This window comes from Myiozetetes cayanensis, unplaced genomic scaffold (assembly GCF_022539395.1).
Source record: "Myiozetetes cayanensis isolate MyiCay16 unplaced genomic scaffold, myiCay2020 scf17, whole genome shotgun sequence".
Classification (NCBI taxonomy): domain Eukaryota; kingdom Metazoa; phylum Chordata; class Aves; order Passeriformes; family Tyrannidae; genus Myiozetetes; species Myiozetetes cayanensis.
Window position 1 is genome coordinate 4,621,410 of NW_026087378.1, and position 71,463 is coordinate 4,692,872.

At 45.2% G+C, this 71,463-nt stretch overlaps 1 protein-coding gene across 1 annotated transcript; it reads left to right on the forward strand.

The window, feature by feature from the left end:
- The first annotated feature begins 307 nt into the window (after nt 1-307).
- On the forward strand, nt 308-7,166 carry YIPF5 (Yip1 domain family member 5). Its single transcript, XM_050312208.1, has 6 exons — nt 308-393; nt 594-702; nt 1,894-2,066; nt 3,378-3,523; nt 5,084-5,265; nt 6,106-7,166. The coding sequence occupies exons 2-6, from the start codon at nt 602-604 to the stop codon at nt 6,266-6,268; spliced, it is 765 nt and encodes a 254-aa protein (XP_050168165.1). The 5' UTR covers nt 308-393; nt 594-601; the 3' UTR covers nt 6,269-7,166.
- Nucleotides 7,167-71,463: the final 64,297 nt, after the last annotated feature.

A 71,463-nucleotide genomic window follows, 5' to 3' on the forward strand; every position in this document is an offset into this window, starting at 1 on the left:
GAGAGGACAAGAGGACATAAGCCACCATCCCTGGAGGTGTTCAAGGAACGACTGGACACGGCAACGAGTGCTTTGCTCTGGATAACAAGGTGGGGATCGGACACAACTTATGCCTCCCGCCTCCATTTCCTCCGCTCCGCCTGGCCCCGCCCTGCCCGGCCCGCCTCACGGCCCGCCTCACGGCCCCTGAGGGGCCGTGAGGCGGGACCGGGGCGGGGCGGGGCCAGGCGGGGTGGAGCCAATCAACGGGCGAGGGACAGACCAGTAGGCGGGGCCATGCGGTAGGCTGGGTCAGTGCGGCGCATGCGCGGAGCGGTCCGCCCCGTCCCGGAAGCGGTGTGGCGGCCGTGACACGTCGCAGGGGCCGCGGCGGGAGCGGGGCCGGGGCCGCGGGTGGGTCCTGGGACCGGACTGGGACGAGCCGGGATGAGCCGGGATGAGCCGGGAGCACCGCCGGGGAGGGAAGGGGAGGAGCGGAGCGGTGGCCGGGGCGGCTGGGGCAGCGCGCGGCCCGAGGGAGGGATGGCTGGGGGGCCCGTGGCCGCGGCCTTGTGAGGGGTTTCTGGACCCGCCTCCCCCCCGTTCTCTTGCAGAGGTGGCGATGTCCGGGTTCGACGGCTTCAACACCGACTTCTACCAGACCGGCTACAGCATCGAGGAGCAGGGGCAGTCCTACGACTACAGCGGGCGGCAGTACGGCAGGTGAGCGCTGTGTGCCCCTGCAGCCCCCGGAGCACCTCGGCCTGGCGGAGTCGTGGAGGGGGTTGGCGGGGAGGGACATTAAAGTCATCCAGTTCCACCCCCCTGCCGTGGCAGAGACGCCTTCCGCTATCCCAGGTTGCTCCAAGCCCCTTCCAACCTGGCCTTGGGCGCTTCCAGGGATGGGGCAGCCACAGCTTCTCTGGGAACTCCGTCGCATCCCCTCACCAACCTCCAGAGGGAAGAACTTCCCAGTGTTCTATCTAACCTTGCTCTCTGTCAGTGGGAAGCCATTCCCCCTCGTCCTGTCGCTCCAGGCCCTTGTCCAAAGTCCCTCTCCACTTCTCCCGTAGGCTCCCTTAGTGCTTCTGGGACAGTCTGTGTGTTTGGGAAAGGATTGGCATTTCAACCAACTGCTGTGCCCTGTAAATGAATCCCTGTTGCTGTGTTTGATGAACAGCTTAACTCACAGTGTGTAAATGGAGATGTAAATTGTGTGTTGAATTCCCTGCCTGCTACATTTTAGAGCAAATATTAAAAGATTGAAAGAAAGGATATATGAGTAATCATCAATTATTTGAGTAACTTGCATCTCCTGGGGAGAAGAAATGCTGTTCTTCTGCAAGTCCTTCTGCACTTGGGGACTAAAAATTAGTGTCACACAAATGAGCCAGCAGCATCATGGTGATTCCCAGGCTGCAGCAGGGAAGCGTGGTGGGTGTTCCTGAGTCAGGGGAGATCCTGGGAGCCCTGTGTGAATATCCAGCCTTGGGCTGAGGGCTTTGGCCACTTCCCTGTGATGGATGGAGCCGGTCCGTGCCTGTTTGTGACCTGAGCAGGGTTGCAGTGCTGAGACTGAGACTGAACTCTGCTAACACAAGAAGAGAAACGACAAAGAGTTCTAAATTTTTTTTATATTTCCACAGTTAAATATTTTGGAGATGTTTACTGAAACCTCTGTGGTCAGACTTGGGAATGATCAGTGGCCAGAATAACTCAGGAGTTTGTTTAGGGCAGAAGATGTATTTGATTGGGCTTTTTCATAAAGGGTCTGAGTATAGGACCATCTAATGGGGCTTTTAAGAAAGAATGAGGGGTTTGCTGTGGTTTATTTACTGAAATAAGCTTTGCCTTAGCAGGAGGTGTCTCAGATGCAGCTCTGTGTGTGTCCTAACGAGGTGTTGTGATTTGCAGGCACTATGGAGGCTACGACTACCCTCAGCAGGGCGGGTTTGTCCCTCCCGACATGATGCAGCAGCAGCAGCCCTACACGGGGCAGATCTACCAGCCAACATCGACCTACACTCCTGCTTCAGCACAGTCTTTTTATGGAAGTAATTTTGAGGATGAGCCGCCACTGTTAGAAGGTATAACTTTATGTTATGGCCCAAATCCAAAACTGTTCCTAGTTTGGGGATAAGTTGGTAGCATTGTGTGGAAGTGCTCAGTGGATTTGAAATTCTCATTGATTTTTTTTTTTAAACCTGTATCATGGTGTATAAAATACCTGTTCTTGTGTGAACTTTTGCAGTTTTAAATTTGTGCTTTACTGCTTCACACCAGCTGCTCTGTGGCAGATTTAATCAATTAACTGGAAAGCCTGACTGCATGAAAAAACACTTTATAGTTCTGTTGTTGCAAATAGTACTTGTAATTGCCTGGTTTTGGAATACTTGTTATTGGAATACTAGTAATTGCCTGCTAAAATAAATGGTTGCAGGTACTTTCAGTTTATTCCTGGTTAGAACTGGAATGTTTCATTGCCAGCAAGGAATGCTCAACACTGCAGAAATGCTTGTGTAGAATACAGCCTGTGCAGAGTGCCAGAGTGGATATTCATTTACTGACTGGATTGATGGAATCAGTTTCCACCTTATATCCATTATTTTTCAGTTCCAAACTACTGAATAAACCCTTATTGTTTCTTGGTAGAGAGGCAGGTGTCTGTCACACCTGCTACCTGTACCCAGTCATGATACCTTCCCACCCTCTGGGCTTATACTATTTTTATTATTTTTTTTTTAAATTTTTTTTTTTAATTATTAATACTCAGATTAGTATTTTACTTACATAGATGCTTCCCAGAGCAGTGGGCAAGATGTAACTGCATCTTAAGTGGGGTTTGAGGCACAGCTCTTGTCAGACTGGATGGAGGGAGACTGGAACTCAAACCCAGCTGGAGGGAGCTGGGAAACTCCTTGTCACCAGACACTGCTCCAAGGGGTGAGGGTTTTTTACTGGGCTCACTGGCTGGTTTGTGAAAGAGAAATCCTCCAGGGATAATTAACTATAGAAAAACTCCTTTGAATTAGAAATCCTTGAGGCAGCAGTTGTTGGAGACTTGGGGAAGCTCTGTGGTCTGTGCTGATACCTCTGGTGCACCTGCTTTTGGTGCAGCAAGAGAGAACTGGGCTGAAGGAACCTCTGGGCTGCCCCAAAACACTGTTTATGCTCTTAACTGGTCCTTCAGAAACCACCTGGGCACTTCCCAGCATTTGAGACCAGGAATGTGTGAAGGCAGCGTTGAGGAAAGATGTGATCACTCAATTCGCTGCTCCCCGTCAGGTGCCTCTGGACATGTAAAAGTGGAGAGGCAGGGAAAACTTAAGAGTGGAGCAAATGGAGGCGATGGGAAGGGCAGGAATAAAATCAGTGTGCATCATTCTTTCCATTTGTAGAACTGGGGATCAATTTTGACCACATCTGGCAGAAGACACTGACGGTGCTGCACCCCCTGAAAGTGGCCGACGGGAGCATCATGAACGAGACGGATTTGGCCGGACCCATGGTCTTCTGCCTGGCTTTTGGAGCCACGTTACTGCTGGTGAGACACTGCCTGCAAAATGTGGCTGTGTGTGCATTAATGTTCTTGGAAACACTGGGAAAAGAGCCACGTTACCTGTGAGTTTATTGGAAGTGACTTCTTGGCATGGAGGCCAAAAAAGCATGTCCTGGCCAAGGATTTCTTAGAGTATCCTGAGTTGGAAAAGGACCCCCAAAGGTCATCAAAGTCTGACTTCTGGCTCTGCACAGGACAGAAATTTGCAGCTATATGGGAGAAGCACTGGGGCCTCACACACCAACAAAAGCAACAAGCACTGGCACATGAGGTGTGACTTTGAGTGTCAAGTCACTCTAGTAAAGCACTTCTGAAACAAACCTGTTTTCACATTCATTTATTCTGCTTAATAGGTCAGTCAGTGGTGAGGCCTGGTGGGTTTTTTTAATTGAGCTTAATTGGAATAAGATTGTGCTTTAATGCCTCACAACTGTCAATGATGAGATGACAGAGCAGCAGCAAACAGTGTTTCTTGGCACTGAAAGCTTCAGGGTTTTTTAATCAGTTTTTATCTTTGAATGCTTCAGGCACTGCTTTAAATTTCTGTCTAAAATTTCACGTTGCTGTGACAGTTAAAACACGTTTTGGTACCGAGGGGACTTCAAACCTACTTTAATAAGTAGCCTTTATTTATGGAAACTAGACCACTCAAATTAATGAATGTGTTTATAATAGATAGGTTTGAAATTTCTTTTCCTAAAAAATGGTTGTTTTTTCCTGTGTGCTTTCTTAAAAAAATCCATGGAATGTAGTGAAAGGAAGCAAGGTGAGCATGGCACAGGTTGCAGCAAGTGTGATTGTTTCCTGCAGCGATTGAGGAAGAAGAGAGGGGTTTTAAGTACATTTAGCTTGGAGGTTGTTGGGGGGGACACCCTGGAAGCTGCACCCTGGGAGCTGCCTGGCCCCATGTCCTATTGGGGGTTCCCTGGGGCAGGGAACCATCAGTTTTGGCCTAGGAAAACCAGGTGATGACATAAGATACACTGAAATAATCCAGATGTTCTTTCTGCGTGCTTGTTAACAATTTTTTTTTATTTTTGACTTTTTAAAATCTGAGTTAATCCTGAGTTCATAGCCAGCTCAGCTACAGCTTCAGCTGTTCCTGGGAATTTTTAATAATTTACCTTGTGCCATAATCTTGTGCAGTCTGTCACAAATTAAATGACTTCAGCTCTGGATTTGTTAAAAAGTTCCTCAATTACAGTTTTTCAGTCTTTAGGTACTTGTTCTGTAAAGATTATTATTGTAAGTAATCAGTCTGCATGAGCAGTTATTGATTAAACCTGAAGAGTTCACAGGCTGAGTTCAGAGAATAACAATTTGATAAAAATCTGTTTATTGTGATCTGTAGAGTCAGGAGAAATTCCAGCCTCCCAGGTGGCTGGTGTGCGCAGGTGCCCTGGGGCTCAGGTTGGGGAGGAACTGCCTGTGGGTGAGGGTAAGGGGGAATAAAGATACCTGTAACCATCCCTTCCTTATCCCTGTGGAGGTGGATAGATTTTGATCCTCCCATAACTAACAAACATCCCTCTGCTTGGCTTCCAGGCTGGGAAAATCCAGTTCGGTTACGTGTATGGGATCAGTGCAATCGGCTGTGTGGGGATGTTTTGTCTCCTGAACCTGATGAGCATGACTGGGGTCTCCTTCGGCTGCGTGGCCAGTGTCCTGGGATACTGCCTGCTTCCCATGATCCTGCTCTCCTCTTTTGCAATTGTATTTTCACTACAGTAAGTACTTATACTCTATAAATTGGTAAGAGATTCCTCTCCCGAGATGGTGAAGGAAGTTACTGAAAGGCATTTTCATATGCAGTGATAAAGCTTTGTATAATTTGAATATGACAGGTTTTTTTACTAAGTGTAAAAACATAATTATCAACAGTTTTCAGGTGTTTACTGTGGGAAAGGTGGGTGAATACTGGTTTTATCTCAAAGCCAATTGACAGCTTTTAAATAAATATACTCCAAGAACAATCTCAGGTTTGTTTTCTGCCAACTCTGGATCTGACAGGTCTCAGTACCTGTAAAGTCTAAAAGTAAATATTATTTAAGATGCAAATTAGAATTTTATAAACAGAAGAAAATTAGTGTGGTTCCTCATAACTATGAAATTAGGGACTGAAAAGAAGCAGCTTGCCACAATTAGTTCACTCACTGCTTTTATATTTCATATGCATGGAGTTAATTTTCAAGGGGTTTTATGCTGTTGTAGTTGACTAATATTGTTCTGGAGTTTCAGAATCACAGATGGTTTGGGTTGGAAGGAACCTTAAAGCTCATCCAGTTCCACCTCCTGCCATGGTCAGGGACACCTTCCACTATCCCAGGTTGCTCCAAGCCCTGTCCCACCTGCCCTTTAACACTTCCAGGGATGGGCAGTCCACAACCTCTCCAGGCAACCTGTGCCAGTGTTTTACCAGTGCTTTTACTGGGACTATTTCATTTACTGTCAAACATAAAAGCTAAAATTCATCATAGAATCTGTACAAGGTGTCGGCTGAGTCCAGGTGTGACTCCTGTAAGGGTATATACACATGGCTTACGTGAATTCTGTTTTCACCTTTCCAGGGGGATAATGGGGATTATTCTCACGGCTGGAATTATTGGCTGGTGCAGCTTTTCTGCTTCCAAGATCTTTATCTCTGCCTTAGCCATGGAAGGACAGCAGCTCCTCGTAGCCTATCCCTGCGCGTTGTTGTACGGAGTCTTCGCCCTCATTTCGGTGTTTTGAACAGACTGTCCAAACTGGGGGACTCTAGTGGGCCAAAAGGAAAATCCCAATGTGGAACTTGGAATTGGACCAGAAACAGCTGCAAACAACTGTCTTGTGTTGCTATCATGAAACTTAGACCAGTTTGAATCACCTGGAACAATGGAAAAATGTCTCGTGTTCACTTTTTTAGGACTTTGAATACTGTTTTCAATGACCTGGGGTGCCCAGAGCTTTAATACGTGTTCATGCTTATCAAGTTCCTGTGATTTCTTTCCCATTCCTAGATCTTTAGAAAAAGTAACTTTTGGTTGTTTATTTGAGGGTTGTGATTTTTGTTTGTTTGTTTTGTTTTGTTTTTTTAGGGGGGGGAGAAGGGTTACAGTTATAAATTGGTAATTTTTATTCAAAACTGTTAACGGAGCTGCCGTGGGTTTGGGGGACTCTCTTTAAATCTGCAGTAACGAGGAACCTGTTTCCTGACCCCTCTTACCAAAAACAAAATGCACAAATGAACAAAAGGAATTAGAGTATTTCCTATATCTTAACCAATGTACTCTTAAGCTCTTTGGTCTCAATTATTTGTTCATTTGCTGTGAGAGTATTTCAGGATTTAAGATACTTAAATTATGAGTTAGAAAACAGATGCTTAAAAGTGAAAGGGATCTGTAATTCTGTCACACTTGAAACATGACCACATTTGAGTGTCTGAGTAGCTTTATGTTAACTTGGATTTCTTAAGAGGACTTCGACAGAGGTTCTTTCCTTCATGGTGCACATACTGGTAGATGAAGAGGAATCTCTTTTGCAGTACTTCCAAGGAAAACACCATTTTGAAAACGTTAATGCTTGTCAGTATTGTAGTTACTGTAAAATAATTTAAGGCATATTGATTAAATTTTCCTTAAATTTTGAAAAAGGTCTTTGATCTTCCTAATCTTTCTTTTTTTAATGTTCAGTTACTAAAATAGAAATGTTCATAGCGAAGCAAAATCACAAAATTTAATTCTGTAAGTGGATTTGGTATTTGCTTCAGTCACAAATAGTTAATGAGAAGTATAACCTGGTTGGGGTGTTAATCACAAGAATTCTTACAAGTGTGAGAAGTGGGAAAGCAGAACTAGTTGTTCTTCACAGAAGCACTTGGTAATTTGTAAAATAAGTAGGAGCAGGCTACAGACGTGTTTTGTTCTCATACAGTGGAGGTTACTTATGTACATAATAATTCCATGCCCCCAACTAGGAAACGAAAAAACTCTGACAAAGGGCTGGATTACAACACCCGTTATTTCAGCAATTTAACCCGAGGGATTTCATGTCATTGCAGTGGTACAGGTGTCAGTCAGGGTCCCTCTGTCCTCCCCATGGAATGAGCTACTCCAGAGTTGAATCAGCTCAGCTGTGTTCTGTTACCACTTTCTGGTAAGACTCCACTTGGAATCCATCTTCAAGGGAAGCTTTCATCCCAGTGACAAAGCCGTGAATCATTCCAAAGGCTCAGCACGCTTCTTTCCCTTAGTTCTGCACATTCTCCTTGAAATACCTTCCTAGTGCCTCTGGAAGTTACTGCCCAGGTCCTTTGCTGGCCAGAGGCAGCTTCTGCTCATGTCCCTGGAAGCTGTGGGAAGTGTCACTTGAGTGTTAAGCCTTCAAGGACCCCACAGTGATGAACAAACCATTCTGACTTCTTTGTGTGCTGTAACAGGCTAGACAGTGAATTTTGAAGCTCACAGACACACAAAACCCTGCAATTTCCTTCCAGAGATGAATTCAAGAGCCCAGATGATTTTCTCCTTTGATATGCTATTACAAATTACCATCCTGAATAAACGTAGTGGGTGGATATTATTGAGTAAAATGTTTTACTCTGTAGTTCTGATGTCTCTGGGGCAGATCTCCCCTGCCCTGGGGCACCAAGTTCTTTTAGTCAAGAACATGATGGAGCACCATGTCCTGTGTCTGTGCAAATAAACTGCAGTGATTACTAATGAGAACTAATTAAACACACAGTGACTCTAGTACGTAGAAAAGCTCCCATACTTTGAGCACATCAGGTTCTAATATTCCAATATTGTATTTTGGGAAGCACATGGGAGCAGAAGGTCCAACACTTGAATTCATGGAGGACTTGAAGAAAGCACAGTGTTATGCCCAGACTGGTTGTATTAAATACCCCACATTTCTGGTACATTAATTAATGGGATTGTATTGACTGTTTATTGCCTTTCCAAAATCAATCCCATTGATTCTCTGTAATGAAGTTTTGTCCTAGTTCTTGCTTCAATTTTAGTTACATTTCAGATGGTTCAATCTCCCCGTCCTGTATAATGTCAGGATTGGAGACTGTAGCTCTGTGCTCCCACGTTTGCCTTTCGTAGTAGGACCTTTTTTTTTAATTTATTTTCCAAATCTGGACTCCCCTACAACTGCTCTTGGCAGGATTCTCACCTGTTCTTCAGGTGAAATACCAGCGTCACTTCTTCCACGCTGTATTCTCTTGATATTTTCATATTACCTTGTACCGCTCACACACAGATGCTAGAGTTGCTTTTTTAAGCCCACTTTTATTACCCCACCCAATCTTGAACTCACTTCCTATTCTACAGGACTTGAGAATTACCTTTCCCAGTTAGTCCATTTCTCATCCCAGTTTGTTGGTGCTGTGACAGTGACTGCTTTTCAGGTCACTTGTGCCGTGAGGCAGCTGCTGCTGCAGTTCAGTTTGGTTCCGTTTGTGTGAGTATCAGCAAATTGTGGGGCACATCCTGTACAAAAAGCAGCTGTTTAATGTGCTCTTGTGCCTGTCACCCCTGCACTGGTGCTGGGATCTGTCCCTGAGGGGCTGGTGCTGGGTCAGTGGCAGGTGGAGGCCTGAGCAGGGGTGATGTGGGGTGTTGTGTGAGCCAGATGTTCCTCCATCCCTGCAGTGGCAGCAGAGCATCCTGGAGGTGTGTGGGAGCACCAGCAATTCCTCATGCTTTGATCTGCCTTCTCTCCAAGACTACCTTATTTCCATGGGGTTGAGTGATCCACTGGGATAATGGAAAGGCCTTAAGAAGCTGGAATACCCTTAGGTTTGGCTCCGGTATCAGTGCTGGGAAATTTTCACTGGATTATCTGTGCCTGAAGGAACTGGGACTCTGGCTCTGATGCTGCAGTTGGGAACAGGCTTTGTGGTGTGAGGCTGGGCTGGGACACAGCCCGAGGCACTCGGCTGGGAGGGAGGTCACCAGCTGATGCATCAGTGGTGCCTTAGTTCTTGTCAACACCATCGTTCAAAAGTTAGTTACTGTTTTTTAGGAACTGTGTTTGTTAAAAGAGCAGCTGGAGCTTTGGGTACAACACACTAGTACACCACAGACCCGGGCTTTGCAGAGAGAGCAGCTCTCGCTGTGCCTGTCCAGTTACCTGGCTCTGGCTTCACCGGGATGCTCTGGAGTGTCTGCGCTCCTTGTCATGCAGCATCCTAACAAAAACTGCAGGAATGGAGGAACCAGGGCTTGCTGTTTCCTACTTGTCCACTGGGTGGGCCTGCAGGACTCCTGATGTGCTACAGTGAACCTGATCACAGAGTCACAGAATTATTTAGGCTGGAAAGGACCTCCAAGATCACCAAGTCCAACCTGTGACCAATCCCCACCTTGTCAACCAGACCAGAGCACTGAGTGCCACGTCCAGTCGTTCCCTGAACCCTCCAGGGATGGGGACTCCATCACCTCCCTGGGCAGCCCCTTCAATGCCTGACAACCCTTTCCATGAAGAAATTCTTCCTCATGTTCAACCTGAATCTCCCCTGGCACAGCTTGAGGCCATTTCCTCTCCTCCTGTCACTTGCCTGGGAGAAGGTACTTTTACTTTTTTGTTCAAATATCTTCATAGAAACTCCTGTTATTCTTCTTTGCAGTGTTGTTTCCTGATCACTTACTACTCTTCCTTTTACCTCAGCAGAGGCTTCATATTCCTTCACCATCTTTACTAGAATAAGATGCATTAAAATTTTCTTTGATGGCCTCACATGCTGTCATCACTATTGAGAGGTTATTCAGAGAGGAGCTGCAAAAATCAGATTGGAGCATTATAAAAATAGCCCTCTGCATTTTAACCTTCTCAATGCCTTTCAGACATACAATTTCTCCACTGGATATTTTGGGTATACTTCAGTTTTTAAGTACATGCAAAATGGTGGCTTTGGAGCTTTTGGATTATGCAATTCATGAGAAATTAATACATCATTTGATTACATTTCATTTGAATAAAGCCGCAGCAGTTGTATTGTCCTGAAAAGCCAAACAAGGAAAAGGGACTTGTGAATATAATCTATGTGGTAAAAGAATGCCCTGGGTACAGATGATTAGTTGCACTTGGCTTTAATGATTTCTCTGCCCATTTTATATTCTCCTGGAATTCTTAGAATCTAAATCCTTCTCTCTAAACTAGATGTACTTGATGATGATGTCATAGTGGGTTTGATCTGGAGGTTGGGAATTCACAGGTCAGTAACAGCTTGGAAAGACACAGATGTTTCACATGAGCTTGATTTCAGTGTCTTCAATCTGAATGCATCGATGCATTCACATGTTTACACAGTCAGGATGACAATTCTGACACCATGGGTAGTTTATTTCTGTTCATTTATTTCGTGTTGAAATAACATTATCTGATTTAAATAGCAAGGTCTGTGTGTGGGGTTTTGTTGTTTTTTAATTGCACAGGCCTCTCCTCCTCATTTCAGTCCTTCATCCCTGGCAATTTCCCTGTCATTACTGGATACAGCTTCAGAATTAAATTTCCAGTGTGAATATTGACAGAAAAGAAGATCATAATTACAAATGATTGATCAGTCCAAGCCCACATCATTGGGTTAATTCTTCCCTCCTTCCCACCACCGTTAATTCGGAATAAATTTGAAGCAATCAAGAGATTTTCACTCATGTGCTGATGATCGTTATGTTCTGCCTGAGCTGTAATTGAGCTTAAAAGGCTTCATTCTGTCTCAAATCTATTCTTAGTTTGGTTTCAGACCTGAAAGTAGAGCTTAATATTGAAAATGATTCTCCTGTCTATATATTAGCTCGAGACAGTTTTCCCACCCAGTCAGTGCTTCCATTAAAGGCTCTGACTCCCAGGCGGGGTGGGAGGATGTGAGGGGCTGTGCCAGGCTATTGCTGACCCCTCCAATGCCTGCAGGGAAGAATGGGATCGTATCCCACCCCTCACTTCTCCTAAGATTTATTGAAAATACACAGTGATTTGTTTAGGGGATGCCAGGAGGAAATAAAGCCACAAAAGGTCTTGGAGCCTCAGCATGAGGTCAGCATGAGGTGGTGATAAATTTAACAGCTGATCCTGGAAAACACAGGAAGAGAGAGAGGAAATATGTGTCCATAGCTCTGAAGTTGTTTCAGAGTCAGGAGCACTGTTCAGTCGGGAGGATCTTCTTGGCTTTTCCCTGTGTAAATAAATCATCCCAGTGTACACAGTGGATGTGGTCACAGGTAATGAGTGAATTCTAACCTGAAAGCTCCTTGCCCTGCCTCCTCCTCCCTGCCAGGATCCCAAACCCTGCAGGATGTCAGGCCAGAGTGCAACCCTGGCTATAGTGTGTGGGATGCAGACCTGAGATGCTCCCAGACCTGAGGTGCTGTCTGGATGTTGGCAGGCCTAGGGCTGGTGCAGGGGAGCTGGTGGAGCCCTCAACAACCCCAGGCCCCAGGTCACCCACAATGCAGAGCAAGTCTCCTGTTGGGAAGCAGCAAGTGTTTGACTTCAGCTCTCTCCCTTCTACCTCAGCCCATTTGTTTCTCTGTTTTTGCCCTGGATTGTTGAGCAGGTGATTGAATAACCACAGAGGCTCTTTCTTGTTCCTTCATTATTTCCAAAGCACAATTCTGGACCCTGGAGAAAAGACAGCAAAGTTAAATTTTGGGCTTATAAAGCACTTGCAGCAGCCAGATAACACTCATTAAAAAAATCAAGCTGAAGCTCTGAAACCTCTCCTCAGTTTACAGAGTAATTTGTCTGGAAGGCTGTTCTATGGGAGCTTTTTCCATGGAAACCTGCAGTGTGATCCCCCAAACAACTCGCTCTGCTCTGATGTGCATGGGCTCGGTGTTTAGATCCCACCCAGCTCTGTTAGTCTGGTTGCCATGGTCCTGTTTTGTTCTTCATACACCCTTTGATGGATACAGGAGCCATCTCAGGGAGCTGTAGGGCGGGCTGTGACCGTGGGGAGTGTGCTGGTCAGGGATGTGCTGTGAGGGGCAGGAACACTGCAAGTTCCTCCCAAGGATCTCTGGCAGCATGAACAGCTCTGGCCTGTGCTTATCCAGCATCTCCACCCCCTTTGTGTACAGACATTCCCCACTGCAGACTTTTTCAGCTGTCACTCCCACCTCGTCACCAGGTGCTGGAGGTGGATGGGAGCTGGGGGGCTGCCCATGACCCACAGCCTGGCCAGCTCCCCCAGGTCCCAGCCCCAGCCCCTCACCAGCTGAAGATGATGTTCCTCACAACAAGAGCATGTACTGACAGGACAAGGGGGAATGGTTTTAAACTGAAAGAGAGTAGGTTTAGGTTAGATATTACTGTGAGAGTGGTGAGGACATGGCACAGTTTGCTGAGAGAAACTGTGGCTGCCCCGTTCCTGGAAGCATCCAAGGCCAGGTTGGATGGAGCTTGGAGCAACCTGGCCTAGTGGAAGATGTCCCTGTCCATGGCAGGGGTGGGGGGAACTGCATGACTTCAAGTTCCTTCCAACCCAAATCATTCTGTGATTCTGTAATTAACTTGCTGCAGTGGCTTGTGTGACACAGCAGGCTCAGACTGGGCACATCTATCCCAAATCTCAGATGTCTTTACCCAGCTTGGCCCTTGCAGCCCTTTTCTCATCAAGCCTCTGTTATTCACAGGCTGCAGATGACACATCTTGGCCTTGGAGCACAAGGGTCATTCATGATCCTTGACACTTGAAAAGGCTTAGAAAGCCAGCAAAGCTTCATGGAGTGCAGTTCTGCTCCACTTTTCTCCTGCTATAAAATGCCTTTTCCTTTTTTACCAGTTTCAGTTTACAAAGATGTTGGTTAATTATCATCACATCTATATCACAGAGGAAGAAACTGAGATACAGAGAAGTAGAGTGTTCATTGGGAGGTCACTAAGCAAAACCCCAGCCTGGGCCCCCAGTTCTCTTGGGAAAACAAAACCAGAACCAAAGTGTATCTTTACTTTTTACTCATTAATCCCATTTTCTGCAACTCATCTGCATCATTTTCGGAACCAAGAAGCTATTTTTGACTGCTGTATTTATATTACTGTGGTTCTTGATACTGCTCACTGTTTTCAGCCTTTATTTCAACACATCTACTGTGGGATTCTCCTGATTAGGCACAGATCTGTAGTGCAGATGTAGATAGATGAGTAACTCATCCTAGGCTTTACAGGCAGTGGAAATAAATTGGCTCCAGAAGGCCCTTTCCTTATCTTGTAGAGCCATAATGCCAGATGAGTCACCCCCTCCCACCGAAAAGGGGCAGCCTGGGTGACTCAGAGACACCCATGAGACCTTGGTCACTTGTGAGATGGATCCCTCTGGGGGCAGGAGGGGGTCACAGGGAGCTGGTGGGTGAGACTGGCTCAGGTGGAGCACACGGACAGACCTGGGCAGGGTGGCACCTTTAGTGGCACCTGGCAGGTGGGAATGAGCAGGACCCTTGTGCTCCACACCAAACTGAGGGGGGCAGCAGGGCCTGAACCCAGTGGCACTGCTGAGTCCAAGCTGGCTGCCTGAGCATTGCATGTCCTGCAGATCCCTGCACGCTGGGCACACGTGTGAGGGTTTGGACAAGGCCACTGCGGTTTCCCTGAACTTCCTGGTGCAAAATGTGGGCACCAGCAGAGCGTCCCTGACCTTGAATCTGTGTGTCACCCAGGAGAAGTATCACCAACGACGTGCCTTCTTCCCAGAGTCACTCTTTGGCCTTATTCATAGCAAAAATATCCTGAAAATTTAAAAGACGGAATTAATAAATAAAGAAAGTAGAGCAAATATAACTTTATCCCCAAACTGTTGATCACAGTGTGTGTGTGTGGGGATCATGGCTACAAGTGGTGGTGGGGAAATGATGGGACCAGTTCAGAGCAGCCTTGCAGGAACACTGAGACTCTGCATCCCCTGTCACCAAAACTGGAGTGACAGAAGTTCTGAACACCATTTTTAGATGCCACTAGATGGCAATCCGCGTATTCCAATCGGTCTATTCCAACCGTTCGTGTAATGTGTGCTCCGCGGGGGGATCTGCTCGGAGGCTGCTGGGTCCCTTCTTCTGGGCAGTGCCGGCACTGCCAGTGGGTGCCAGAGCAGGGAGTTGGACCAGGGAACTGGACCAGGGAGTTGCTCCTGCTAACGACTGAGTCTGGTTTAACTTCATCAGGTCAATTTTCAGCTGAAATCAGTTCCCTGGTGTCAGACTTGTGGCAGGGCCATGAATGCTGCAGGAGGGGACAAGAAGGTGTGTGGGCAACAAGCCAGAGCCTCCTCCACAGCAGTGCTGGGTGACAGCATGGCCCAGCAAACAGAGCCAAAGCTGTGATTCTATTTTAAGAATATTCGCTAGTGACATATTTAAGACATATTTAACAAAATGTCAGAGCATAAGGAAAGAAACCCTCCCTTTGATCCGTGAATCACCCAAAGTTTCCACCTGATGCAGGGCTTGCATTTTTAAGGAAAACTCCATTTTTTCCCCAAAGGAGATGGTCAGCATTTACTGTTTCCATACTCTTTTCTCTAAGGCTCAGTGATGTTTCCTACAAGAACCCCGTGGATCACTGAGGTCTGATCTTGCCACAAACCCTGTCTCACACTGGAGTGCAGCCCTAGGGCACATGCAGGGTGTGTGCACTTGGCTTCTCATCTTCCCCAACAGAAGCTCCAAATCCTGTGCAACAATGCTAAAAAAACCAAAAAGGGGTGGAGAGGACAATGATTTTTGGCCAACTGCCACTTCCCTGAGCAGGGAAAAGTTACTGGCTGTTCTAGTGACCTCCACAGTAATTTAACCAGTTACATTTAATTATGCTGAGTAATATAAAAATTTCTTATATTTTGTGAGCAAATTCCTCCTTGGTCGATGGAAAACAGAAATCCAGCGGAGCAGGAAAATGCCTGTGCCTGACAGCACTGCCTTATAATCTATTTTTAACTGAATTTCTCCATCTTCTTAGTAAAGAAATAACACTTCTTCATTGCCTCTGACCATAATTATTGTGCCATAACTCAAGTCCAAGAGACATATAAAACCAGACTGAAAGCAGAGCATTAGCTTTCAAGCCGAGCAAATAATTTTGGAGAAGATCAGTGTTTTCTGTACTTAAAACTCTTTTCCCTGGTTTCCATTAAAGCCCTTCAGCTGCTCAAACACAGAACGTGCTTTCCCCAGCCCGGCACTGGTTTGAGCATGTCCGTCTCTGCAGGACCAAGTGAGGAGCTGCTGTTGGCAGAGCTTTTCCACACTGATCCAAAACAGCAGGAGCATCCAGAAGGGTTCACCCGCTGGCACTGCCTCTGGTTTATTTTGTTTGAAAATATTACTGTCATTTTGTTGGGAAAAAAAGAAAAAAAAAAGGAATACAGAAGGGAATAAATATTTGAAAATGTTTAAAACCTGTGTTTAGTAATCATTGGGCTGAGTTGGGTCCAACATCCACAGCTCCCTTCTTTCAGTGACCTGGTGACCAGGCAGCTCCTGGGAAACGAATTCTGTTTAAGCAGAAGAAATGCATTTCAGATAAAACATGTTTTGAAGCAATAAAGAGCTCCTATACAGGACTAACCCTGAAGAGGCTCTGCCCACTGCCAGGGGCCCTGGGACCGCCCAAGCCTGACAGCAGCAGCCCCCATCCAACCCTCCTGCTGTCACTGGATGTGGAGCAAAGCACAGTGAGCAGGGTATCACTCTGTTCCCCCCTCTCCTCTCTGCTCCCTCTTCCCCTGTAACCCTGGAGCTCTCTGGAACAAATTTTAACAGGCCCCTCAATCTCCAGCCGTGCGCAATTGGCACCACAGAGAGGACTCTCATCTCTCCTCCTCCCTTAGTCTTGGGTCATTGTGGCCACAGCAACAACACTATTTACTAGCAAAAATATATGTTCTAAAGGTCACATGCAATCAGAGCAGGGGAATGGTGGGATGAGGCCCTGGGATCTGGGGCAGGATGGCAGCAAGGAAACCCATCACTGCCTACTCCAGTTGTACCTGCTCAGCACCTGAACTACTGCCACCAGCCTCCAGCCTATACAGGCACTGCTCTGCCTGTCACAGAGCTCCGCCCTGGGGCAGCATCGAGCATTCTGATACCTGCCAGGCTGCAAGTCTGGGCAGAGTATCTGTGTAAATAGGGGAGAAGGGCTACACATGTGTCCATCCACATAGAAGAATGAAATGGCATAGAATAGAATAGAATAGAATAGAATAGAATAGAATAGAATAGAATAGAATAGAATATTGCCATTGGAAGGGACCTACAATGACCATCTGGTCGACCTGACAACTCAGGTGTGTCCCACCCACTCAGGTGTGCCTCATGAGCAATCTGGGTTAGTGGAAGGTGTCCCTGTCCACGGCAGGGAGTGGAACCAAGATGATCTTTAAGGTCTCTTCCAACCTAAACCATTCTGTGATTCTGCTTAAACAGGTGTTCCCCATCTATTCAGGTGTTCCCCATCTACTCAGGTGTTCCCCATCTACTCAGGTGTTCCCATTCACCCCAGGTGTGCCCCACCCAGCCAGCCCACATTATCAATGCAGCCATGGGAGTGATTCTGGCTTTTCCTCCAAGGGTCACTCTGCTTACAGGGAGGGTGCTGGATGCAGGTAAGGGCTTCTCTGGGGAGCTGGAGCTGCCTGGGGGTGTTGGGGTATGCAAGAGGTGCTCCTTGGGTGCTATGCAGGAGTTACTGAGCGCAGAAAACAGGTGGTTGGTGCTGTTGGACTGGGGGATCTGTTTCTCTGGCTGTTTTTCCCCACGTGCCTGGGAGAGAGTGCAGCTGTACCTGAGCTGCTGGGTTTACTCTCACTGGCCACACGCACCTCATGAGTGTTCTGTGCTGGGGGTGCCCTGGGGCAGGGGAGCTTCCCCTCTTTGGGGGATGATGGGTGGTTGGTGCTCTGCTGTGCGCTAGAAGGAAGCACATATACCATAAATGCTATATGGTAAAATATGTTGTTATGGTAACTAAAGCTCTAAAAATAACTCAAGAAGAAAGAGATGATGTACATTAAAATGACCACATTTTGTTTTAATTATGGGAGCTTTTAAATTGTTTCTGTGTGAAAAATTCTGAAGTTTATTTGTAAGTTTTGCTTGTCTTTGTAACTCAGAGCCTGGAAGGAGTTGGGCACTGCAGGGATGTTTCTAGAACTGCCGAGTTACAGCTCTGGTGAGCCCTGGGCTGAGCAGGTGGGCTGTGGTGCAGCTGCTGTGCTGGGATATAACAGAGAGAAACTCAGTCTATCAGGGGATCCTGCTCAGAAACTGAATGTGTAGTTATAAAACTCCATTTGAGGGAAGAACTTCAACTTTGGGTTAATTTAAATATCTTTCTGAGCAAACCTTGAAGTTGGACTTTGAGAACAACCAGGGCAGCAGGAGCTTTTCTGTGGCTTTATCTGTTCAGGTTGCCCAGAGAAGCTGTGGCTGCCCCACCCCTAGAAGTGTCCAATGCCAGGTTGGACTGGGTTTGGATCAACCTGGGATAGTAGAAGGTGTCCCTGCCTGAGGTAGGAAGTGGAACAAGATAAACTTTTAAGGTGCCTTCCAACCCAAACGAGTCTGTGGTTCTCTGATTCTCCAATGATCTACAAGTGCTGGGGCAGCACACAGCTCTGGGCCTGCTGGTTGTAAGCAAAGGGAACTGCTAATCGTATTTTGGCATTATGAACCAGTGGCTTTATAGGGGATCTTCATCCAGTTGCACTGTCCTGTTTGTCCAGATGTGGCTGCCCTCCTTGTCACCCAGGTCAAGAGCTTTGACTTCTTTGCTTTTCCCACTAGTTCTGTGTTGTGAAAGACAATTCTTGAAACTGAGTCTATTGTTTTCTCTTAATAACAATAATAACAACAAACAGTCTTGCTTTGGTGGGCTCACTAAATATAGTTGTTTTCATTGCAAAACCTTCAGACTCTGCTGTATCCGAAGGAGAGCAGCTGCTGGGGCTGCCTGGGAGCAGTGTTTGAATCACAGAGAACAGTGAACTTCAGTCACTCTTGGAACGACTGGAAAAATGAGGGGTTTATGTCACAATCCAAGCTGCGGCTGCAATCCTTTTATTAATTCTAACTGGGCTTTCCTGGAGTTGCTCATGACTGTGCTGGCTGGGCTGGGGTGGTCAGAAGAGCCCTCGCAGGGAGGGCACATGGGTAAGGCACTGCCAGAGCAGCAAATTCACTGGGCAGGAGGGTCTTCCACCCGTATCCCAGCAGACTGCAGTGCCCCGATGGGAATCCTGGTGCCATTCCCGATGGCTCCCCGCTGCCAGACACGGCTCGGCCGCTTCCCAAGCTCGTGCCTGTGCCAGGGTTAAACCCACAGTGTTTCACTGTGCTGGGAGAGGACTATTCCATGTGCTTTGCCTGCCTTACCTGGGGGTCCCTGTTCAGTTTAGGTCCCTTAGGACCGGAGGCAGCACCTTCTCCGAATGGCAGTGCCTGTCCTGGGCTCCCCAGGTGGATTTCCCTGGGCTCGCATCTGCCCTCTTTGGGGGATTCAGCACAAAAAGGAGAGCAGGGTGATCACCTGCTGAGGTTTTTTGACTTGCAGTGCTGTCATGAGACACCCCCACAGCCTCATAGGTGTGGTGAGAGGCAGCGAACCCCTCCTGGAGGTGGGGCGTCCCCTCCAGAGCTGGGTTCCTACAACAGGCCATGAAGTCACGAAAACCTGTGTCCTTTCTGCTGATAGCTAAGTGTGCAGAGGGGAAAGGGGTGAGGTCGGACTCCTGTTCTGGTGGTGGAGCTCAGTGGGAGGTTTTTCTGGGGTGCAGGGAGCTGCCTTGCCCCCCTCTGCTTGGTGCTGTGTGTGCAGTGGGAGCTGGCCGGGGGGACCCTGCCCCTCTGCTGCCCTCACCCCCACCAAGCCTCAGGGCAGCGACACACCCTCCTGGTGTGGGGTGAGGTGGGATGATTCTGGGTACAGTGGGGTGAGGTGGGATGGTTCTGGGTACAGTGGGGTGAGGTGGGATGGTTCTGGGTACAGTGGGGTGAGGTAGGACCGCTTCTCCCGCAGCTGGACGAGTCCTGCATCCTCTAAAAGGCAAACATCTGGAGAAGGGGCCACAGAGAGGAAACTTTCCTTGATACAGAGGGAGAGCTGTGAGTGTCAGCTGCATAGTATGTGTGTATGAAAAGCAGCATTTAATTAAATAAAGATAATGTAAATAGAAATCTGCATCAGCTTGCTGTGTGCCACAGCGCAAAGGCGCTTCCAAGGAGCAGGGAGGGAGGGGAGAGGCAGGAATTCCCTCCCTGGATCCTGCCTGCCAGCAGGAACAAATTAACTGCCAAGGCCGTGCTGTTTCTCTTTATATGTATAGGCACATAAATAGGGTGCATGTGTGTTTACTATGTGCTGTAATTTCTTAGGTGCTATAAATTTTATGCCTCTTCCAAATATTTGACCACTACTCTGACCTTCTAACCAAAACACACAAAGTAAACTGTATGAGATCTATATGTACAGTGGCTGTTGGTGAGCACTAACATTTACCCAGAGTTGGGGCTGTTTATATTGCAGCAGCATGAAAAATGGCAAATGTGGAGCAGAGAGGCTGTTCCCAGTGGGAAGTGCTTTGAATCCAGGGAAGGGATGGCCTGGGAGTGGTGCTGTGCTGGTAGCAATTGGGCTTTTGCACCATCTCCGAGCATTCTCTTTGCATGTCGTGTCCCACCAAGGAGCCCCTCCTGGGCTGGGACTCTTGATTTGTGTTCTGCTAGTGGCTGTTTGAGCCATTGCTGGTGCTGTGTTGGTTCAATCATTCTTTTGAGACTGCAGCAAATGGCTGCTGGTTGTTGTGGCTATGTCCCCCCTCATGTGGGATGTGGCATTCTAAGGCAATAGGTGGTGAAAGTGGTGATTTCTGTGTGAGGTTTTGAAATCTCCTGTTGATGATGTCTCTACAGCTACACATTGCTCTTTTTGTCTTCATCCTTCATCTCTTTTCTGCTGCTGTTTTGGAATGAAAGGGCCCCAAAGAGCTGATGGCTGCACCCCTGTCCTTATCCTCTGTGAGGATAAACAGAGAACTGTTTGCAGAAGAAGCTCTGTCAAGCTCCGTAGGTGTGGTACAGGCTCCCCAATCCAGGCCACTGCACCCCAAGGTGCTCTGGGAAGCTTGGCCACAGGTGTGGGTACAGACACTCCAGCCCAGGCTGCTGGAGCCTGAGTTTCAGGGATACGAGGTGGGATAAGAGCAGCCCCTGGGACTGCCATGAACTGGGAAACCCAAACACACTGAGGACTTGGAGTGTCCCAGCCTGATGCCACCAAACCCTTCTGTGCTCTCAGTACTGGTTACTGGGGGCAGATTTTAAAATGTTGGTTATGAGGCATTTTGAATTCCTCCCTTACCCACTGGAAGAGGTGGCTGTGCAGGGAACTGGTTCTCTGTTATTACCCCTCTGCTCTCTCTGTGGTGTGAGCAGACTGTGTTTGATATGGCCCTTTAGCCCTGTGAAAATGAAAGAAATTGTATCTGATCAAGAACACTTAATAGGCATTAAATTAGATGTTAGACATATAAAAAAGGGACAGGACATGTATATCGACAGCTGTGGGGAGGAAAAAGGATCAGCTTTCCTACCAATGGGGGGGAGATTCCCATCAGTCCAGTATTCTCCATATACTATACTGAAAGCAGCGCTTGGAACACTGTGGGCATTCCTACCCGTACCTTGTTTTCCTTGGCCATTTTGTTGGCTAAATCTCTACTAACTCTTGGATAAAATCCTGATTTTTTTTAAAGTTAATGGAAGTTTGCATGTGCTTAGATGTTGGGTTTGCCCTTTTCTATTGCAAGTTTTTTAAACCATTTTCTGGATTGCTACACTGCTGCAGGCTAGTATTCCTAATCGTGTATTCCTGTGCCCTGCAGACCTGTCATGGCTAGGGATTGATAATGAATAGAGACACTTTGGAAACTTGCTACTTTATTTTTTTTTTTTAACTTCCCCCCCTTTCCTCTTTTCATTCTTGCTTCTCCTTTATTCCTTGTTCCTCTGTGCCTGTTTAAATCAGATGCATGTGTGGACTGAGGTGAGAAGAGCTTGCAGACGGTAAAGAAAATGTTCACTGAGTGGTACCACACATGTTACTCAGAGATCAGAAGTAACACAGCTGTTATTCTGGAGTCAATAACAGATATTCTGCACCCCCAGCTCACGGATAATGAGGGATGGATGGATTATTTTTAAGGAAATTGCAGAACTCTATTTTCTTTTTCCCTTTCATAATACTGGGGATGAAATATCCATGCATCAGGAGGAACATAGTTAATCTGTAATGAGCTGCCAATATGCAAATGAAGTTGCTCTTTAGCAGTAATTGAAACCATCTCTGGATGTCTGACTGTTGACCCAAAGGGTCCTGTGGTGCTGGGGCTGTGACAGCAGTGAGCTGTGTGTATATCCTGGCACTGAACAGGGAGTCACAGCTCTGGGAAACCTCGGCCAGGAAGGAGGTGACCCTCACTGGCACAGACATTGCTTTTTAAGGTCCTGAGTGTCTTGTTCCATTTGAGAGAAATTAAAAATAAAAAGGTTTTCTTAATTTGAAACAAGCTTTTTTGTGTTCTGCAAAAATCTGCCAGTGCTGTGGACCCCAGCAGATGGTTTCAGGGGTGTGTTAAGCGTTTCTGGACAGGCTGAAGTCAGAGAGGAGCTTTGGGACAGAGGAGCCTCAGAGCTGCCTGTGTAAGCAGGACATTATACCTTGGGGCTACCAAGGTGAAGTCCATAACAGTGTTTAATGTCCTTACAACAGCTGTATTGAATGGTGTAACTTGTCTCTCCAGGTGTGGCTTGACCTCACAGCTATGCTGAGCCAAGATGCAGAATTCCATCACAAAGGGACCATCTGGCTCCTTCTGTCTCCTCTGGGCAGTGCTGCATTCCCTCTCTCCTCGTGCCAGCTGCAGCCCTTGCAGGGATGGTTTTCCTCTGGGATAGCCCAGCTGAGCAGGGCTGGCAGAGGAACAGCCACCACAGAATCAGGGCAGGAGGAGGAAGGTGCTGCCTGTGAGCTGCACCTGGTTTGTCAGTGTTTGTCCTTGTTCAGCCCTGTTTACTGGGACCGCTGCAAGGGATCAAGGCTATTGTGGACTTTAGTGATGGAAACCCTTATAAAACAGGATTCTTTACAGTGGTGGTTGTGGCTGAATGCCAGACTGAGGATGGTTTGTAGTGTTTTCCAGTTGGTGATCCTGCTGCAGTCTAGCCAGGGTGTGAGGGCACAGGGCTGGCTGGGGACACCAGGGATGCTCATGAATGGCAGGAGAATATGAAGTCAAGGAGCAAGTCAATGCCACAGCAAAACCATTCTGAGCTGTTATATTCTTTTCAGATGCCAAAGAAAGCTTTAAAAAGCAATCCCATTGTGCACCTCCCAATCCAGACCTGTTGGCAAAGTGCATTGCCCTCTCTCTTCTTCCACAAAACAGAGAACACCTGCTGCATGTAAGACAACTTCTGGGTTAAAAGGTGACACCAGGTAAATAGTTTTGCTTCTGCTGGTGGTAAATTTCCAGTGAGTTACTCTGGATATGCAGAGCAGGCGTTTTTAACCTGCCCCTGGAAAAGCAGCAGTGGATAGTTTGGGTTCCAGAGTGCTGGAGATGTTCTCCCAGAGCAGGGTAGGCTTTGTACGGTGGGTGAGGTTTTCTTTTAGGGAACTGTGCACAGAGTGACCCAAGGCTGTGTTCAGCCTTAGAGAGCTGGACTCACTCAGCAACAGCTGAACAAAAGCAGAAATTTCATGCAAGAGAAACAAGATATTTGGGAGGAAAAGTTAAACTATAGCCAAACTATAGAAATAGATCACAGGCAGTCTGAGGTCTACACCATCTAGGAGGGAAAGCTTTGGTCCTGGTCCATGAGCACTTTAAAATCTGGGATGGCAGGGTTTGCTGACACAAACACAAACCACTTGTTGATGTTGGCAAAGGCCGAGTCCTTCAGAACCACGGATTTCTCCAGGGTGGATGCACAGCTTCCAAACTGAGCATGGAACAAGGAGATATGGTAGCTGCAGACCCCTGTAGAAGAATAGGCAGACTTTAAACAGCCCCTTCTCTGGGACAGCCCTGGGTATGTTGGGAGGGGAGGGGATGGAGATGCTTCCTGACAGGGACCTGCTGAGCTTCAACCTCCAGCTGTAACCAGACTCAGAAGGGAGAATGTGACTGCAAAGTGAAATGGATTAAACACTTTCCCTTTGAGATCTGAGTCACAGCTCTGCCTCCTGCTTTACTTGTCTGACTTCCTAGTGCTGTCCCAGAGTTACACTGGACTCTGCTCAGGGCAGGCTGTGAAAGTGCAGCTGGAACTTCTTCTCCAAACCAGGCACGGACCAGTGGGGATCTGGGGCCACCACTGGAGCTACCAGTATGTTGTTTTTCTCCCCAGGCTGCTGCCACCGTGAGCTGATGTCATGCTGTCTGTTGAGAGAGGGCAGGAGGGATAGTGTGTGGGATGGAGCATGTTCCCATTACAGTGTGACTGAGCCTTTTGGCAGCTGCGTCCTGTGGGACCATCAGCAGTGGCTTGTGCAGGAGCTGCTCCTGGTCCTGCTTGCCAGGAATGATTTATTTTAAAAACAAATAAATAAAAACTGCGTCACTCACCTCTCACCTGGCACAGGCTGCTGTGGGTCCCAAAGTTCCGGGGAGTTCAGTGACCCTGAGTCACCACCTTTGCAGCCTGAGCATTGGTCTGTGGTTTGTTGCACCGAGTTTGTCAGAGGGATCAGGCAACGTATTGCTCAGAGCTTATTAGGACAATGATGTGTAAAAGTGCTGCCTTGGAACAGTGAGTGTGAGCCCATTTCAAACAGCTTAGTGAGAAACACATGAGACATCTCCTCTTGCCAGTTCACGGCACGTATCTCGGCTGGTCCTTGTGGTGTGGAGTGGGCTGAGCTGCCAACTGGCTCTCAGTGGGCTGGGCAGGGACTCCAGCTTTCCTTCTGGGCTCCTTTCGAGTGCATTGCAATCACACTCCTAACATCTATGTACCTTTCTTTCAGGCTTCTTCCTTGCCTCCTCTAATTTTGCCTGGTTTTCCCTGTTATTGTCTTTATTCCATTGCTGTTGTGTAGAACTTCACCTAAGCCACTTCAGCTCTCCCCATTTCTTGACCACTAATGAAAAATATTACTTGAAAAGGCTGTTCTTCCTCCCCCAGCAGCCATTCCCTTTCTGCAGGGTTTTCTTTCCAGTTCCTCAAGCATTGCCTATTTCTGTTTAGATTTTGTTCTGCCCAGTTCCCACTGCTCCTCCCATCACATAAGGTGCAAGGCTGTGCTTCTGCCTCCCTCACTCCTCACCTGCTATTCCTGGGCTTCCAAGCATCACACACAGGAGGTAGGAAAGGGAGGATTCTCAGTCAAACTGCTGTCCTTGCTGTCTGGGAATCCTTTAAGCTTGTCATTCAAGGAGCACTGTTTATATGTGTATGATGATAATAATTTTGTAAGGAAAACCATGCCATCCTTTCTTCCTCACCCCCCCTTGGGCTCCAACTACCCCTTTTGAGTGGTAAACCTGTATAGAGACACAGATTTAGCTGCTGTATGCAAAGCTGTTACCTTGTGTGCTCTGTGATGCACCAGAGGAAAGCAAACCTACCTGAGAGAGAACAAACCTGAGAAGTGATGGCCAGTATTGTGGGTTAAATTAATGACAAATAGGCAGGAGTACATTTTGTGCATGTGGTGTCTGCTGATGACTCAATATTTTCATCTAAACATATTTACCTGAATATTCATAGTCACTTAAAAGGTGGCTGCATCTTCTGAGCTCAGCTAATCATTTAAATTCTGTTAACTGCACCACTTTGCTCCAGCCCACAGCAGTGCTGCTTGCAACCTATTTGCTATGTACTCTTTTGCTTCCAAAAAAACAAGCCAACAACAACAAAAAAACCAAAAACAAAACAAAAAAAACACACAAAAAAACCCCAAAACAAACAAACAAAAAAAACCCTGAAACAAAACAAAGCCCCACTTGAGGCACCTGAGCTCACTACGGTGGGAGAGGGAGTGACTGTAGGAGCAGCTGATCCACCCTGGTCCACTCAAGGGACAAGGTCCCTTGTGATCAAGAGAAAACTGCTTTGAGTTGTACTAGGGGAGGTTTAGGTTGGATATCAGAAAAAACTCCTTCCTGGAAAGGTCTGTCCAACCCTGGCAGAGGCTGCCCAGGGCAGTGATGGATCACCATTCCTGGAGGGATTTAAAAGCTGTGTGAATGTGGCACTTGGGGCCATGGATTAGTGGTGGCCTTGGCAGTGCTGGGGGAACTGTTGAACTCAATGCTCAGAAAGGGCTTTTCTGACCTGAATTATTCCATGATCCTGTGCAGGGACTCATGGTCCAGGGTGCCCACAGAGTGCTGCTGGGGGACTCGAGCCAAACCAGGTGATAGATGTGCACGGGTTGGTTGATGCCCTTTTAAAGAGATTCCATCCACCTTCCAGGCCAGTGGGAGGCATGGGGAGATCTGCGGGGCAGGGAGGGGTTCTGAGGGGGCCAAGCCACGGCAGTGCCAGCTGCAAGGCCAGAGGAAACAAACTGGGATTATTTTTAAATCTTGAGAGAACAGTCACTGCTGAGCATTTTCCTCAAGGGCGAAGAAAAATAATTGAGGGTGTGTTCAGGTGAAGGTGTTTGTCACAGCACAGCCTGTGAAAGTGCCTGTGGTCACAATCCCAGAGGCTGCAGCTCTTCCTGGAGTGTTGGAATGGCAAAACCCCATTCAGCTGATCCAAATGCTGCCTGGAAAACCCAAGGGAGATGCAGGGTTCTGCTGAGGCTGCAAACACACCTGACAAAGACCCAGCAGCCTGGGTGACATGCCCCTTTCCCAGCGGAGGCAACAAATCCCATTTGATGCCTGAAGGTCTCTGCAGGGGTTCCAGGGGACAGGACTGCTTGGCAGCAGGAGTTTGGCATAAAGCACTGAGGTCACAGAGAGCTGGTTACTGCATTTTCCCCTCTGGGAGGTTTTTACCAGGGAACAGATGGTGCTGAGGAGCTGTTGAATCTCAATGTCACCTTAGCTAATCCTCTGCGAAGTTTTGAGGTTTCTCAGAAAGCCATGACTGCCAGCTCAGCCCTGCTCTGGCAGGAGGACCTGTGATCAGAGAGCCAGGAGTCAGTGTGGGGCTTTACAATAACAGACATCAGCCTTGAGGGCTGGTTGGAATGTTTTGAATTTGAAAGGGAATTGAAGTTCTTCAGAAAGCATGAAGTAAAGTTAGAAATGAAAAACAAACAAAAAGACAAAAATAAAACCCCCAACCAGAGCTTTTCCTTTTGCTGGATTAAGGAACTTTTAAAATGAGGAGGTTGCAGCCAGGTGGGGGTTGACCTTTTCTCACAGGTGACAAGTGATAGGACAAGGAGAAATAGCTGCAAGCTATGCCAAGGGAGGTTCAGGTTGGACATCAGGAGGATTTTCTTCACTGAAAGGGTTATCAGACATTGGAAGGGGCTGCCCATGGAGGTGGTGGAGTCACCATCCCTGGAGGTGTTCAAGAAATGACTGGACTTGGCACTCAGTGCTCTGGTCTGGTTGACAAGGTGGTGATGGGTCACAGGTTGGACTCAATGGTTTTGGAGGCCTTTTCCAACTTCAGTGATTCTGTGACAAAAGGATCAGAGACACCTCGCTAAAGGGTGTGCTCGGGGTGACATTGCTGTCCCCAGAGGTGGGCACAGGGCTGGGGGCTCTGGGCTGGCACAGGCTCAGCTGGTTGCTGGGAAAGGCCGACCTGATGCTCCGGCATAGGAGTGACTTCAGTGTTACACGCACTGACTGTGAAACAGCTTCCATAAATTCCTGTGGATCGTGTACCCGCCTGCAGTTAATCAATTTTATGAAAGCAGCTAATTAGGAAACAGAGCGTTTGGTGCTGCAGGCGCAGGGCCGGGCCAGTGGCTGCCCAGACCTCGTGCAGGGCACTGCTGAGAGCACTGGCAGTGTGGCCACATCAGTGGGGGCTGAATTAAATAGCAGATCAGGTGTTTGGGGCTTTCTATCCGTGGCTGAGTGTTATTGCCTGATGTTGAGCTTTTTCCATCAGCTGAGTGATGCTGAGGCCATCCAGGACCTCTTCAGAGAGCCCGTCCTAGAGAGCTTTGCCGCCAGTGATGGATGAGTGTGGCCACCAGCCAGGGGCTAAGAGTAGTGACAAAAAGTTGTACTCCAGAGAATAATGATGCTCTGATAAACCTGGATCAGACACACATGGAGCAGGATAGGAGTGTGCCACTCACTGCTGGTCTGTCCTGTTTGATGAAGTGCATTTGACCCAGGATGGCACTTGTCCCTGTATAGCCTTTATTTTGCCTGTGGTCAGTGCCAGATAAGGGACACGTTAATGTGGTATGCTGATTTGGAAATGTAAACGTGGTCATTAAGGGAAGTCTAGCAGGAAAAATAATAGCACGTTCTTAATGAATCGTGGGAATGTTTAACACATTCAGCTGGAGTAGGTGAGCTGCTCTGTTAGAACACCTTTCTGTCCACTGACTGATGGTAGGAAGGCTTCAGGGTGTTTTTGGGGGAAAATAGAAGGACACTAAATATTGCCTCTGTTCTGGGGACATAGGCTCATTGCATTGGGCATTTACCAGCACGCTTGAGGAGTGCTTCAAAAGTTGGCAAACCCTGTGCCTGGCACCAGGCAAAACTGAAGCCTACAGGTCAAGGAATGAACTGTACTAAGTTTCATCGAGGGCCAAGTGCCAAGTTTTTCCACTCTTTTCTTTCTGTGAATTGTTTGCAAACACCCAAATTCTACAAAGTTTTGAATTTTACCAAGTCTGTGTACCACCATGCCTTGCTGCTCAGGACTTGTGAGTGTTCCTGAGCAAACTGTGTGTGACTGCACAGTAAAGCCATTGTTAATGGGAAGGTTTCAGGTGCAGCCCTTGTTCACTACTATGTATATTGTACAGCTAAAAATAATCCATAAAAAAAACCTACAGGAAAATGGCAGTTGGTCTTTCTCTTGTAGTGGCAGAATGGGATATAATTGGAGGTGCTGTATGTGGGAAGAGGCAGTGGAAAAGGGGGAATAGTTTGATCTGGGGAGGGGGGGAGTGGGAAAGGGGAATAAGTTACTCTCCAGTACATTCATCTGCATTAATCACTTGTGTACCAGGTGTCAGATTCTTCCTGCCTAGACTGTCCTGCAGAGTCAGATTTCCTTGAATCAGGAACAGGTCCTTCTATATATGTGCTGAGACTTTCCTAGAATTTTTAAAACAAAACGGAGGAGCTGTCAAACAATGTCAGTGCTTTAAACCCACGTTCAGTGCTTGAATAGGGACTGATTTCCACTAGTGCTGCCTACTCCAATCATCCCAGCTGGACTTCAGGCCCTCCCAAACCTCAATATTAGAGATAAGATTTTTGTATCTTCCATGTATAGTTAAAAAGCTGTGAAAATCTCTGTGGTTTATGTCACTAAAGATACTTTAACTATCTGATTTTTTTTTACTCTTTTTTATAGTTGGGGAGTTTTTTTATTTTTAAATCCTTGACTTTTCAATAGCTTCATCCCTGTAATTGCTGAGGAAAATCATGTTGTAGTCGATACAAAACTGCTTTTATAGCAGTGCAGAATTGGAACAAAGTGTTTGTGCCCTGCCTGCCTTTGTGGGGGTGCTGCTTACGGATCCCCATGACATGATTGATGTTCACAGCACATTGTACAGCTGGTGGAGGAGCCTCTGGGAGGAGGAATTCGAGTAGCTCATCTACGTGGATGTTTCAGGTCTGTATCTTTGCTTATCAGTTGGTACCAATGTCCGTGACAGCCCCATCCCTGCTCTCGGTCTCTAAACTGGCCAGACTGAACTCAGTGCAATGCAGACAGAGCCCAACACACTTCTGGAGATATTTCTGCTGTTATGGGAAGCAAAATCTTCTTTGATCCCAAATCCAAGTTGTGCACTGTGATCATCCCTTTCTGCCATGGAGTGAATGACTGTGTTCTGCTCCTCAGTTCTATCCAGCTCTGTCTGAACTGGAGCTGCTCCTGTTGAGTCACTTTTAGCACTGAGGATGCTTAAGGCCTCTCAGGTCTAACAAGATGTGTTGTTAAACATGGAAACATTCACTAAATATCACATTGATGCAATGGCTGGTGATTCTCTTCAGGGTATGGGGGACATGTGCACCCCCTGGGGTAGTGATGGCTGTAGATGAACTCAACAGGTGGAAGAAGCTTCACTCTGCACTAACATGAAATGATAACATCAAAGGAAAGCTTGATAGACCAGCATGTGTGAATTTATTGGCAGTAATTTGCATTTTTCCCTCATTAAGGGCTGATTATTCTGATAATAAAGAGTAAACTTTGCCATGGAGCATCTCAAGGCTTAACAGTCCTTAATTAAACACCATAATTGCCTTTGAAACAGGTAAATGTTATTGCATATCACAGGTGGGCAGGCTGGAGCTGAGGAGCAAATGAAGCTTGTCATGTTCAAGAGAAAAGCTTTACTGAAAATGAATAAGATCTGTATGTTGCCATCTGAGGATAGACCCTAATCAGGAATACTTAATTTTCCAACTTTCTTGTGTTATTTGTGATTTCTCACTGGAAAAGGGGCCTATTACACAGTTTGTCTGCTTGGTCTCAGCATTTGTCTCGATCTTCACATTTTATGTGAAATTTGCACAAGAAAAAAATGCCCTTATGGCAAAACCAACAGAAGTCCTTAAATGTGTGACTGAAAAACTAATTGTGTACCAGTGGGAGGTACAGCAGGGAGTACCTCAGGCAATCTTGCCTTCTGAAGGACCACAGCTTGACACAGGCAGCACTGGGTACCCAAGAAAGAAGATCTCTCCCAGTTCCTCAAGACAAATGTCTGTTTCCAAGAGGTGAATTCCACCTGATATGGAGAAATCCTTGCCTTGGAAAAAAGAGACAAGACCCAAGGAAAATGATGCTGAATGTTTACCACTTCTACAGCTATTGAGTGTGATAAAATCTCATTTATAGTTGGGGATAGAAGAATTGCAAGGGCTTTGAGTGAAGATTTAATCCTTGAGTGAGGGTTTAATCCTTACAGCAATACAGGTGTGCACTTCTTACCCCTGCAGAGGAGCACAGCCTCTACCACAGGCATGGATTTGGCATCCCCTCCCTGGTGCTGTTCCAGCAATGGGGTTGGATTTAAACATTTGGTGTTCTGGTCAGCTAAAAGGAAATACTACAACAGGCTGCTGACACTGGATTTTGCTCTGCTGTTGTAATTAACCCATATCACCAGAGGAAAGAAAACAAGAAAAATGAGCCTTTGAGGAAGGGCAGGAGTTTTCTGCTGGGGTCATTGGGAACAGAGAGATGCTCCTAGAATTAATGTTCAAGAAAGAGTCACTGGCTCTTTACAAAGGTGCAAAACTCTCTTGTAGTTAGAAATCCTAGAAAATAAAGTTAATTGTGTTGTCCATACTGCAGGAAAGCTGGATTAAGCCCTCAGGACTCTGGAGCCAAAGTAGATTTACCCACCAGTTGCATTTTTAATATCCTATTAGCTGGCAAAAGCTGGTGCAAGCTGAGGTGAGGGTTTGGTCTGCACCCAAGGCAGCTCCAGGCATGTTGCTCTGCTACAAATGCACCCTCAGCTTTATTCCATGAGGAGGCTGAGAGGTGTTAATATACCTGGCATGGATAATTTTAAATTGGCGATGGGCTTCAAATAGCTTTAGCCAGGAGTCATTTCCTCCTGCCCATTTAAGGCAAATCAATCTGCTCAGCTGCTGAAAGGCTCTCCTGTGGTTGTAGCAATTCCCTCTGCTCAGGTATCCTGACTCCCAGCCTCTGGATCCCCTTTGGAACATCCCTGGAGTCCTGTCTGGAGGGGCAGCGGGCAGCTCTTCATGCCCCTGGGCTGTGGAAGGTCTGACTGCAGATGTGGGACCTACTTCTCCTCCCACCCACCTGGCCCAGCCCTGTTGTACCCCCACTGCTCTCTGATTCATACCAGTTTTAACAAGATGAGAATTGCCTCCCTCTGCCCACGTGCATCAATTACCTTCCAGGGTCACTGTGATAACAGATTCTGAATAATAAACCGAGCCAATTAATTAGAGTGCTGGTGCTCCCCTGCGCCGTGGAAAGGTCACAGCCATATTTACCTCTTTCTACTATTAGAGTGGGCAGGGAAAATCAGCTTGACGGTGCATCCATGGGTTTATTTATCAATGACTGGGAGGCGTGTGTGTGCTGAGCCGTTAAACCACAGCGATGGGTATCTGGGTGACTGTTGTTGCTGTGGTTATTTGCAAACATGTCACGGCAGCATCATTTGGGAGCTGGGGTTTCATATATATGGGGTGATTTCCTTTTTCTTAAAAATCTGCAAACACATCCTGGTGCTGCTTAGGTCGTCTTGCTTTTTCCATCCAAGCTGCTTGGGCACAGCTCCTGTTTGAAGCAGCCCTGCACAAACTGGGAGGGGGGTGTGGGTGTGTCATAGGATTGTAGAATCACAGGCTGGTTTGGGATGGAAGGGACCTGAAAGCTCATTTTGTTCCACCCCACCTGGGCAGGGACACCTTCTACTTGATCAGGTTGCTCCAAGCCCTGTCCAACCTGGCCTTGAACACTTCCAGGGATGGGGCAATCACCGCTGCCAAAGTTTGTGTATTGTGTCAGCAGCTTGTGGTTAGAGAGATATACAGTAAATATTTCTGATGGAAAGTGTGGTGATTAAAAGGTTCAGATAGACAAATATTTTCCTTCCATGCACACTGAGCAGTTGTGATGAGATAATGTGTTAAGCTATGATTGCTCTGGAGAGGCCCCTGCATATATTTCCATGTGACACTGTGCAACCTATTCCCCAATTCTGTTCTGAATTAGCTTTAACATTTGGTAAGGTCTTCAACTACAAATACCTAATTTCTTATTCAATATTGAGAATTCCAAATGACATAAATGATCTGTTTACATGCATCAGTCAGACCATCTGGTTCCATAGGAGAATTCAACAAAGAATATATTAATTGTAATGCATGTTTATTCATCATTCTTAATTCATAATTCTTATAAATAATTAAATCAGAGGATCTTTTGCAAATAAATGAGCCAAATGATTATTTTGAAGCTCCAACTTCCATACCTAAAAGAAAACAAAATTAACAGCTCATGTAAATATCCAAGAAAAGGAAAACATTCAATTGTGTGAATACATAAAGAGCTATAATTTTCTGCAACTAGCTCAGTCCTTTTCATCTTGCATTTAAAACCATAATTACCATCACCAGTAGGACATGGAGAAGACAGCAGAAAGAGAGAACAATGTATAAAAAGAAAGCATGAAGGTAAATTATGTGAAAATACAAAGAAAAGACAATTTGTCTGTGTTACTCTTCCCAGTTTCTGTCGTTATCTCATCTCAGAGTCAGCAGTGCTGGTGTTACACCCAGGTATTATAACCCCGTGCTGGGCATAATGTTCAAAGAATGAGCACAAATGTCCTTTGCTAAAGTCTCTGGAACATTAGAAATAGAGGGATGATCGTGGTCTTTGGGGGAAATCTGGAGGTACATCTAAATAGCATCCCTGTATCCCTACAGCCACTGCAACCTGATTTTTTTTTCTCCCAGCCACTCCAAGCTTTATTTCTGGAAATCAAGAGTCCTCGGGCACATAGTGCTTTCACTGTGAGTGACTTCAAGCTGGAAAATGTGATTCATTGGAGCTAAAATGTAATTTCCAGAATAGTCATCTCTCTCAGCTTATCTTCTGGGGAAAAAAGACATTTCAGCATGTCAGCAGGTGAAAGGGTTTGAGACCTGCTGCACCTTATGGATAGTGTTTTATTACTTTCACATTTCTTATTTTAACTTCGTTGTCTGACACAGCCATTACCTTTTCAAGGACAGAGTTTTTAAAAGTATTGGGAGTCTTGCACCCCGAGTATACTGAAACTCCTGTAATGTAAGACATAAATGTACCTAATGCATCTCTGGCTTTCCTGCTGAGCCTTGGAAATGACATGACCGTGTTCATTATAGCCTGATGGTTTGGCTCAAGTTCTGCCAGGTTGCTGTAATTTTAAAAAATTGGTATCTTTATTCCCACAGCAAAGAAAGGTACAAAACTGGTAAGGATTTATGGGTGTGCCCCTCTGCTTTAATAATCCAAATTAGCACAGCTCCATAGAGCCAGAGATTGTTCCTGCCTGATAATTTTGGAGGGGTCTGCGTGGGCATATTGGAGTTGCAAATTTTGAAATTCCATTAAACATCAGACCAGTCTAATCTAACAGGACTGACAGATGTCAGCTCTAAGTCAGAACTTAAAACCAGGCACTGGAAACTAAACTGCCTTTCCTGAAATCTTGGTTCATGACATCCTTCCCTCCCTCCCTCCCTCCCTCCTGCTAGTATTTCATCTCTTCATTCCAAGAGTGAAAAACAGGCTTTTTGTCACCCAAAGCTGACAGTTTAACAGCTTCCTGCTATGATGCCTAAAACCTGTGTGTGTGATGTACTTTAGTCATGGGGGTTCCTTTTCTTGCAGTCATGTTGAGCAGTGCCAGTGGGATGGGATGGACACTGGATTCCTGCCTTGCATTTCCTGAGAGAGAAACTCATAGTTGATAATATCTGGTAGGGGCTGTGTGAGCCACAGGTTGCTGTTACCAGGTACATAAACAGGAATCTTAATGAGGAAATCACAAACCATGAGGCCTGGCTGAGCCCTTGGCAGCAGGAGGGGAGGCTCTTCTTTCTTTTGGATACAGATGAGGTGACAATTGTAATGTGAATTGTAATTCTTCCGTGTGATTTCTTCTCCTATGACTTCTCTGGCTGTTGGTGTAATACTGGAGCAGGGTGTGGATGGCCCTAAAATAGAAAAAAGAATTCCAAGTGTTCCCAATCTGTAACCTTTCTGGCTCAGTTTCAACTGCAGAAGGAAAACATTTGTAGAACAGACAGAAGTGAAGGACTGACATGCTTATCTGTGCTTTTTGCTATTGTTGAAAATCATACCATCCCAAGCAGGTTTGCAGTGGAAGGGACCTTAAAGCTTATCCAGTTCCATGCCCTGCTATTGACAGGGACACCTTCCACTAACCCATGTTGCTCCAAGCCCTGTCCAACCTGGCCTTGGACGCTTCTAGGAATGGGGCAGCTACAGCTTCTCTGGACAACCTGTGCTAGGGCCTTACCACCCTCGCAGTAAAATACTCTTCCATCCTCTGTCTCCGCTGCTTACTCGGGGAGCAGAGCAGGCAGCACTCACTGCTGTGTTCTCACAGAGTGTGGCTGATGAGAGAAAGTCAGGAAAACTTGTTCTGGAGCATTGTCAGGTGAATGGGTTTGGCGGAGGCATCTCATGTTTCTTCTTGCAGCCAAGAGAAACTGTTCCAGTGTTTCAGGCATTAAGGTTAGAGAAAACCTGGAACAGGTTTTATAGGAAGATTTATGCAGCTTCCGAAGACAAGCACGCACATGCTCCTAATTATCGCTCGCCCGTGAGGGAGCTGAAGTCTGACTCGACTCCGGAGTGACAGGGATAAACTACTGTGCAACTGCTTCTCTCTTTCTAATGAACTCACAGCCTCATTTGTGTGTGGAATGAGGAATCAATGCAATCAGACTACAAGAAGTAGATATTCTGTATAGATCAGAGTGCAAGGTATTGCATCTAAACGTTACTCTGCCTTCCGTCACCATTTATCCAGGTAATGGAAAATATTGATTCCAAATACTGTTGCCAGAATGGGAGAGCGTATTTCAAAACTTGCTTCCTCTTGGAATTTCATCTCCCTTGTCAAAAACTTTTTGAGGTTGCCTGAAAATCTACTTTGATGTTAATATTTTCTAAACTGGGTAATAAAGAAGTGTCCAAAATGTCTCTAATGAAATATTCTCATAATTTATGTCCTAAAAAATAGAAGAACTATTATTTAATGTTTTTTGTGATTTGGGCATGTTTATAATGGTTCTTTTGTCATCATGTGTGGGGAAATATGCTTATGGACTCCCTAGGTGGCCAGAACTTTTCCCAGAAGCTTCACATGGAAGTAGTAATAGATTTAATAAGAACTAATATAACGATATTGTTCAACAGAATTTAAATATGCATCGTTTTAGAGGTGTGTGGGTCCTCTTTGTCTGGGCAAATGTTCTCACTGGTATATAAAATATACTGTGAAAAGCATGAAGTAGTGCTTATGTAACCTGAAACCCCTGAAACATGAGATTATTTATACAACTGTCTGCTGGTGAAGTTGCGGTAACAGTCACAGTTTAATAGAAAGTTCAGTAGGAGAGGAGAAAGAAAACATTAGTCTGTAGCAATTACAGTAACTCTGGTGCTGAGGAATTTAATCTTAGGGCAGTTTAATGAGTGTAATATCACAGAATGTTATGGGCTGGAAGATCATAAAGATCATCCAGTTACAACCCTCTGTTCTGGGCAGGGACACCTTCCACAAGACCAGGTTGCTCCAAACTTTGTCCAGCCTGGCCCCGAACACTTCCAGGGATGGGGCAGCCACAGCTTCTCTGGGCAACCTGTGCCAGGGCCTCACCACTCTCACAGCTAAAAATTTCTTCCCAATGTTTAATCTAAACCTGCCCCCTCTGTCCATTTAAAATCATTCCCCCTTGTCCTGTCACTCCATGCTCTTGTCAATAGTCTCTGTCCAATTTATCTGCACTGTAAATTCTTGCATAGGTGAGGGAAAAGCTGTAGGTCTGAAAGGAGGAGTGGTGTCAGGTGAGAACATTTTTGCAGTGGAATTGGACAAAACCTCATAAATGCATGGCTAGAATTATTCCAGTGTCTCGCACAGATATCCATTAGCATCCCCTGCTGGACTGGCTCCGGGCTGCTCCTGACATCCCCATCCCTTGGGTTTTGGCCTGTTGGGTCTAACATGGGTCATCAGGTGGCTGTCCAGCTCCTTGTGTCAGGGTGTGGGCTGTGCTGCAGCACAGAACATGCTGGAGCTGAGGGGCTGAGTGTGCTCACGGGGTGACAACATAGGGGGTAAGGTTTGTACTGGACATGTCCCAGTGTGGCTTGCTGTGCCAAGCAGAGCTCTATGTGTGCCAGCTCACAGATGCTATTATGGCTGCAGTGTGAAAGGAGAATAGCTGGTGTCCCTCTTGCAGACCCAAAACTTGCCTGGTAGGTTTTGCTAATTGTTCTCCAGCATTGAGCAGACTGGCATGAAACAGCAAGTGCAACTTTGTCACTCTCAGCATCACAGTCCGAGCTGAAAGGATGCTTCAGATCACTGATGAGCTGCAGACAGAGCAGAGCTTTTCCCCCTCTCTCTTCTTTCTCTTTTTAATTTTTTTTTTTCCTGTACCATTCCCAGAGAAGGAGTTTGTCCCCACATCCCACCCTCTGTGGGTTCTCCATGCACTTCCTCGCCAGCAGAGTTTGATCTTTGAAAGTGGCTCTTGCTGGATCATAAATTAAGGTGTGATCTGAACACTCCTGGCCTTTCCATGTGTTCCTAGGGACCAGGCCTGGTCTTCATGTGGCAGGAAAATCCCTGAGCCAGAGCTCACACGGCATTTGGGCCCAGGGGCTGTCCCTGCTGTCCGATAGCCATCGGCAACATCTCAGTGCCAAGCATCCTCTTCCTCCTCCTCCTCCTCTCGTGCCGGCTCAGGCAGATGGGGCACAGACTGCGGTCTAACTACTGAGCACTTTGGTTCCTGTGTTATCATCTGCTGCAGGCAGGGTGACTCATTCCAGGATTATGTAGGCATTTTATTCACTGTGTTATTACTGGAAAGTTCTTGCTGCAGAGGCTTGGAATATAAAACTGAAAATCTTCTGATTGTAAACTGTCTCAGATAACACACAGCCTGTTGTCAAAGTAGGGCCTGTCTGTGCAACACTAATTCCACAACTGCAGGAGCTGGAGTAAATGTTGAACTTGTTCCTTCTCCCATGTAAGTGTTCTTGGTACTGCCAAAACTGAGATTCTCATCACAAAACAGTCAATAGTCTGCCTTCTCTTTGCATTTAATTCTTTTCTAGTTGAAAAACAAAGTCTGTTTAATGCGCTACTGCCGGGAGGCTTGGGTATTTTCTCCAAGATTATGACAATCGGAGAATTTCGAAGATGTGGGTGGTTATAAACTCACCCTCGAAATGTGCCATAAAGCAGCAAAAGGAACCAGAATTCACATTATTTCTTTGCTATACTTCCCAGAAGCTGTCATCTTAGGGGCATGTGGCTGTTGAATCAAAATTAAGCTGAAGAGAGTTCAGCAGTAATTGTGGCTCTTACCATAATTTATCTCTTCTTCTCAGGTGTCCGTATTGGATTTCTGAGTTTTCCATCATTATCTGCCTGTACCCTCCTCTTTAGGGATCCAGCTCAAAATAGGATGTTTTTCCTTTAAGGATTTCCCTGAAGAGCAGGTTTCTCTCTCAGGATTTCTAGTCTGTAGTTTTAAAGTCTAGAGTGTTTTCCTTCTCCCTTTGAGCTCCTGGCACTGCGAGGAGCTTTAAAACACAAATATTTATGGACGAGTCAGTGTTTGGATTAGGGAATGAAGAGTCTGGATGAGCTGCATTGCTAATCTTGTTCAGAGAGAGACTCTGAGGAGCCCCGGGTGTGCTCCTTGGATACCATCACAGCTTTGATTCCACAGAACAGGCTTGATTAAAGAGCAGCCTGTAGAAAGAAGAGGCTCATTTTTCAGGAAGAATCTCTTCATGGAAAGGGTTGTCAGGCATTGGAAGGGGTGCCCAGGGAGGTGGTGGAGTCACCATCCCTGGAGATGTCCAAGGAACCACTGGACGTGGCACTCAGAGCTCTGGTCTGAGTGACAAGGTGGTGATGGGTCACAGGTTGGACTCAATGGTCCTGGAGATCTTTTCCAATCTCAGTGATCCTGTGAACCTGTGATTTTACATTTTCCTGCGAAGACACAAGATTTGACACCATTTCTCAGCTCCTGGCAACACAGCTCTGCCTGGGAAAAAAACAGTTATTAATATATGTATATACATACATAGTTATAAAATATTGATGATTATAGGAGCACCTGGATGCCAGGAGCTGTGCTGGGCTCAACAGGTGACAGCAGACCCAGGGCAGAGCAAGACACTGGGCACTGGGAAGGGAAATGATTCTTGGCCCCATATCCCATCAAAATACAGTGAAAAGGCATCTGCACTTTAGGAAGTGATTTATATTTGCTCCTTGGGTAAACAGTGAACACAACCAGGCCCTGCCAGTCCAGCACCTTTCAGGCACAGTTAAATTAACTTTTAGAAAAATAATAAAAATAATGGCCTGACTAATGAATGCCTGAGGAATTCTATAAAAGGCCTTGTGACACCTGCATTAATACCAAATGAGTTCATTATGATTAATGTTATTAAAATAAATGTCATGGGGATGAATAACAGCTCGGCCATTATTTTAAAGTGTTGCCACTGGATCTATAAAAGCTCATGAGTCAAGCCTGGGGAAGGAATTCTGCACGTTTATGTCTAAAACCTGTGGAGAATTCAAAGTTCTCTGCAAAAAATAGCCCCAAAAATAACATGGGAAGATGTGTGTGTTCTCTGAAAGACAGAGCATGCCCTGGCTCAGGAAGGTCTGCTTTTCTTATGGCTGAGAAGTGGGATGAGAAGCTTTCTGACCCGGAAATTTCTTAGTGCTTGAGGATGATTCCAAAATTGTTTGGGCTTTTATCAGGCCAGATTTTTTTTGTTGACATTTTTAAAGGAGGATTTGACTTCTTGACTTTCCTACCACAGCACAGTAGCCTTTCAAACATGACCAACTTGTCCTTACACAAGAGAAAAGGCTGAGTGGAAATATTTACATTAGTGACATGTAAAAACCAACTCTTTTCAGTGGGTTTTGCCTATCAAAATGTTTTTAGTAACTTGTGAAGCCTTAGGAGAGACGTTCTTTAGGATGTTGATTAAAGTCACAATTGGAACAAAATATTTAGCACACATATGTTTTCCTTCTTTTCAGTTAGTCCTTAATGAATCATCTTTGTTAACTGACTAGGAGATGTCCTATTTCATTCAAGGTCTGCTGCTAATTTTTCCTTTTTTGACTTAGTGTAATATATTTAAATTCATTTTTGGTTGTATAATCATATCAAAAAAAAAGAAAAGAAAAAAGAACCTTGCTGCTACGGATGGTGTGGTGTTGTGTTGCCAGCAGGATAAAGAAAATGAAATGCTGCTGGTCATGATGTCGTGAGGGGATGATGACAAGTAATGTGCTGGCACCCAGCCGGGACAGAGGGGCCATAACGTGTCCAATAAAACCCATAGAAACATGAGGAAAGAGATCAATATCTGATTCCAAGTATTGCCAAAACAACACAGTAAAGTTTCAGAGGTCTGTCTTACTGGGGAGTTAAAACCACCAGAGATGTAAGAAATGTAATAAGGGGGAAAATTTATGTAACATATATAATTATTTTTAAAGCAATCCATTTGCCCGGTCGCAAAACTATTTTAACTGCGGTGACGTAAGGTCCAATTAGCGGAATGACACTGGGAGAAGAGGGATAAATCTGCAGAGTGTACGTTTTATTGCTGCTGCTGTAATTGTGCTGCAGTGACAGAGTCACACGCGTTAACCCCGACACAGCTGGTGTTTGCTAAATTAACCCAGCGAGGCAGGAGAGGGCTGTGCTGTGCCAGGCTGTGCCGTGCCAGGTGTGTGTGTGCTCTGGGGATGGTCACCGAGCTGGGTGACATTGCTGAGCTGACCAACTCGATGAGGACAGAGCTGACTGCACATAAATGCAGAAGATGCTCCCCATGCTGAGTGACAAGGTGATGGAAGGGTAGGTGGAATTTGGTGTAAATAAATGTAAAGCCAATGGAAAAGGGGAGGGGAAAGCAGCCTGGCTTGCAGGAAGTGCAGTGTTGGGATTTAGGCTGACTCGTCCCACTGAAAGAGCAGAGCTCCAAGGTGAACATGGGGGTGGTGCTGCATTGACAGTTGGACTTGATGATCCGAAAGGTCTTTTCCAACCTTAATGATTCTGTGGTTCTATCTCAGAGCTACAGGAGATCATCTCACGAAAATGCCAACTTAGTGCTCAGAGGTACCCACAAAACCTGCAGAGGGTTGGGAGCAGGAAAATTAGGAAAGGCTGGGGATAGAGCCCAACATGGTTTTAAAATCAAAACATGTACCGTGCACTTTGTTGTTGCAAGGACCTTAAGCCTCCTTCTGAGGAGGTGTATAATTTATTTCCTTCTTAAATTAAAGCTTTGAAAGGAATGAATCATTCAGTCCCATTTACCAGAAGACCTTTGCTCCCAGGCTTTAATTCTGTGGAAGTTTGCAGCTCTTACCGATGGTGAGGGTGGATGCTGTTACTGCTTTGTTAGGGGCAAGATGCTGGTAAGGGAGACTGAGAAAACCGATTAACTTAAGCTTTATAAACCACAGAAAGAAGTCCCACAGACTGATGAGAACGATAGTGTATCACAGCGGAATGAGAACAAGAGGCTTAAGAAATTAGGTTTGAGATGGAATGATATGTTGCAAATGGGTGCAGCAGAGCTGGTGGTTGCCAGAACTGAGTTGCAGGTTTTTTTTCTCGTGATTTCTTGACTGTGCGGAAATACTAAACATAACTAAAGGATGTGGCAACCCCCCTTATCTTCCTGTTCTAAATGTCTTTGTGCTTCACCAGGGAGGGTTTATGGCTGTACAGATGTAGACAGCTGTGCGTGCCGTGCCCCCAGCTTGGTACTGGGAACCAAGGGGAGAGAATGGATAAGGAACAAATATTCACGTTTCTGGTATATTGCCAAAACTAGAGGTTGATAATTTAATTTGCTGCCTAACAGCTTGCTAGTCTACAAAAAATTCCCCTTTTTTCCCAAACCTTGGAGTCACGGGTGCTGGGAAAGCCCAGGAAATAAATAGGCTCCCTGCAGTTCCTAAATGTGATGGTTGGCATTCAAACCCAGGTCAAATATCTTATTTCTCAGCTTCAACATTGTAATATCTCCAGTTATTTCTGATTTATGCAGCTGTCATAAACACTTTCAGTCATGGAAACCTACAGAAGTCACACTAAGGCCTTTGAGTAAAGCCAGAGATATTTCTTCAAGCTGGAGGTTTTTGCTGGAACACCAGATCCCTTTATGTGCCTCTTCTGGAAGTATTTTGTCACCTCACACCAAAACTACCACCACAAAGTTGCCACCTGTGCACATGTCCTGGTTGGAGCCGGTTATTTCTGTGGATGTCATACCATTGACCCCCTCGGTGTCACCTGCCTGTTAGTGCCATGTGTGCCTGATGGCCGGTCCCCAAGCAACAGGTGTCACAGAGCTCATGTGGAAACAGCTCTTTTGGAGCAGCATGAGAGCTGCACCTTCAAACAGCAGCCTGAGGCAGTGTAGGGAGCAGGTACCTGTGGGGCTGTGCCCGGGTCTGAGCTCCATCCCTGCACCCTCTGCTGGAATCAGAGCTTTGGATGAGCAAACAGAGTTTTTCCAGGCACAGGCTCTTTTTTGCCTTAACCCAGGATATAAAATCTGTTGCCGCTTTTGTGCATTCATTGCTGCCTGCCTGCCCTTACATGGGTTTCTTTACAATTTCTGGTCACGCAAAGAGCTGCATCATTTACAGGCAGGATTCGCAGGAATGTGGCTCTGCTGCTGCGGAGCAGCTGGAGGACACCCTTAAATAAAACAGGAATCTTCCTCACAAGCTGTTTCATGTTACCATGACGGCTTGTAGATAGAGATAAATCCTTTCTGACCTGTGTGACCTGGCTGGCAAGCAATGACAGGTTCCTGCTGAGCCTGGACCCAGGTTCTTTTAATATTTCTGAAACTTCTGGAGCATCCCTCCCTCCTTGTGCACATGACTAAGTACAAAGAGAATTTAATCTGCCTCTCTCACAATCGTGATCTCTAGGGACTGATTTTCATAGACTGTTCCTGGAGCCTCCCTGCAAAAAGCAGAGTTGTCTACACACTGAAACTGCTCCCAAATTCACCCCAAAATGCATCAACCAAACCTGACTGAGGCTGGAAAGTCTCTGTAGCTGTGACATACCATGACACAAATTCCTGGCTGTGCATACAGGAGTGGAATTTCTCCTTAGGAGAGGTGTGAGTGTTTAACAGGGTCATTCTGTGCTGCAACTTCCCAACTTCCAGGTGTTGTTAATGGAGAAATGGTATTTTCAACAGCTCAGTGGAATGACCTGCACAAACCCTGTCCCAAGCCTGTTATTAGGCATCTCTGGGTTGTCTGTGAGCACAGAGACCACCTCAGGTTCCTTCAGTCCCAGCCCCATGTCAAACCAGAGGGGGATGCTGAAGGACTGCACCCAAGGAAGTTTGTGGTTGTCCCAGTCCCGATGTGGCCTGCTCATTCCTTACTGTTTGCTTTAATGCTGTGCTTGTAGGAAACAAAGGTTGTTTCATCTGCAGCCTGTTCTGTGAGGCCTGTGTAGGACTTTCAGCAGAATCCCTGGGATCTCTTCATTTGCTTAGAACTACCTTAAGATGATTTTTTTAAGAGGTAGTTTTGTGATTTCCACCCCCTGCCTTTTCAGGGCCCCCAAACTGTATGTGCCTGACCTCATATTCCTGTTGCTGAACATTTAGTGGGTGCACAAAGACATTTTACCACGGACAGAATGAGGCATTAACACATCTATTGCTTAACATTCTCCAAGATGTGTTAAACTATGGAGGCAGCTCTGCATAGGTTCAGCTCTTAGTTCTGCTACTGAAAGGAAACAATAATGAAGAAATCATTGTACTCTGGATGGAGAATGAGGCACGGGATGTTCTGGTGCAGGAGTTAGGAATTAAAGATGATCAAAACAAACTTTGAAATGAAGATATCCAGCAGCAATAAGGCAAAAACAGGGTGAAAAAGGCTCCCACTCCAAGAGCATGTGCAGTTTTTTAGACTGATTTGAATAAATTGAGTTGAGCAGGCTCTTGCAGACTCAGTAATTCAACACAGGCTACTGCTGGTGCTTGGTAAAAATCCTGCCCAGAGCTTGGTAGGATAAGAAAGCATGGAAGGGTGTGGAATAAATCACTCTGTATTTTGGATATGTATTAGCAAAAAGAGCTGGATGGAGAGTAGCTTGGCTGGGAGAACATGGGTTAAGTAGCCCATGCTTATTCCACTGCTCCTTCTTGTGCCAGAGCCAACTCTTGGGCCAGAGCTGCTCCAGCTTCCTCCCCCTTGCAGACAGGTTTGGAACACATAGACCAGGATGGTGTTTGTCCAGTGCTGGAGGCTCAGAGTTCTTTGAGCACTGGGCAGCTTCTTCAGCCTTCCTTCCCGAAGCATTTATGCTCCAAGAGAACCCAATAACTTTGCTCAGGTCTGATCTTTACCAACGTGCAGTCAAGGATGGATGTCGAGTGTTTTTCTATTTGCGAACACTTTCACACACCTCTCCTTTTAGGCTTGCAGGGCTCTTAATGGAGCGTAATAATGGAAGTTCAAGCTTTTCTGGGAAGTTTCTGTGGACCTGCTGCCAGCCCTGCTGCAGTGTTGGCAGTGTGTGAGCTCAGCGATCACATTTCACAGAAACTGCCCCAACAGGCTGTGGCAAAATGCAGCTCCTTGCACGTTGTGTCAGTGCTGTTATCCCCCTCGGTACAATGGTTGAACAACATGGAGTTGTGTCAAGGGAGGGTTAGGCTGGATACTGTGAAAAGGTTCTTCCCCCAGAGGATGGTTGGGCACTGAACAGGCTCCCCAGGGCAGTGGTCACGGCCCCAAGACTGACAGAGCTCAAGGAGTGTTTGGACAACACACTCAAGTGGGGTCGTTATGGTGTCCTGTGTGTGCAGAGTCAGGAGTTGGACTTGATAATCCCTATGGGTCCCTTCTAGCCCAGGATATTCTGTGATTCCATGAAGCCCAGGTGCCCAGGCTGTGCTCAGTGACAGATGAGGAGCTGCTGTGACATCGCTGCAGCTGCCACAGCCCACACTGTGGTTTGGCTGCTTATGGGCTGTCTAGACAAGCCTTTGAGAGAGCCATGTTCTTCTGGTTCCCATTTGATTACGAGACAGGCTTTTTCATCTCTAATGTACGCACACCCAAATAAAATAACTGCTGTGGCATTTCTTGTACAAAGCCCCTTTTTTGGAAGGAGTGATTTGATTCATACGTTTCCATTCCCCACCACGGATATAATTTCATCTTTCCCATTTGGGCATTAGGTTTCCTGAAAAAAAGGGTGAGGTGAAAATGCTGAGCCCCAGAGAAAGTGCTCGTATTTAGCAAAGAGCTGCAGCTGTGCAAATACGAGGCTTTCCCTGGAACAAGTGAACTGAAATCCACCTGGTTTCATCGCTTCCACTTAACACATCCAGCCCCAGGCTCTCCCCGCCTGGCAGGAGCGAGGTTGGCGCCTGTGCTGGGGCACAGCAGGGCTGGGACAGCTCTGCCGTCGCCAGAACTTCTGCAAGAACATTGGGATGGGTCTGAGGGGACCATTGCAGTGGCAGTTCCTCTGAGCAGTCTGAGAAAACACATCAATTTTCTTGTAACTCAAGCAGCACGTCACAGTGGTGAGGAGAGAGGGCCTTGGAGCAAGAGCCAAGGCTTTGCTGGGAGCTTCACTGGTGGCTCCTTGTTGGCTGCTGCTGGTTCATCCCTTTGCTTTGTGCTCGTGTTCTCCTCAGCCGCCTCCTGCTGTGGGCACTGGGTGCCTCTCCAGGGGCTGCCAGGGCACAGGTACTGCTGGGTGTTTGCCATGGATAATGGTACCAACTGTGTGTAAAGAGGGATCAAAAAGGTCACTTGGGAAGTCTCGGGAACTTCGGAGGGAGCTGGAGACAACTCCTGCTGTTTGATCATTGCATTCCCCTGATGCTGTTCTCGAGAATCTAAAGTAGAACTGAACCAAGGCTTGGTCAGAGCTACCTATGAGGTTTTGCACTGCCCTGGGAAAATGGATATGAAAGCCAAGTCTTCCCTTTCCACCTCATGCCAAGCTCCTGTGAATGGCCCAAGTTACCAAACCTCCAGAAACTATTTACAAGGGCCTGGAACGACAGATAAGGGCAAATGGCTTCACACTGACAGAGGGCAGGGTGAAGTGAGATATTAGGAAAAAATGCTTCCCTGTGAGGGTGGTGAGGCCCTGGCACAGGTTGCCCAAAGAAGCTGTAGCTGCCCCATCCCTGGAAGTGTTCAAGGCCAGGTTGGATGGGGCTTGGAGCAACTTGGTCTAGTGGAAGGTGTCCTTGCCCATGGCAGGAGGTTAGAAGTAGAGGATCTTTAAGGTTACTTCCAATCCAAAGGATTCTGGGATTCTCTGAAACAAAACAAGTGAGCACAAAGCCAGCACAGGGTCCTGTTCCCACTGCTCACCCTCGGCACGGGCGTCGGGTGCTCCTGGGCAGGCAGCCAGTTCAGGGGGAATGTTTCTGCTCACTGCAAGGGGATCAGACCCCTGGATAAACTCAACAGCTTCTCTCCATAAAGGGTTTGAGATTGGGTAAGTGGCTGCATCATCTGGAGCTAAATAAATGAGAGATTTTCATTTTGAAATGGGCTCTCTTCCAAGCATGTTTTAGTTTGGGGAAATCTGCTCTCTGCAGCTTTTCTGAAGACTTTCTCTGCTCTTCTGTTGACTATTCTGCTTTTGTTTATGAAATCAGACTGGTGTTGAATTTCATATGTTATTGAATAGTTCTGAGCATGCTTTGGCCCTAAGCAAATATATGGTAATAACATAAGATCAGTCAAGGAAAACAGAAATTATCTATTTGTCACCATGCACCTCACTGTGTTTGCAGGAGATAAGGAGATCAGACTTTCCCAGCCCTGTCCAGCATGATCCTGTCCCTAGATTGGATCAGCAGTACAACATATCAAGCACTTCAATGAATCTCCCTTTGTTTATCCAATCAAGAATATAAAAAGAATTCTGTGGAATAGCTATAAATTCAAACATAGAGACTTTTGTTGAGCAAGAAAAAGAAATTAAGATTATAAAAGACCAGAATACAAAATTAAAAAAAGTCTGCAGTATCACTAATAGACAAGGAGTTATTTGTCAGCTTCCTAACTTACAACTCAGAAATTGGTTTGAGAATTGAAATGCAGTACAACATCAAAACAGCTGCAGGTGCTTTTCATAAAAGCAATATTTAGTTATTGTGTTATTGGATCTTATCTGAAAGGGCTTTTAAAAAATTTGTTATCCAATCCTACCTGTAACACAGTGTTGTCATTACGTGTCTAAATATTTTTTTCTGTTAGACCACCCGTGTTCATGTCAACAAACCCCAGAAATTAAATTTATTCACTAAATAAAATAATGGAATCACAGAATGGTTAAGGTTGGAAGGGACTTCAAAGCTCATCCAGTTCCAAACCCCTGCCATGGGCAGGGACACCTTCCACTATCCCAGGTTGCTCCAAGCCCCATCCAACCCGGCCTTGGACACTTCCAGGGATGGGGCAGCCACAGCTTCTCTGGGCAACCTGTGCCAGGGCCTCACCACCCTCACAGGGATGAATTTCTTCTGTATAATCTCACCCAAATTTCCCCTCTTTCAGTTTGAACCCACTGCTCTTTGTCCTATTGCTATAGTTGCTGCTGAACTTCTTGAACATCAGTTCCTGATGAATTTCTTGCCCGTTTGGTGGCTCTTGCTCCTTGTGATGGGGTGTTGGATGGATTTCAGATGACTAGTGAGTGAGAGGGGTATTACAGAGCTCAGTGGAAAATCTTGAGTTTGGATCAGTTACTTTCATTTCTTTTAGTGGAAGCGTGGACCTCTCTGTTATGAATTTAGGAGCACTGGATATAGTTTTGCTATCTTTAGTTACCTTTCACGGTCCCCTGCAGAGCAACTCCTGAGCCAGGAGGAGGTCCATGGGTGACAGCTCCAAAGCTCTAGGTGTTCCCAGTAATTCTGAAGAACACAGTAGAAATTCTGTGCCTTTGATAAAATAGTGAACTCTATTAAATTTGTATGGCTTGTAAATAAACTTCTGTGGAAACCTATTAGTTAGGTGTGTTAAATTTTGCAAGATTTCCATGCAAGCTGTGCTGGTTTTGATCAACCACCAGCTCAGCTGAGTTCAGTCTATCTACTCCTGGCCATTTATAAGAAAGGATTTAACCCCCAAAATAATAATAATAGAAAATCAAACCATTTAGCATCAGCAGGGCAAAGAAATGGAGCTTGCCATGTTCTGTCAACAGCAGCTATGCTCTGTGTAAAGAAATTAACTCCCCAAGTGTACTTGCCCTTTGGGTCTGTGTTTAATCCCATGTATTTCTATCACTTTTAATAAGTAGATTTATATTGGACACCAAATGTTAAAATTAGCTAAACTTGAAAGGCCTGCCTTTGAAATGAGTCAGAATAGATTCTCCGTCGAAGTTACTGCAGTGCCAATAAGGATTAATTAAAACTCAAATGTTCTTCATTGTGTGTTAATTGAAGAATTGTTATTCAGTCAACCTTCTTGATTTTTCTCTGTGTTAAATAATCATGGAAGTATTTCACCTAGTCTCACTGTTTATTTAACCAATTAATTAAGGGAGGGGATATTCTGCATTTATTAGTATTTTAATTGGAGAATTTTATTCCCGGTGGCCTAAACATCTACATATGTTCGGGTTTTGTGTTTTGCTTTTTTATTTTTTAAATGACCAATGTTCCTGATTGTACACACTACAAACTGGGGGGAAAAAAAAGCTTTCAAGTGCTCTGCACAATTGAACTTCATTAGGGCTTGAAGACCAGGGGCCAGGTTTCCATCTCAGCTGTGCTCTTGTAAGATAAAGTAATTCCCCACTGTAATAATGGATTTGCTCTGAGCTGGTTCTGGCATCAAGATGAGAATTTGGCCTTTGTGACTTAAATAATTAGAGCGCACATTGTATAATGGTATTTAACAGCTCAAAACATTCTATTTAATGGCCACTGATTTATAAAAGGTCACTTTATAATGTATTCACGGCTTAGTGACTGCCACAAAATTTAAAGCTCCGTGGAGAGCCCTCTTGCAGGCAAAATGTGAGAAAATCTTCACTTTAAATGGACAAAATTCACGTGTGTGCGTGGCTTTTTTTCCTGTGTGGCCACACTCTAGGTGACATTATCACTTGCTCCATCCCTGGAAGCGTTCAGGGCTGGGTTGGATGGGGCTTGGAGCAACCTGGTCTAGTGGAGGGTGTCTCTGCCCATGGCAGGGGGTGGGACAGCATAAGCTTTAAAAGTCCCTTACAACCCAAACTATTCTGTGATTCCATGATGTTATTTGAAAAAATCCCAACTTGTGGGGTCCTGCAAATTTGTAGATATTTGCAACTCTGAAACAAATCAAGGTGTTTCAATATTCTTCTCTGCTTTCCTTCCCTACACTCTGCTGTGAACCAGAAGGCAGCAAACACCAACACAGGTTTCATGCTGACAGTCCATATTCCTTCTGTTCTTTATTTAATTTCCATCTTCAGTAACCCTAGAAATACATTTTTTCCTCCTGACTTCATCCAGCTTTTTTATTTCATTGGGGAGATCAAGACAGAGATTATTCCAAATAAAGTAAGACCTTATCTTGCACAGAAAAATATGAAAAACATATAAGCATGTCCAGTATCTCTTTGTTTCTCTGTACCAGTGCCGAGTGATTTATAGTCACAATTCTTACTTCCCTGATAAGAAAAGTGTCTTTAGACTAAAAATTTGGCAAAACAAATATTTTTTCCCTGTAAAATCAAAGATGAACTTGAAATACTTTTTAAAGTCCAGATTCCAAGCATAGTTTCTGATTTAGCAATGCAGTTAGGATACAGTTACATTAGAAAATATGAACAAGCCCCTCAGTCAGGGAAGCCCTTGGGTACTTACTTAACTCCCACTGGGTTTACTAGGAATATGAATATTTGGTTGAAGCCAGGTCACTGTGATAAATATAGAAAGTTAGATTAGGAAGCACTGCCTTGGTGATATACTCAGGTGAGTTGATGTCACTGACACTGGAATTTTACATTCACCTTATCCAAGTTGTCAGGGCATCCTTTTTAATTTGTGCCTTAGCTGAGTCTCTGTAGGTAGTTTGTCTTTATTACTCTGAATTGATGATTTTCTCAGTGACTGCCCATTGATTTGCTTTTAAAAGGCATTAAATGTTTTGCAAATAAATGTTTTGCCAGTGATGATGCATTGAATGCTCAGCAAAGGAGAAGGGTTCATGCCAGGCATGAAAAGCCAAAGGTGGTCAGAAAAAGCCTGGATGACAGAAAATTAAGGAAGTGAAGAGCAGAGAACAAATCATGACAAAATTTGGGAGGACTTTTCTCTACTCTGCTGTTCATGACACTGCCGGGAGTCATAAAGCCCTGAGCTAATATTGGTTGTCACTGAATCCTGGCAAATAACCAGAACTGAAAATTAGGGTGAATCACAATTTGGGCTTTTAAAAGAAGAGAAATGAAGAATCCTATTATATCCATCTACCAGTGCCCATCTATCCAAATCTGCTCATTGGAGTCCACTGTTAACCACTCTTACTGTCTGAGGTAATGGCTTTTCCTAAGAGAGCCCTTTTCCATGGAAGCACTGTCAAAACAAGGACAAGCTTTGGGCCCATCAACCTTGAGAATGTCCTCTGACATTATTAGCTGAATTCATCAGCTATTAATGACTGCAAGATATATAGGATAGACTCTGGTTAGCACTGGGGAAGACTTTTCAATTCACTCCACTCCAAGTTCTATTTATTCATTTAGACTAAATGGAGTTATTAAAGGTCATGACTTCATTTCCAAAGTATCAGGTGAAAATACTTTCCAATTTGACAAATAGAGGACACCAATTGCAATAAAATTAAATACCATCTTCAATAATTTCTTTGATTTTAAAGGATATTTCCTCTAAGTTTTACTTTCATTAACTCAATCCAGGGGGGGCCTGGAGAAGTGAATGATGGTTCTCAGTGCTCAAAAGAGAGTTGTTGATTCCAATAATGAATTTGGGGACTTTGGGTTTTCAGAGAACAGCAACAAGATTTTTTTGTCCTACTCAGCGCTGAGTGACATGGAAAATCTGAAATATAATAACCACCCTGTGCAGAGGGGATTCACAATAAAGCTTCTGATTTTATTTTGTGATCTGAGATTTACCTGTGATACATGAGTGAATCAGATGTGACTAAAGAAAAAATCCTCTCTGGAGTGCCTACACTCAGTGCCTTTTACCTGTAGAAGTTACTGCCCAAGTGCTTTTGATAAGGGCATTGCAATACAAATTACAGCTACAGCAATATTAAAGTTTTATCCAACTTTTTTTTTTTTCCCCCAGCAGGAAATCTGGAAAGCCATCTGCACCACTGACTACTGCCAGAGCAGGGTTCACCTTTCCATGTCCTGTGACTGTCTGAGCTCTCAGCAACCTGTGCTGTGGTTGTGATACAAATTCCTAAAACCAATGTGGCAAGATTGGCTCTGTTGAAGATTCCCACCGTGCCTTCCATGGGACATGTGCTTTCTGGCTGGAGGGTGGCTGGCTGGCCTTCTCCAGGAGCTTCCGAAAAATGGAGGAAGAGCAGAGGGGTTGGTCTGTTAACCTTACCAGGAGAGACCCAACCCAGGTCAGGACAATCTTCACGGGTGGAAACAGAGGCACCTGTGCCTAAGAGGAGATGGAAAGGACTGCAGAAGAATCCTGGGAGGACTGACCTTATGGCATCTGGGATTTTACAGGCTCGTTGAAGGATGATAGATTAAGTGTCTCCAGGCATAATCACACATGTCAGGTAGGATTGATATTAGTCCTACTTTCTGTGCCCAAAAGTGTATGATAAGAATAGAAAGTGTTCTGGAGTCATGGATGGGTGGTGGGTTGCTCCTCACACGTGCCTTGGAGGGGGCTGGATGAGCAGCCCATGTTGAGAGAAAAAGCCTCCCAAAATCACCATCATGCTTGCATTGCCCTCAGATTCCTAACAGGGTAGCTTAGATAAAGATCTTCACTAATTTGAAATAACAAAGCCTGCAGGATTCCCCCCTTTGCTGGCTGTCAAAGTTGAAAATGTTCCATGAATAATTTTGCTCAAGTTGTACAGGGAAAATTCAGGTCCCCCAAAGGGAACATGGAAGAACTCTGATTTAACTCCAGTTTCTCCCCTGCTCAGGCAGGGGTAGAGTGCAGTGAAGTTTAGACTGCAGGATCCACCCCCCTACAGGCAGGTTCCACCTGTGAGCACAGGAACTCACCTGCTTCACTCGAGAGCTGCAAAGCAAACGTTTCTGTGCAAACTTTGAGAATGTCCAGGCACGTGAGCGTGGCCAGATGTGTGTGCTGCATCAGACTGGAATAAAAAGGTGCTTTAGACAGAAAATAGGTCTGCACAAGATGAGCATAATGCCAAAAATAACATAAAAGCCCCTTTGAGAGCTTTTATTCAACAGTTTGGAGCTTTGTACACCTTCATTTTGTCAGAACTGTATATTTAGTTCTCCAAACACTGTATTAAGAAATCAAGGTGTAATCAATCAGATCTTTTTACAGTTGCTATTCCCTATGAGGAATCCTTTCAGTTGTAGGAGCAGGAAATTATTTTGTGAAGGTGACTGTGGTCTTGGAATGTGCTTGGGCATTGTGGGCGTGACAGTAGCAAACTAAAAGTATTTCCTTGGAGGTCCAGCCTGAAGATGTTATAAACACCATAAGAGATGGTGTAAACAAGAATTAATTAAAAGTCCTGGTCAGAACTTGTTCTGTGACTTAAAGCAGGACCAGCACAACTACAGAGATTTGAGCCATGTCAAAATATTTGCTTTACACTGTTTGCAATGGCTTGGCCAAAGGGCCTGGTGGATTTTCCCTCCGGGCGTTTCTCTGGATACTGAGGCTATTGAGGCTGGGTCATGGAGACAGAGATTAGAAATCTCTTCCCTGCTGCTATGGCTGGTGGACATGAATGGTCTGGTGGGTCCCAGCTTAACCTGGCAGTATGGAATGGAAATTGCAGCTTCCAGCTGAATCCTGGAGAGTAGTGAGATAACAAGAAACAGAACAGGCAGGAAGAAGCGGAGCCCGTGTGTCCTCTGATCCCCATGGTGTTGCAGCAGGAGGGCTGCTCCCCAAGTCATCATTCATGGTGGTTTAGAGTGGGTAATGCCTGAATTTTATAGTATTTTGTATTTTTCTTAGGAGGTGACAAAGTGACTGATAATCACAGGGATCATGGTTTTGATGGGAGCAGCTGGGGCACAGCGAGGTGAAACGCTGTGCCTGACGTTGCTCTGCAAATCCATCACAGAGCCCAGAATCCAATCCATAGAGCTGACAGCATGGCAGTAATTTCTCTGCAGAGATCCACGAGGGATCTTTGTAGGTCTGACCCAGGTGGCTGGATCTGCCTGTGCCATAGTCCTGCAGGCACAGGAGAGCAGCCAGAGCTGCTGTCAAACAGCCTGTGAGCAGAAGGTGCTCCTGTGCCTTTGGCTGACCAAGAGTTACAGTTGTGAGTTTTGCTCAAATATGATCACTTTTCACTTGGAATAAGAGAATGATGGGGGAACAAAACAATGGGATTATCTGCAGCTTGGGGCTGACCGTCCTCCACTCTTCACACTCCAGCTTCTCCCTGAAGGGAGGGGCCTGCCATGGGCTGCCAGGAGAAGGCACACTCTCCCTTTGGGATGTAGCCTCTCTCTTCAGGATGTATTTTCTCCCTTTGGGATGTAGTCTCTCCCTTGTGAATGTAGCCTCTGGGCCTTTTTAAGAAGAGGAATATAAATCAACTGTATTTTTTAATTACAGCCTTAATTTCTCTAAGGCACACCAAAAGCCATCTGAAGATAATAATACTGGATTTTTCTCCTGACACTGTCTGTCCAGTGGGATGGTACAAATGCTCTGTATTTCCTATCAATATCCAAATCACATTTTCATCTGGCAAAGCTGGTGAAAACTGAAAGCCTTGTGAAGGTATCCTGTTAACAGCATCTTAATCACTGCTGGCAAAGCCAAGCTCCCCCTATTATGAATGATGATTTAAAATCCAGTAATATCTAGATGTTTATCAGGAGATAAAAATGGTGGCTCCTTTTGTAACTGAAAAGAGAGGATTCATGAATATGTGGGCGCTTTTTAGTAAGTTCTAATGAAGATTTTAAAACAATGTCCTTATATTTTTGCATTTCAGACTGTCCAGGAGCTGGCAGAGCAGGCAGTAACATGTAATGCAAAATGAGTTGAAAAGAAAATCTTTGTAGGTCTGGGATAATTATTTGTTACCACAGGAAAAAAAAAAAGAAAGTAGGGGCTGCTTTTTTTAGAGAAAAAAGTGAAAGTTCAGGCTAAACTTGCCATTTTGAGCTTTTTTGCTCTCTGTGAGACTTTGAGGGGTAATTATGGGCAGTCACATCACTAATCCACCCAATGCTCAGAGGTCAAAGTGCTTCACCAGATTAAGGGGTTATAAGACGTTGAGAAGATTGGTTAAGGTCATATCAAAGTTTTAGTAATTAGATTTTATTTTAGCGATCCGCTAAAGTGAAGCAAACAGGTGCTTGTGCTCCTGCAGCTGGATGGCACTTGGACCCACAGGCTGTGGAACTGGATGAAATCCACTTTGAAGGATCTCCTCTGTCCTGCAAAGCAGGTGGTTCCTCAGGGCTTGGGAGGTAGAGAGCCTGTTATACCTGGAGAAAATGTGGAAATCAGTGTTGGTGATGACACGGAGGGCAGTGTGGGCAGCAAGGGCTGGGTGGGAGGAAGGAATCACAGCTGGATCAGCACCACTGCGCTCGGTCCCAGCTCCACGTGTGCTTCCCCCACCAGAAGGCTCCGTGAGCAAGGCAGGATCAGATAAACCCGCGTGCAGAGTGGTGTGAGAGGTGGAGAACCCTCAGGTGTCGGAATAACTGACTTCTCTTTATTTAGGGATTATGTTTTAATTCCTACTTTCAGATATGGCCAGGAATACACGTAGCCACTAATTAAAGTAAATAGGTGCATGAAAGATGTGTTGAAAACTCTCTGTCTGTCTGCCAAGGGGGATGTGTGAGATTCTGGCGAGTGTGTGAATGCACTTTGCTGGGAGTTTCCCAGTCAGTTGTGATTTTTCTTATGCTTCCCCTTTAACCAACTGGTTTGTGGAGTTCGGAAAGGAAATTTCCAGAGATATTTCCCGTATGGGAAAATACCAGCAGCAGTGACACACACTGTGCTCACCGTGTTCCTACTGAGCAGAGTGTTTTCAAGCACCAGCCTTTTGTTTGTTTGTTTGTTTTATTAATTAAAAATACGCTTTAAAATATTTTGGTGGTTTAGAAATGATAATAGGAATAATCACCCCTGCTGTGAGGGATGCCTTTGCCAGCGGAGGGGACACTGTCTGTGTCACACAGCCTAATCTCCCAGCAACACAGCACTGGTTAATAGGGCACAGGTCATCAGGATGAAGAGTTGAGCTCACTACTGGAAGAGGGACCTGGCTCAGAAATCACCACAAGCAAGACACCCCAACACTGAGGGCACTGGGATGGCCAAGGGCTGGACCAGCACATTCCCCAGCAGTGAGAGGGGAATGTTTGTCACTTGTCACCTTTGCATATCTCTCATAGCCTCTCTCCAGGAACTTCACAAATTGGTTGGCTTTGCCTAAACAAATGAACAAAGTCCCTGGAGCAATAGCAAACCTCTGGAGCAGGAGAGGGTGGCTGCTGCAGGGAGCTGAGCCCATCAAACCATCTCTGCAGAGTTTGTCCCACGGTCACCTGGACAGTGACTTATTACTGGTGGAAACTGAGCCAGGTTCTGTCCCACCAAACACCCTAAAAACAGAGCACAGAATCCTGATTAACATCTCTAACTCTTCATGAGCCCCAAGGACAGTGAGGGGGTAACAGACTAAGCAGCCCCAGAGGACAACCCCTATTCGCCCCACTATCAGGGCTTCTTCACGTCCTGTGTGTGACCTGATTCAATGATCAGTTTATTCTTTAGTAGTTTTCATTGATCCAACATGGTATTGAGAGCAGAGGCAGCTATCAAACTGCAAATAATTTTGCATGATGCCCATGGTAGAGAATCACTCATTTTCTGCACAGCAAAGACACGCTCAGGGAGAAAAGTGATCCATAAGCACGAGAAAACAGGCAACGTTTTAGCTCAAAATCTTGGGAAACTCAGCATTAGCCTGCCTTAAACTGTGTCAGAGTGGGAGTCTGCATTTCTAACATCCTTGTAAGCACTACTTAGCATTTAAATTTAGGATTTTCTCTGTGGGCGACGCTAAAGTTGACAAATGTCTGCCAAACCAGTGGCATCACACTGCATATGACCTTTTGGCAAGCCCTGCAGTAACAGCCTGCTGGCAAGTTCCTCTTGCTTCAACCCTGATGTAAACAGAGTGGTCGGTGGTGTTCCGGAGGCGTGAGGGATGGCAGCCACTGCAGGGAGCCCTGTGAGCTGCCTCGGGGAGCTCTGCCTCAAACAGCGGCCCCTGAGAAACATCTGGAATGTACAAAACATCACAGCTGAGCTTTAAGGCCCCTTCCACCCCAAACCACTCTATGTCTTTACAACAGCGGGTTTCACCTGGCAGAGGAGGCCGTGTGGAAATGTCCCAACACCCAGACCGGGGAAGCCTCGGTGCCGGTGTCACATCTGCCACCAGAAAATCTGACCTCTTTAATCTTTTCAAGGGAATGTCAGTAACTTTGGAGGACCTCAGCCTGGGAGGACGTGCTGGCCTGACGGGACTGACACGCTCTTGCAGCAGCACCACATACTTTTAAAATGTAACTTCTGCCCTTGTGGTGACCTTGTGTCTTACATGGCTTTGCTGTCATTGATTTTCAGTCTTGTTATTGGTTTATTTTTGTACCACATGTGCTCAATGAAAACAGAGAGCCCGAGAGTGTGGCTTGGTCGGTCCTTTATCTGCTGACACTAGAAGGAAGAGAAGAACAGAAAGAAAATCAGCAGTGAAAGGAGTTGTTCTATTTTGTCATGTAGCATAAGGCATAGCCAGGAGAAAGGTGGCTGCAAGATGTGGTGTTGCTGTGTCTCAACTCACAACAGTTTTCCTCTGTAATTCCCTCCTGGCGTGCTCTGCTGGGGGTTTAGGAGAGGAGACCTCAAAATGAAATTGAAGAAAAAAAGAAAAAAAAACCACCCACTGTCAAGACGTTATGCTTTGCTAAAATGGAATCAGAGATTATTGAAAAGACTTGGAGAGCTGCTTTTTCAGATGCAAAGGTGGGAGTGAAATCCAGGTATTGGTGCTGTCTTTGCTCGTACTCTGCCAGTTACAGCATTTGCATAAATGGTGCTACTGAAGAAAATGTCTGCTCTGTGTAATTTTCTTAACAGGACTGTGCCAACACCAGAACTTACTGAGAGCAAGGATAGGGTGTCACCTACAGCAGCGAAGAAACTGTAGAGCGTGTGTTCAAACCAATGTTCGTGACTGTCTCCTCCTCAGCAGTTTTCATCCAGAGCCAATGTCAACAGCAGGGAACTGCTCTGGCTTCCCATGTCAGTAATTGCTGCTGTGGAATATGAATATTGTAGAATATTGACTTTGCAAGTCAATAGATCTGAATAATTGATTTGAACACTGTTTGCACACTCTTTTTTTTTTTTTTTCCCCCCCATATGAAAATGAAGAGCTGCCGACTTCCTGGATAATTTGCTCCACAGATTTTTGCCGGGCGAGTCGACTACACAGCTGTTTGTTTCACTGTTGATGCAGGAGTTCACAGGAGTCAGAGAGGTTTTAAATCCATTGGGAGGTGCAGACAAAGTTGCCAGGACAAAAGGTTTCCTTGTGTTCCTCCTTGCCATTTCACCTTCTTTTTCACTTCAGTTGGATTTAATTGAGATATATATATGTGTGTGTGTCAGTGTGTGTATATATATGTTTATACATGTATATATGGGAGAGTCAAGAGGAGACTGAGCTAATAATATGGTTCCAGGTGTGAAAGAAATTTGGGGTTCTCTGAGTTCTTCTATTTACAATATGTAACTGTTGAAAGTAAAATTGAGAATGGCAAAGGGCCTCTTGAGCCTTAAAATAGAAGACAAATGAGAAAGCAGTAGCTTCATGAAAGGTAAATAAGGTAAAAGGGTTTGGAAAGGGAGATGAGCTGTGAGTTGGATAGGTGAGGTAATCAAGAGTGTGAACAGGCTGTGGAAGATGGACTCAGATTAGGTGCTAACGCACGTTAATTTACGAGTTTTGGACAAAACCCAGAAAGGAAGAAAACTGCACTTGGGATTGAAATGACAAAGCAATAGGAAGTAGTTTATGTCTGAAGTCTGAAAGCCTCCATGAATGATATGCAAAGAAATGAGCACTGACCCATCTAAATAAATCATCCGTGGCATGGAAAGGAACTGAGCTCATCACCAGTCCCTGCAGGCAGAAACCTCGGCTCCGGCTCCGAGCAAAAGCACCATGATATGGGGAGGATCTGGGCATTGCTCTGGCTTTGCTGCTTCACTCAGGTAAAGAACCTGGAGCAAAATCCTGTTGGCTCTCCTCAGAGGCTGTGGCACGATGCCAGTGACACCACGGCAGGAGCTCGTGTCTCCTACAGCCTCAGAGACAAGGACAAATGCCATGGGAGCACTTTTCCAAAAATTTCCTAACCATACCATGGCTGTGAAACAACATGGCTTCATCTCTTGCTGCTTCTGAGCACCAGAAACAGCCTTGAACAGAATTACTTTACTTTACATCTCATTAGTACGATTACATAAGTAAAAAATATTGTCTGGTGAAGTATTTCAAGACTGGAGCGAGGCCGGGGAGAACAAAGGCTGCATTCTGGGCGGGCTGGGCTGCAGTTTGACATTAAACACAAACATCTCTTTGCCATCTTTGTGTAAAGGCTGAAAATATTGTGGGGACTTGCAGCACTTGCTACTCCACTACTGTTTGACCCATAGTATGTTGTTATAGCAAGAGGGGTTTTTCCTCCCCACCTCTGTTTTCAAACACCAAGGGTCCCCGTTCTCTTACAGACTTCTGCTTAAATTGGATTCTGTTGCTCTTTTTGCACGTGTTTCATTTTTCTTCACTGCTGGGACATGTAAAGCAGCGAATCTGCATGGGGTTAATGCCTGAGTGCACTAAAAAAAGCAGAGGCTGGCAGGGAGGAGTGGGAGAAAGTAGATCAAGAGAGAGAGCTTTGTTCCAATTCGAGTGCTTGAAGGATGAGGGAGCGACTCACGCTGTTACTGCAGGCTGGAGGAATGTTGTTAAAGGGATGGGATCTGGTCTTGCTTCAGTTTGAAATTTCATATCTCTGATGACCAACACAATAAGTGGGGAAGACCCTTTCCACAAATATTCCCATGTGTGGGAGTCCATCCCTGGTCTGACACATCATTTCAGGTGGTCATGATACAAGTTTGGTTTTGCAAAATTAAAACTTTCTTGGATTCCTGAGGGTATTCAACTAGGAAATCGCTAAAAGCTCAACCCTCATTGCCGTGGGCATCACTAACAGCCAATCAATTCTGTGTTTTGCAGATGGATACATTGAACTTTGTCAGCTGAAATATTAATTAAATTTGCCCTCCTGCTCTCAGGAATAAAACATTGCTGGAGGTACATGGGAGCAGATGAATTATTTCCTGCTTCTCTCACTCTTGCAAACTCCGTTCCAGATCTCTCCCATTTAATACATTCTATTTTGTTTACTTGTGGGGAGACATGAGGAAGAGGTCAGGAGAATGCAGGGGGGAGGCTTTTGCTTTCTAAGGCATGAAGAGAATTTAGGGACTCTCAAATATAACAAGGGCTTTAGAGAGAGGAAATTCCTCTGCAGCAGCAGATTTTTGCCCAGGCTAGGAGAGAACTTTGAGTGTGCAAACTCTGAGTATGTGCATGTGTGTGTGCCTGTGAAACATGAGCTTGAACAGTGCTAGGGCTGCTAGCACTTCCCAGGCTGTGGTCACTGGGGTGTAACAACGTGAGAGCATCCCTGAGGCACCCAAAAATAAGGGGATTCCCAGGGGTCCCAGCCCTGTCCTGTGCTCCTGGACTGTGGCATCCCTCAAGCCACAGAGGGGATGCAGTGTGCAAAATGCAGCTCAGATGGCTGCAGCAAATGCTACAGCAAAGGGAATTTGCAGAAATAATGAGGCAGAGCTCATCTTCCCCAGGAAAGAAGAAACGTGACATGGAGAGAGGGATGAGGGATCTGCATCTGTAATGTGAAAATTAGCAAACTTTCTCAAGAGTCATTTTTGCTCTGCTCATTCCTTACCGGGGATGGGGAGCAGTTCAGGCTTGGCAGATCAGAAGAGTTGTCATCTTCTCATTTTCATGTACTTCAGTACTTTGTAATCTTGGCAAAAGGAAGGTGCTGAAGGGGGTCTATTCTTGAGTTTCCAATTCTTGCCTTTCCAATGTTGATTAAACAAGAAAATCTCCTACAAGCCTCTTCTTGTTAGATTTTTCAGTCCTATTTCAAGATCAAATAGGCTTTAAAACAGGTCTGGATAAGCTCACAGACTTAATCTGCTTGAAAGGTATAGGTTGGGCAACAGGCTCGGTGTGACAATGGCTCACTCTGCATATCACAGGTGCCCTCTGTCCTTGGCAGATAAGTCCTAGACGTTTTCAGAGGTTGCCTGGGATATCAATGTTCTGCCACTGGCTCAGCACGGTTGTACCCGAAGACACTTGTTTAATGGAGACAGTTTGCATTTTTTGCTACTAATACTTGAGCAGGATCAACATTATTGAGCTAATTAGAATTCAACGAGGACTGATTGTTCATCAGAGAGGGGAAAAAAATGTTCTGTGGAGCCCTGGGTTTGGTAGAACTATTTCACATAATTAAGCAATTCCACATCTTGGCATTTTATTCCACTTGTTATCGTTGCACTTTGTTAATAAGTTTTTAATTGCAAATCATCTCTATGACACAAATTACACTGTGTTTACCGATCAGCAAAAATGCCATGAAAACCAGCTTGGATGACAAGGCCTTCCAAAATACTGGCTGCCAACACCTCTCTCTTACATGGTTTGGCATTAAAATACCCTCAGGTTACCTAAAATATATTGATTTCCAGTTTAAAGTGTTATGAACTGTACAGATCTTTGGCTAAGGCTCCAGAAAAAGGGAAAGAATAACTTCCATGGCCAAAAGAAGTTTATTTATGTGTTGTAGACCAGCAAATTTATCTCTGTCTCTCAGATGTTATGGGTTTTATGCTTCACTGCTGCCATGTATGCTGTGCATTCTTCAAACTTGGGAAAGGTGGTTGTTAATACCATTATTTAAGAGTTAAATTCACAATTACCTGTACAGAATTTTGTGTCAGGTTAAGCAATAATAATTTCTCCCCAAATTTATTTGTTTTAATGAAATGTCCAGGCTGAGCTCCTGAGAAACATCTGCTTTATCTTTACAAAGAAAGGACTTGAAAAGCTGGAGTGAGAAACTCCTTCCTTGCTCTTAAAATTTTTAATTATCACCTTCCAGTACGAATGGACAAGCTGGAATTAATTTTTGCAACTGGTTCATTCTATAACATATGAAAGGAATATGTGAATATCTATTCAAGTTCGTGTGTGAAGTTTCTGTTCAAATGACTAAAATCTGTTTGGGATTTAAGTTAGCAAATGTTTTCATTAAAAAAAAAAGGGATGAAACTTTCAGAAAACCCCAGTGAGACTTGTATTTGCTTTAGGAAGGGGTTTAGCTTTTGAGATTTTAAAAAAATATGCAAAAACTGTTTGAACTTTTACTTCAACAGTTTATATGGATTTTGATATCAATCAGCAACTGAAATTAAAAAAAAATATTGTAAGTTTGAGGTCAAATGAAGGATTTAATTCAAAATTAAATGAAACTTGGTACACTAGTGGTGAGGATTCCAAACATAGTAAAGCACGGGTGTCCTTAGGTCGGACTGTCACAGACAAAGGCTGGGGGTCTGTGACCCCAGACCCCTGAAATAAATGCAACACAGCTCCGAGGCATCCCAGGGGCTAATTGAGATCAGCTCATTAGCTGTGAGCACAGCCCCTGGCGCTGGTCCACGGGCGCTTGCGTGGAGCTGAGGTTGGGATTTCTTTGATCTGGGAGGTTGACGACAATGCAGTTGGGAAGACCTGGATTTTTGTCCTGATCTGTTGACTTCTTTGTGAGATCTGGAGCAAACATTTATCCCTCCTGGTTAAGTGACTGCAGCTGTAAAATATTTAAACATAGCTCCTTAGAGCACTGAAAGAGCCATGGACAAGAGTTTTGCAGCTCTTCCCTGGGCTCAGCCTCCTCTTCTGCCCCTGACCAGGCTGTCCATGGCCTGGTTAGAGGGGGCACCCTCCAATACTTTACCTTACTTTTAAAGTGTTTAAAAGCAAATGGGATCATTCCAATTTTTGTTAATCTTAGTGTGTCTGTTTCTTTCTCAGCTTGTAACAACATGTGCCTTGTGCATTTTTTTCGCTGTGAAAAGCGTGCTCCAAGTACACCTTCAGCCACAGAGGGGTGAATTACAGTCCTCTGAAATCATTTCCAATTATGCTGAACTTTGAAAATGCACCCCTGGGTCTCTTTCCTTTATGTGAAGTCACCTTATCAGAAAGCAATCTCTCAGCTCAGACAAGCAGAGATAACAGATATACAAAACTCTGCTGGGTCTGACTTTTTCACCACTTCTCTTCCGTACTGTACATTCTCACTGGTGTCTTGGGGGCTGGGCTCTCCTCTCTCTCTGATCCGAAGGGACACTGCTGTTGTCTTCATTCAGGTTTGGTTTGTTCACCTCCTTCAGCCCTCTCTGGCCACAGGGGCATCATTTCCCATCTCCAGAGGGCAGACTGACACGGAGCAGCCTCTGCTGTGCACTTTCCTTCTGGAGGATGAGTGCTGAGAGTGAAGGGGGGTGAGGCAAAAGTGTGAACACTCAGTACTTGGTTCGAGCTGTACCTCAGTTTTGTTGAGAGTTTGTTTTAAATGCTCAGCCCTGTTCAATACCCAACCACCCAAAATCCAACTCCCATTCCCCAGAAATCCACCTGTGCAGGGTAGTTTCCTCTGTAGAGCACATAGGTTACTGTGGCTCTTCTCCTGCACTTCCAATTTCACTCTTTCTCACCCTTCAGAAGCTTTTCTGTTCCCAATTCTGATTGAGAGGAAACTGCTGTTTCCATTTGGGCTTCAGCATGTGCTTCACTGCGTTTTTCCAACTCACAGATGCTAAATTACATGTAAAAATAAATGTTAGAGTTACCTGAGTCGCTGTAGAGGTTGGAGTGTGCTTTGGCCTCAAGAACCAGGCACCAGGGAGAGCTCCACAAGGCTCCATTGTCTCCATGTCATACTGAATTTCCTTTGGGTCACTGCAGGAATGGGTTTCCCTGTTCAAGGATGAAAACATCCCTTTAGGAAATATCATTTCCAAAAGCTTTGTTTAGCCCAGTTTGTTCCAAAATATAATTATAAAATGTTGAATACTAAGGGCAAGAAAACAAATACAGATACAGTTTCACCTCACTTAAAAATAACTAATGTCTGTGAATCCTCAGGTTGGAATTATTCCCTGTGGGTTAATTCTTTTGAAATCCAAAACTTTGAAATACCAGCCACAGCATGTGAGAAGAGCTCCAAGGCAGGTACAGACAACCAGCTCTGCTTAACATTCCTAGAAGGTCAAATAACTTAAAATTACAAGTATAGTGTTTGAGGTCCATTTAACTGGATATAATTAATTACACCAGAAGTGAAAACAGTTGCTGCAGTACTGGGTGTAAGAGGAGGAAGCACACCCCCAAGTCACTACCGTGTGCCCAGAATGAATTCCTGTAGTAGTGTCAATCTAATAGTTGTCAACAGTGTGTAACTGAAGCATTAGTCACTGGCTGCTCAGAAAATTCTGTGTTTGGAACAGGAAAGGCAACTATCCATAATTTATCTTAAAGGACATCCTTGGTTTCTCCATTTTGTGGAGAGGAGAAGGAAAGAAAAGGGAATAAAATTGTAAAAAGCTTTACAGAGTCAACACTGTGGAATATGGCTCTTTGTATAAATATTAAATTCACACAGAATTCAGCCTGATGACCCACTAGTCTTGCAACAAAATTTACTGCAAAATCAGACAAAAGAAAGAGGGAAGGGGAAGGGAAAGGAGAAGGGGAATGGAGTTTTCATGGGGCTGAGTTGCACCCCTGGAGCACAAATAATGCAATTCCCACAAATGTTATCTTCTTGCACTGGTAGCTCAAATAAAACTCAGTGTAACAGAAAAAAACTTCTCCAAGGCACCTCTCTTAAGGAGAAGCGGAAAGTACATACTTCTCAGCTTGAGTGGCAGCATTATTTTGCCTGTGTTAGCAGAGACAGCAATTATTGTTGGCATAAGGCTTGTTGTAGCTCATAGAGGATTTTCCTCACTGCCCTTGATGGATTGTCAGCTGGGAGGCGGAAAACAGAGCAGATACTTGAGCATAAACCTTGGGAGCAGAGTTGCTATGAATAGAATTCTTGAGACAGTTTCGTGGCTAATGACTAATGAAAGAAGTTTTCTGTGGCAGTGGAGCCGTGAATGTGCTGGTAAATCTGTGCATGGTCGTTGATGTGGAGACACTGTCTGTGGTACCAGGTCAGCAGAGCCACCTCCTCAGACCCACCGAGGGCTGAACAATCTCTCCTGTGAGCTGGAGCAGTCACAGCTTGCCAGCACTGAGTGAGTTTCTCTTTGAGTTAGGGGAAAATTCATACTTTGGCTGAAAATGCTGTATTTTCTCTGGATCTGTTGGCTTGCCAAGGCATGGAAATCTTGGAATGTTTCACTACGATGCAGTTGAAAGGAAAACTTTTTCTGCCTGCTCAGGCAGAAGGATACAGGTACAGGGTGTTTCTTCGAGGAATGTTCTGGACTGAAATATTGAGTGAGTGAGTACAGGCTCCAGGAGCCTTCCAGTGTTCGGGCTCTTGATTTTTTTTGAATCTACAATATTTTTTAAGCCCAGTCCAACTGCGAATGGAACAGCAGAAACAGATGGCTCTGTATGTGAATCAGTGCTGTTGCAATGCAAAATCTTGCTACGTGCAGGGAGGGTAAGAGCTAACTTCAAATGGAAGTTAATAGCAATGATGTGTGGAAAGAATTTATTAATTGATATCTAATGGTGCATTAGTATTTATTTAAAATTTTGCATGGGGATTGCAACCATAAACTGAAGCTTTAAATAACTGTGCTGTAAAGAAAAGTGGAAGGAAAGCAGCAGCAGAGAGATTAAAAAATTAATGCTGTGCAAAAGGAAATGAGTTCACCTGAAAAAGTCTCTTAAATAAAATATTTTCTTTTATTTTTCATGCACTCGCACCTTATCTCCATCTGAGGCACGTAGTCATTCTGATAATTAAAGCTGCTACCATTGATCCATGAGAACCACAAGGAACTGCACTTCCTAAGAGAGCAAGAGATTTGGGGAGAAAGCCTAGGCCTTTTTTAAGGTTTGTGCACACTCAGCTTGGTGTCCTCCTTGATTTACCAGCTCATTTCAGTCAGCTTGTTTAAGCATTAAACAATTGTGGTGGTCTTGGAAAGCCCTCCAGTTCTTTCCCCCAAATTCTTTCTTTCCCTGTGGTGAAGAGGCCCCCCCTCGCTGCCCCTGCAGACCCACCCGTTCTGGGGCAGCTCCTGCCCCAGCAGCCTCATCCCACAGCAGTGCACGGCCATGGGAAGAGCCTGGGTCAAAACATCCATTTAGAGCATGGAATTGTAGAATCATGGAAGCATTTACGTTAGAAAGGCCCTCCAAGATCATTGAGTCCAACCATTCCCTCAGCACTGCCAAAGCCACCACTAAACCATGTCCCCAAGTGCCACATCTACATGTGTGTTACATCCCTCTGGCGATGGTGACTCCACCACTGCTCTGGGCAGCCTGTGCCAGGGCTGGACAACACTTTCAGTGAAGAAATTTTCCCCAGTATCCAACCTGGAACAGCTTGAAGCTATTTCCTCTTGTCCTGTCCCTTGTTGCCTGGGAGCAGAGGACAACACCCCTTCATCCCCCCCAGGTCCACCCTTCTGTCAGGGAGTTGGAGAGAATGAGGAGGTCTTCCCTAAGCCTCTTTTTCTCCAGGCTGAGCCCCCCCATCTCCCTCAGCCCCTTCTTGTGCTCCAGATGCTTCCCCAGCTCTGTTGCCTTTCTCTGGACATGCTCCAGCCCCTCAAAGTCCTTCTTATCATGAGCAGACTTCCAACACGCCCTCATTGGCTTTTTTCTATGCATTGAACTGTGCAAGTTCTCAACTGTGCATTGAGATTATACTTTCTGCTCTGTACTTTCTTCACTGTTATAATTTTAAGTGCTGATATATTCATAAGGATATTGTAATTATTTTCTTTTGAGTTTACCTGTGAATGGACATTGGGAACTGTTTATCAGGTGCTGTGAACACACTGACCAAAACAAGAGTTAGTTTGAAATGCAAAATCTTTACTAATTTTCAAATGAGTGAAACAATTTTTTTCTCACTTCTCTTGTAAAATCACGAGGCTACAGCTTCAAAGGAAATCTTGAGAGTTAGACAGTCCCCATGCAGGATTCAGTGAGAATGAGATGCAGATGTAGCTCGTGTTCACCACACGGCTGCTGCTGCTGCTGCTGCTGCTGCTCTGTGATTTTGGCAGCAGGAGTGCTGGGGGAGGTGACAAATTCAGACCTGATGTGTGGCATTGCATGTTTTCCACCCAAACATCATGTTCCCTTCCACGGGTGGTGGATGCTCCTCTGCACACTGAGGAACTGGGGTGAGAGGGACACTGGGCAGGATGATGGAGAGAGGTGTTTGCACGGTTTAAATGAAGCTGCACCACGTGGTTCTATAGAGAGCATCACATTAGATCATTCCTCCTTCTGCAAAATTGATTATGTGCCCATTTATCACCTCCCACATTCACACTCGGCTCATTCCATTTGCCTTTTCTTATTCTTCAGATGTGCATTTTGCACCATCAAAGAGACACAACACTGGCAAAAATGAATAAACATTTCAGTAAAACCCAAGAGTTTGACTCACAGCCCTAAACCCAGGGGATGAAAGAGGAGAAGGAAAATGGGGTTCAAACCCTCCAGTTATGTAAGTTGACATATCAAGCTGGAGATGCTCCATTTCCCGCTTGCCTAAGTAGTTCAGGGATTTCTCTGCAGAAACCAATGGAGTTCGGTCTAAGTAAAAATGGAAACAGTCTGTCTGAGTTATAAACAGCACTTGGTGCCAGTAGGATAAAAATCATGAGGAACGAAGCTCCTGCCATGAGGAGGCAGGAGAAGAGAGTTGGTGGAATGGAGAGAGGAGAACATTGATGGCTCTGACATAACATAAAAGCTGACCTATGGAATATTTATAGAATAACGATCCATTTTTTAATAATTTTGTAAAATCCCACCAGTTTTACTTATGGCAAAAGCCTGTTTCCCAGCCCTGGCACAACTGTCCATAACTCCCTGACATTCCAGTTGTGGAGCTTCTCCCTGAGGTGCCTCTATGCCAGACCTGCTCCTGTGCTTTGGAACAGTTGCCAGCACATCAGTGGGAATAAAAGTCACAGAAACGTGAAAATACATGTTAGAAGGTAGAGCAGGCCAGTGTTGCTCAAAGCTGCCCAGAGCGACTGCTGGATCATTGCCAGCAAATTCCAGTAATTATACTGCCCTGGTAATATGAAGTCAGCACAGTCTTCCCCTTACTACATTTATGATCCTCCTTTTCTATACACATTCCATAAAGAAATAGTATTCTGGGCTTGTGTTTGATAGTGTTTATCTGGGGCAAGACACTAAGGACATTTCTAATAATGCTATTCCCATTAGCAGCAGACCTACAAGGCAGCTGGGAAATGGTTTTCATGCTTTGTATGGAATATGTGATAGAAGAACCTAATTTTAAATTTCAGTTGTATTACTTGTGGCAGGTTGTAAATCTGAGAAAGAGAGAGGAGAATAAATACAGAAACCGTGTTGTGTGTTTGGTTTTGAGTGTTCTGAGTTGTGTGAAGATGGTTCTGGTTCAGGCTCAAGGAGGCACTTGTGTCAGAAGCACCACGATGCTGCACAAGAGGATGGTTTTCTTTGGAAAAAGAGAAAACCAACAAAACTGAGCTACTAAGAATCTGTGAGGGAAACCTATTCATAACCAATGAGCAAGAGAGAAAAGTATTTGAGTGAAAGTAGGTGTGTGGTTGGGGGAGGGAATGATGCAGCCCCAGCAATCATGGGGTGCAGGTGGGAGCTGTGGGGGAGAAAGGGGAAGGCTCCCCAGGGTGGGATTGAGCAGAAGGGTCTGGGGGATGTGTTATTTTTGGATGCTACAGCTTAGGGTGAAAGGTTAGGTCCTCTTTCTTGAGGGCTGGCATTGGAGCATGCAGGGATCCTGGAATGGTGGTAGCTGCATCCAGGGCAGCAGGACCAAGCTGCTTCTTCTTCCTCCTGCTGCTGCTGTGTGAGGTCTGCAAGGAGTGCCTGCCAGGGAAATAATCAGCTTCCTGTTAGTATTTAAGGGATGTCCTAATTACTTTTAGAGAAAGGAGAACTGCCTTTCCCAGGATGAAAGAATGGCTCCTTGTGCCTGGTCAAAGAAGAAATCTTCACAAGCTGGCACCGAAGGTTTTTTAGGGAAGAAATGCATTTAGAAAATACACATTCAAATTGTGACATAGCTCCAGGTTAACAAAGAATAGTTGTTTACCTTTTTTTTAAAAGGGAAAACCTGTTTCAGTTGTCCTTCAATTATCTCCCCTCCTGTGAACATGCACAATTAGGAGCTTAAAGTCCGTTCCCTACCACACTGCTTAATTATGGGAGGAAGGTGTTAAGCTAATTAAAGAATGATTGCAGTTAACTGCCAGATCTGCCTCAGCAGCTGAAGTGTGTCTTGTTGCTTCTGTAGAGTCGTAGGATATGAATGCAGATGTCATGGCTGAAGGCTGTGTAGGGCTCCATCCTTCCCGTGCTCTTTCTCCACAGGCCCATCATCCTCCTGTGCCAGTCAGTGGGGAATTGTGAGGAGGAGAGTCCTTGCTCTGTGCTGCAGCCTGGTCCAGCATCGAGGGGGAGAAAAGGTTTGCCTAATGGTAGCTAAGGAATGTGATTTCATATTTTAGATTGCAATAATGTTATACAAAAACCACCCCTGCTCTCCACATGTCACTCAGCCTTCGCCCTCGGCAGCTCTTTGACCAGTGTGGTTTGTGCTGAACCCCCCTGAGATGACTGGGCAGGGTGTGCTGCTGTTTTAGGCAATGTCATGTTCACACAAAGATGCCTTTTTTTAAGTGAAAAGCAGCTGTACAGAAGGTGATCCTGCTCTTGGGTCACCACAAATGTCATGTGGTCTCTGAGGATAAAATAACTGAAGTGGCAGTTCTGTTTTGTTTTGTTCCCCCTCCTAGTGAACCATCATGAATTATAATTTTGCTTTCAGTAATTATGGTATCTGTCAAAATATAATGACTATAAGGAAAATAATAGTTTTATTTTATATGAGTAAAATAGTGCAAGTCATGTTCTTGTTCTGGTGTGAAGGCAGTTGAGATCTTGTCCTAACAACTTCTTGTGTGTCTGGAACAGGGATATGTTCTCAGTGCTCTCCTTGATAATGTTATTGGATGTCTCCCACCTCTATTTGCACAGCCCTTCCCAATCTGGAAAACTTTCCATGCTGCCCTGGGATGGTGCCCACCCTTGCAGGGAGGGAAAGCGCCCAGCACAAGGACCAAGTCATCAAAACAGGGGCTTCAGTGGTGGGAAAACAGGTCAAATGTAAGAAATGCACCTTCATTCTGAGTAAGCTGTAATGCAGTGAATAAGACTTTTTAAAAAGTGTATTTTGTGAAAGGGCTCTTAGTATTTTTAATTTTTTCTGTCTGCATTTCACAAGTAGAGGGTTATAATGGTGGTGCAGCTGTTCTATCAGAAAAGACTGTGCTAAAGATTTGTCCATTTTATTTTAAGATTTTTGTATTGGAAGGGAATTTTTGAAGGCATTTTTGATACTTTGGGAGGAGGGGAAAGGAACTTGATATTCTTGTGGAGCAGGCAGGGAGGAGACTGTATAACTTAAAAACTCTTTAAGCTGCAAGACTTAAACCTTACAGACTTTAACCTTACAGACTTTTAAGCACGTTTCTTGTCTTCATTAGTAATCCAAATAAATGTAGTAATGAAAGAAAGAGTAAAATGCTTGGGAGGACTTGGAAGGTGAAGCCTCCAGCTGGTCCAGCCCTGTGTGATCTGAAAGGGCTTTCCTGGTCTGGACCCACCTGGGGTGCTCTGGGATGCCAGACTGTGAGCTGCAATACCCAACCCTGGTGCATGGCAAATAAAAGAGTTGTAACTTTTTCTAGGAAATAATATCTTGCTGTAATGAATTTAAACACAAGTGTAAGAGAGTGCAATTAGACGATCTTTAAGGTCTCTTCCAACACAAACCATTCTGTGATTCTATGTCATGCCTGAAAGGGAAAACCTTTTGGGAAAAGGTTAAATGAGTGGTTTTGTCCTCTGTGAGATCTCAGCTGCAGGTGGAGCCCGTGCTGGGTTTCCACTGGTGTATAGCTGTTAATGGAGGTTATGAAAAGTTGTGGTCTCTGAGAAATGTGAGGGAGCCTCTGTTGTAGGAGCAGCTCTTAGCAACAGCCTCTCCAGGAGGGTTTATTTGAAGTTTTAGAGGTGGTTTTCTGTACCCACATGAGGGGCAGCGATGCTGATATATTTGCATCCATGTGGGATGTCTTCTGTTTTTAAAGATGCTGGTATTTGCATGGCTCCAGAATATTCAGCGTAGATGGAAACTCTATTTCCACAGCTGATATGAGCTAATACTGGGATATGACCAGACATCTGCCTGCTACAGAAGCATGTTTTGCCCAGTCTGCAGTGAAAATACTTCAGAATGGCTCAGATATGGTTATCAGACGTGAAAACAGAGCTAAAAGTTGCTAAGATAAAATCAAACCGAGAGAGCCCACAAACTGGTTCTGTCAGGGAAAAAACCAACATTCAATCATTCTGTGGCAGTGAAGCTGGCACTTTTTCTCTAATAGCACTGAGCTGTGAGTCTCACTCCTTAAGGAAGGCAAAGCTTGCCCCGTGTGACAGCCTGCCTGTGGTACCCAAAACATTTGTTGTTCAGAAGCTCTGGTTAATGCAGAGCTGTTAATTGTCTGACCATTAAATTGCTTGGCTTCTACTTAGTCCCCACTGGGGACTAATTTTAAATTCAATTAGCACAAAATTTAAAGGGATATAGTTGAGGGATTCCAGAAAGCTGCAGAGATATGAAATCGTGTTTGATAAGACGCAGTCAGGAAAGGGAAGCTTTTAATCTCCATTTCAAGCTTTTAAACGAGGAGAAACTCCAGAAGAGAAATTCAATTCCCTTTGAATACATGTGTACAAATGAGATTCCTTTCTGTTAATGCACTGTAATTTCTAATTATTTTGTTATTTTAGTAAAACTATTAATCAGCCAGAATTTGAACCAACTAATAAAGCCTTTGGGGAATTAAAGTCACAGGGGTGTATTTGTAAGTTCACACATTGTTGGATTCTTTAGGTACTGGCTGAGACTTCAAAGTGTCAAAATGCCACTCTCATCATTTTCACTTTATCAAAAGCGGAAGGGATGAGAAATCCCATTAGGTGCCTGATTTCCAGAATAGTTGAGCAACTGCAAGAAATGTCATCAAGCTCTCAGGAATCAGTGAGGAGATGGAACGTGTTCCTCTTACTGCTCACAACGGCACCAGTCGTTATTTTAGGCTGCTGGTAGGTTTGTGGGGGTGGAGCACGGATCTGCAAAGTGAGATTTGGCTCAGGCTGGTCTCACTTTGGGAAGATCTTCAGCAGCACCACCACAAAGCTCTCTCTGACTCCCACCACGCCTGCCCTGCAGTAGCAGCAGTAACAGCAGTTAGATGATACTCTAG

What these genes read in the sequence shown, in the direction of transcription:
- YIPF5 (XM_050312208.1), top strand. Translation starts at nt 602, where the DNA reads ATGTCCGGGTTCGACGGCTTCAACACCGACTTCTACCAGACCGGCTAC. An exon ending in AGCGGGCGGCAGTACGGCAG is followed by an intron (nt 703 to 1,893) that starts GTGAGCGCTGTG and finishes TGTGATTTGCAG; the next exon opens with GCACTATGGAGGCTACGACT. An exon ending in TTGGAGCCACGTTACTGCTG is followed by an intron (nt 3,524 to 5,083) that starts GTGAGACACTGC and finishes CTTGGCTTCCAG; the next exon opens with GCTGGGAAAATCCAGTTCGG.